This window comes from Zymoseptoria tritici, chromosome 9 (genome assembly GCF_000219625.1).
Source record: "Zymoseptoria tritici IPO323 chromosome 9, whole genome shotgun sequence".
In the NCBI taxonomy this organism is placed as follows: domain Eukaryota; kingdom Fungi; phylum Ascomycota; class Dothideomycetes; order Mycosphaerellales; family Mycosphaerellaceae; genus Zymoseptoria; species Zymoseptoria tritici.
Window position 1 is genome coordinate 1 of NC_018210.1, and position 68419 is coordinate 68419.

General features: G+C 51.5%; 13 protein-coding genes across 13 annotated transcripts; 4 read left to right on the forward strand and 9 right to left on the reverse strand.

Moving 5' to 3' along the window:
* Window positions 1-20207: 20207 nt before the first annotated feature.
* Window positions 20208-20915, reverse strand: MYCGRDRAFT_27248 (uncharacterized protein; the record flags this gene model as incomplete). The annotated part of the gene is made up of 3 exons (XM_003849812.1): window positions 20208-20525; window positions 20586-20725; window positions 20780-20915. Coding segments are annotated over 3 exons (594 nt in total), but the record flags the coding sequence as incomplete, so codon positions are not given.
* An 11012-nt stretch (window positions 20916-31927) lies between these two features.
* MYCGRDRAFT_95478 (uncharacterized protein) lies at window positions 31928-32638 on the forward strand (the record flags this gene model as incomplete). The annotated part of the gene is made up of 1 exon (XM_003849209.1): window positions 31928-32638. One exon carries the CDS (start codon window positions 31928-31930, stop codon window positions 32636-32638), a length of 711 nt encoding a protein of 236 aa, XP_003849257.1.
* A 652-nt stretch (window positions 32639-33290) lies between these two features.
* MYCGRDRAFT_47874 (uncharacterized protein) lies at window positions 33291-34018 on the reverse strand (the record flags this gene model as incomplete). The annotated part of the gene is made up of 2 exons (XM_003849811.1): window positions 33291-33877; window positions 33931-34018. The coding sequence occupies 2 exons, from the start codon at window positions 34016-34018 to the stop codon at window positions 33291-33293; spliced, it is 675 nt and encodes a 224-aa protein (XP_003849859.1).
* Window positions 34019-34403: 385 nt separating this feature from the next.
* On the reverse strand, window positions 34404-35640 carry MYCGRDRAFT_105629 (uncharacterized protein; the record flags this gene model as incomplete). Its single annotated transcript, XM_003849810.1, has 2 exons — window positions 34404-35218; window positions 35270-35640. 2 exons carry the CDS (start codon window positions 35577-35579, stop codon window positions 34605-34607), a joined length of 924 nt encoding a protein of 307 aa, XP_003849858.1.
* A 104-nt stretch (window positions 35641-35744) lies between these two features.
* Window positions 35745-37917, reverse strand: MYCGRDRAFT_110645 (uncharacterized protein; the record flags this gene model as incomplete). Its single annotated transcript, XM_003849809.1, has 3 exons — window positions 35745-36658; window positions 36782-37156; window positions 37244-37917. The coding sequence occupies 3 exons, from the start codon at window positions 37521-37523 to the stop codon at window positions 35832-35834; spliced, it is 1482 nt and encodes a 493-aa protein (XP_003849857.1).
* A 797-nt stretch (window positions 37918-38714) lies between these two features.
* Window positions 38715-39344, reverse strand: MYCGRDRAFT_47581 (uncharacterized protein; the record flags this gene model as incomplete). The annotated part of the gene is made up of 2 exons (XM_003849808.1): window positions 38715-39061; window positions 39113-39344. The coding sequence occupies 2 exons, from the start codon at window positions 39342-39344 to the stop codon at window positions 38715-38717; spliced, it is 579 nt and encodes a 192-aa protein (XP_003849856.1).
* A 344-nt stretch (window positions 39345-39688) lies between these two features.
* Window positions 39689-42231, forward strand: MYCGRDRAFT_62083 (uncharacterized protein; the record flags this gene model as incomplete). The annotated part of the gene is made up of 2 exons (XM_003849210.1): window positions 39689-41222; window positions 41346-42231. 2 exons carry the CDS (start codon window positions 39701-39703, stop codon window positions 41870-41872), a joined length of 2049 nt encoding a protein of 682 aa, XP_003849258.1.
* Window positions 42232-43727: 1496 nt separating this feature from the next.
* Window positions 43728-44196, reverse strand: MYCGRDRAFT_30712 (uncharacterized protein; the record flags this gene model as incomplete). The annotated part of the gene is made up of 3 exons (XM_003849807.1): window positions 43728-43819; window positions 43888-44070; window positions 44133-44196. Coding segments are annotated over 3 exons (339 nt in total), but the record flags the coding sequence as incomplete, so codon positions are not given.
* A 305-nt stretch (window positions 44197-44501) lies between these two features.
* Window positions 44502-47069, forward strand: MYCGRDRAFT_47177 (uncharacterized protein; the record flags this gene model as incomplete). Its single annotated transcript, XM_003849211.1, has 1 exon — window positions 44502-47069. One exon carries the CDS (start codon window positions 44502-44504, stop codon window positions 47067-47069), a length of 2568 nt encoding a protein of 855 aa, XP_003849259.1.
* Window positions 47070-48210: 1141 nt separating this feature from the next.
* Window positions 48211-48678, reverse strand: MYCGRDRAFT_47912 (uncharacterized protein; the record flags this gene model as incomplete). Its single annotated transcript, XM_003849806.1, has 2 exons — window positions 48211-48464; window positions 48516-48678. Coding segments are annotated over 2 exons (417 nt in total), but the record flags the coding sequence as incomplete, so codon positions are not given.
* Window positions 48679-48807: 129 nt separating this feature from the next.
* MYCGRDRAFT_19562 (uncharacterized protein) lies at window positions 48808-49014 on the reverse strand (the record flags this gene model as incomplete). Its single annotated transcript, XM_003849805.1, has 1 exon — window positions 48808-49014. A coding segment is annotated over one exon (207 nt), but the record flags the coding sequence as incomplete, so codon positions are not given.
* Window positions 49015-49086: 72 nt separating this feature from the next.
* MYCGRDRAFT_47419 (uncharacterized protein) lies at window positions 49087-49236 on the reverse strand (the record flags this gene model as incomplete). Its single annotated transcript, XM_003849804.1, has 1 exon — window positions 49087-49236. A coding segment is annotated over one exon (150 nt), but the record flags the coding sequence as incomplete, so codon positions are not given.
* Window positions 49237-50374: 1138 nt separating this feature from the next.
* Window positions 50375-52582, forward strand: MYCGRDRAFT_47591 (uncharacterized protein; the record flags this gene model as incomplete). The annotated part of the gene is made up of 4 exons (XM_003849212.1): window positions 50375-50647; window positions 50703-50781; window positions 50832-51939; window positions 52000-52582. 4 exons carry the CDS (start codon window positions 50375-50377, stop codon window positions 52580-52582), a joined length of 2043 nt encoding a protein of 680 aa, XP_003849260.1.
* Window positions 52583-68419: the final 15837 nt, after the last annotated feature.

A 68419-nucleotide genomic window follows, 5' to 3' on the forward strand; every position in this document is an offset into this window, starting at 1 on the left:
CCCTAACCCTAACCCTAACCCTAACCCTAACCCTAACCCTAACCCTAACCCTAACCCTAACCCTAACCCTAACCCTAACCCTAACCCTAACCCTAACCCTAACCCTAACCCTAACCCTAACCCCTAACCCTAACCCTCACCCTCACCCTCACCCTCACCCTCGTCATTCCATTCGCGGACGAGGACGGTGTCACCAATTGCATATTTGCTCCGGCACTCGTCGAATATAGGAACGTCATGCTTGCACTGGCACCTGAAGTCGCTTGCTTGAATTGCAACGAAGTCGTATGTGTCTTGCTCGTGAACTGTGCGGAACTTCTGGCGCACGAAGTGTCCTCCCTGCTGATATGGATCCTTGGCATACCAACATACGTCTGCCTTATCCAAGACGCAATCCAGGTCGAGAGCCGATGTGCCGCAGCTGCAGTTGTCGGACAAGAAGAGCTCATTCGCAAAAGGGTAATAGGCTTTGCCAAGTGTAGTGTCCTTTAGCTCGTACAGCCAGAGAACATCGAGCGAAGTACGATCTTTGCAAGTGTGCACGTTCTGAACATAGGCATACCATGCGTGCGCTTTGATCCCCCATTTGGTACTGACATCCGGCGCGACGCATACGACATCCCCTGTGTTCACCATAACTGCTTTGTTCCCCTCTTGAGATTCGCTTCGGCTCATACTCCTAGGCGTTAAGGTTTGCATTGGCGGTGCACTCGGAGATGCTCGTCGCGGCGTCAGTCTGAGCCTTGCTTTCAGCTCATCCGACTTCTTTAGCACATTTCGGTCCGTGATCGTCCGCTCTTCCAGCTGGTCACCGAAGTACATATGTCGAAAGCACTCGTAGACAAAAGGCGTGACGATCGTTCGCAACTCCTTGTTTGGCTGCGCTAGGATAGCTGTAAGATTATAGGGATCGACTTCACCCCAGATCGGTTGTCGGCACAATCCAGACTCTTTGTCATCGATATCCCAGCATTCTTTCCAAAGGAAGCCGACATTTGCGGCAATGGTCGTGCGGAAGTCTTTAAGTTTGCATTCAGCTAGCCATTGGTTGAAGCCAGTGTCATCGCCGTAGAGTCCAGTCAGCCATTGGTAAAATCGTCTGCGGAAATGTCCAAGGGTGACCTGCTGGTTGCTGAGGAGGTAGTCGACGAAGTGCTTCCCGAACCGTGCTAGCCAAAGGAACGGCTCGTAGAATCGACGATATTCCGGTGCAGGCGTTCCCAGCTCGTACCAATGACCAAACAGAGCGGACGCTTTCGACTGCAGCTTCGATTGAATGCAGATGCTACCGGCAAAATCTGTGAAGTCCAGGTCGCCATACCCACTGATAGCCAAGATCTCGAACCGTATGCCCTGCACGTAGCGCTTTTCGTTGCCTGCCGACAGAATGCCATCGAAACAGAACTCTGCATAGTTTGATTGCCGCAGTTTCTCAAGAGTGACGAGGTCCGATGCGCGTCGTCCGTCCGCTATGTATACCGAGAATTGATCGAGTTTGAAAGTAGCACATTCCGGAGTTTCGGTGCTAGCAGACTTCGCAGCTGCGAAGAAGCCTGCACTCAAGTCTAGGCTTGCTTCGACCTCGTTCACAGGTTGCAAAGGAGGTTTGTATCCGTGGTAAGCGCTTCTCGGAAATGCTGGTCCTGCAATGGAGATGTGGCTTAAGTAGCGAAGCTGCCGTCGTTTCCCGGAACGAGCTGTGGCCCCAGGCTCTGCTCTAGCAGCAGGCTCGTCCCCTGGTTCTGTTTCGGTCGCTGGAGGAGTGAGTGTAGTCCTGAGCCTTCGTTGTCTGGGCGTGCGCAGTGGGCCCTGGTCCTCAACTTCCCGATCTCCGACCGTTTGGCTCGTCTGCTCCTCGCCCGATTCCATCTTATACTGAACCGCTCTCTGCACTCCATCTTCTTCTTGTTGTTTCGACTCGCCTCGGTCCTGCTCAGAAGCCGCAGGACTGATCACAATCGCATTGCTTAGGGAAGCTCTAGCGCGCAAAATGTCCATCTGCAATTGTCCATTCCGAAGCCGCGGCTTCTTAGAAGGCCTCGAAGTAGGTCCTACTACAATGTTGTCCTCGTCATCCTTAATGACAATCGTGTCGACGCTGATCCGTCTCTTCATGGTTGCCGTGCTGCTTAATGCCGTCGTGTGCGAGGTAGTGATGGGGTTGAGAATGCCGCTGTCTCGCTACAAAGGCGCCATGTTCTTTTCGTTGCTCGAAGCAGTCCGTCCGCGGTAAGTGTGCCAAATCGCACAATGCGAGTGCTAGAGCTGCAAGTGAAGTCCAAGAGTGAATGCACCAACTATTCACCTTGCAAGCCGTGCACGCAGTGTAATAATCTGCCGAAGCAAAGAAGAAATAGCAGACCAAGATATCCGTAAAACGAATATCCGTAGAGGTAAAAAGGAATGCGCGCAACTTGCCGGTAAAACGTTGCTTCGTGAGGTGGTTAATGAAGTGTGGTCTAGAAGCTTTGAAGTGCGACCAAGGATGTTCCAGCTATTAACTTTTGACCGCGCCTACACCTTAATGCCCGTAATGGCCGCCATCGCGAATGGCATGTGTCAGCGCTGTCAAATTCAAACAGTGGAAGTGAGACGGATTATATTCGAGATTACTTACGCACGCCTACTTGAGGGCGGTGGCATGTGACCCGAGTCTTCGCTTAAGTGTTGTTACGAACGCTTGAGGTCCTCCTACTGTTCCTTGTCCGGCCACGGCATCGCGCTGGGCCCAGGCCTCTCGTATTCGGGGTTTGGCGTCCCTCGCTCTTTCGTATGCTCGGAGAGGGCGGCTCAAAAGTCCTTGCTCTCGCGGATGGTTCTCTACGGCGGTTCTCGCCGCTGGGGGCGTAGCTTTCGAAGTGGAGGGCTGGACAGCACGGAGGGTTATCCGTGCCTGAGAGAACTGAGGCACCTCCAGGAACCGTGTCCGGTTAGGCTTTGTTACCCTACCCTGGGCCTGGCTTAGGGTTTCTGCCGAACCCAGCGGAGAGGGATGATCCCTGCGAGTTTACGCCGTCGTTGCCTGTGCCGTGCACTCTCTCCTCCTCTTCGTAATCTTCCTCCTCGGAGTTCTCTTCTCCGTAACCATTCTGTTTCTGACGAGTTACGAACCGAATCGCAATTCTCCTCCCTGCAGCCTTCTTCCTCCTTACCTCTTCTCTCGCATTGTAGCCGCCTTGATCAACCCGATCCTCCGAAGAGCCTTTGTTGTCGCAATCGCAGCGCAGTCGCATCTAGCGCGATCGCCTCCTCCCTCCTCGAATCCTCCGCTGTTGCATCTGTCGCAATCGTAGCGCAGTCGCATCTAGCGCGATCGCCTCCTTCCTCCTTAAATCCTCCGCAGTTGCATCTGTCGCAATCGCAGCGCAGTCGCATCTAGCGTAATCGCCTCCTTCCTCCTCGAATCCTCCGCAGTCGCATCTGTTGCAATCGCAGCGCAGTTGCATCTACCGCAATCGCCTCCTCCCTAATCGAATTCTCCGCAGTCCTATCTGTCGTAGTCGCCTCCTCCCGTAACCTTCCCAACCGCCTGCTTGCCAACGATGCTCGACGAAGTAGACGGAGTAGTGCGAATTCCCTTGGACATCCTGGACGCGCTCTTCCGGGCGACCGAACAGCGAGCCGGCAATGCGAACGACTTCGTTATCGTTCGCGCTGACGAGGCCCAGGACCGCCGTGAGGTCTGCTGTCTCTCTCGAGGATCCCAACGCCTTCGGGAACTGTTTGCCGTCTCCGAGGCTCAGGCTAAGGAGCGACTAAGGCCGCATACGGAGAAAGAGATAGAGACTCGTGTGAACAAGGAGGTCCGCCAGCGCATGTCGCGATATTTCGAAGAGAAGGCCTGCCGACGGATCTCGTCGGTAGTAGGAGCGGAAAGGCGGGGACAACAACGCCTACGCGCGACCTCCTCGCCTCCGCCGGCGTATACGGAGTATCCCTCCTCTGCGCAGCCGGCACTGGGCAGAGCGGGTGGTGAGGAGACAGCTCCTACGTCGGGAAGAAAGCGAAAGCGGGACGACTGCCGCGCACGGAGCTGCCTAGCGACGTCACCCCTTCGACGCTCTCCTCGTCGAGAGAAGTACTCCAAACCTACTGTGGAAGACGGGGTGGAGGAAGACCAGCCGGCGGAGAGCGACGGGGAAGAAAACGAGCCGGAAGACGAGCAGCTGTTGAAGAAGCGTCGGAAGCCCATTTCGCCGCGGCAGGTAGTGGAAAGCGACGCCGACGAAGACGCCGTCGACAACGGCAGCGACGACGGCAACGGGGAGCCCGAGGAGATCGTGGTCGCCAAGGTGAGGGCCGCCTCCTCATTCTGTCGCCCAAAAAGGTATCCGAAGCAGAGGCCGATGCAGCTCAAGGTACTGAAGGACTAACTGCTACAGAAGCGCAAGTCTGGCAAGGGGACCCTAAGATCGACCATTTCCCGTGAGACTGTAGACGAGATAACAGGTCGAGAACCAGGAGCAGCGGCGGAAGCGAGAGAGCAGGACCCTGCGGATCCGGAGGGGAATAGCGGACTGGAGAACGCTAGAGGAGGGCCAGACCCACCTGGAAGCGATAGAGAAGGGTTAGATCCTCCCGAGAACGCTGGAGGAGGGCTAGACCTACCTGGAAGCGACAGAGAAGGGTCAGATCCTCCCGAGAACGCTAGAGGAGGGCCAGACCTACCTGGAAGCGACAGAGCAGGGTTAGACCCTCCTGGAGGCGATGGAGGAGGGCTAGATCCTCCCGGAAGTACTAGAGGGACGTCGGATGTTCCGGAGAACACTGGGGAAAGACTAGACCCTCCTGGAAGCGATGGAGGAGGACCAGATCCTCCTGTAAGCACTGGAGGGACGTCGGATGTTCCGGAGAATACTAGGGAAAGACCAGACCCTCCTGGAAGCGATGGAGGAGGACCAGATCCTCCTGTAAGCACTGGAGGGACGTCGGATGTTCCGGAGAACACTGGGGAAAGACCAGACCCTCCTGGAAGCGATGGAGGAGGACTAGATCCTCCTGTAAGCACTGGAGGGACGCCGGATTCTTGGGAAGATACTCGCCAGCCGCCCTGTGGTACGTTGAAACCCTCCGCCCTGCACCGTCCGCTGCTAACTATCCGAAGCCGGCGCTGAGGCCCGATGTGCGGAGGGCCTCCTGCAGCTCCGCTAGCATCCTGCGGCGGCGGGCGCCGTGTCTGGTGTGGAGGGAGTGGGAGGCATTTCCCCCACCCACCCGGATTACCGCCTCTGGTGTGACTTTGTTCAGGACGTCGCCGACAACGCCGGCAGCGCCGAGGACCATCACGTGAGCGCGCAAAGCCTGCGGAAAACACGAGAGGTCGACCTGGGTCTCTGGAAGCACTTCGAGAAATGCCTCGCCATCGCTCGTAGGACCATGGGAACGACCGTGATCGACGAGTGGCGAGGCTTTTTGCAACAGAGTCGAGACCTATGCCGGCGGGACAGGGACGAGGGGGAGACGGCGTTCGTCGAGGACGAGAGGCAGGAGGAGAGGCGGGAGGTGGTCGCTGCGGCATATCGGGAGTACCGTACGGCCGTGGATTGCGAGGTGGGGATCTGGCGGTCGAACTTTGAGTTTCGCCGCGCGACGGTGCGCCTGGCGGACCAGCTGGACCTCTACAAGAAGCTCCCGCCGCGAGGATCGTCGCAGACGACGGCGATGGTACTTCTGGACAAAACGCCCTCCGCGAGGGGGGCCCTCTTCCGGGAGATGCGTCCGGACTGGACCAACAGACTCCCCGCCGGCTTTACGAAAGAGGACGTAGTGCAGGAGGGCCTGGGGACGGAATGGAACGCCTTTGAGCGTGCGATCAAGGTGGGGAGGCGCTGGAGGAGGTTCGTGAGGGTTCTAAACCTTGACGCCCTGCTCCTTATCGACCTCGGGAGGGATCTGTCCTACATCCAGCACACCATCCCGCTTCCCGTCTTTGTCGCCTGGGTCCATCTCATCCGTCGAGTGCGGCCGGAGATTGCGCCGACGGCCGAGCGACTCCAGAGGTGGAGGTACTACGACCGCGCGCGAACCGCCGCGAAACCGTACGTGGCGAACCTGCGGCTCGAGATGCGCGGGTATCGCGAGCTGTCGCCAATACAGCAGTTTGAATTCTCGGGCAGCGAGGACGGCGGGCCGCGGACGTGCGATCCGAGTGTCCTGTCGCAGCCCAGCGATGCGGTGACCGACGTCGACTGGGGTTCGTCGTTTTCGACCTTTCTGAACGACGAGGACGTAGGCGGAAGGGCTACGGAGGGACAGGATGGTTGAGAGGAAGCGCGGAGGAGATGAGGTCCAGTGAGTTATCCAAGTATAGATTCGATCTAGACCTGTCCGGCTCCTCTGATTCGTCGACCGCAAACTCTGAGCCCCACGTCTTGGTCAATTGACCAAGGTGGGTCCGTGTCCGGTCGCGTGGACGAATCGGCCGCGACGGGAGGGCCGCTGCGTCCTCCCCTGCCTATTGGCTGGCCGCAAACTCTGAGCCCCACGTCTTGGTCAATTGACCAAGGTGGGTCCGTGCCCGGTCACGTGGGCCCAGAAGCGCACCGCTGAACTGTCCCACCCGGACTCCTCCCTCCCTGCTACGACCTCCTCCGCGGTAACTGCCTCTATCTCCTGCACGGCGAACTCCTCCGTCTCGTCCGCTTCGACGCGGATTTCGTTGAATCCGAGTCTGCTCAAGGGTAAAACAAGCTCTTATAGATACGACATGGAAGATTTTGAATGGACAGTTCTTCTCGTAATTGCCCGGTCTCGGAGCCTGTCTTTGTTGCGAAAGAAACCGTCACAAGGTTCAGAAGTGAGGTTTTCGAAGTATGCGACGAGCGTCGGATTCGTCTTGCTGCCCCGACTTGCCGGCAGTGAGCTTGTTGTATTGGATTGTATTGTATATGAGGGTGGTAACAATACAATACAACGTGTATCTTGGCAACATACAGTGGATATCCACTGTATACAACACTCTTAGACCTCATCGTCCACCACTGTTGCTTGTGAGTCTCCTTGAGCAGTGCAAAAGGTTGTGAAGCCGGCTGTTGTATTGCTTATGAATGAGCTTGTTGTCTGACCATCTATAGACTTCTCAATGTCCTCGTCGTCGTCAAATGCTAGTGTTGTTGCTCCGGCTCTTGTTGTCTTAATTGGAGGTCTATATGCACTGCGAAGGAACGCATAAGCCTCGATAATGTCGCCATAGAGCTGTGAACGGCGGTAGTCAATCATATCTCTGCCGGAGCTGAATGAGCGCTTAGGGTTGTCGCTCATGAGGGGGACTAAAAGGCAGTCGAGTGCCATTCGTAAGAGGCATGGCCACTAACGGCGACGAGCCATCCACCAAGCAATGGCGTTGAATAGTGGTATACGTTCGCACAACGAGTGTATTTAGTGCCCTTGATCTTAAAGGAGTCCGGCTGAAGGGCCTTGTCGAATACAGCGCTGCTCTTACAGAGCGTAACATAGTCGGAGGTGCGATCCTTGCGTGGTGGCAGTTGCCAGCCTGCTGTCGAGGGTGTTAAGGCTGAAGATGAGGCCATGTTGATGGCAATGGTGTTGTTACAATAGTCACAAGAGCAGTGGATTAATGGCTAACTTCTTAGGTGCAGACTCTGTTTATGCAGTGCAACAACACCGGCGCAGACTCCGAATACACCTCTGAAAACACCACCTCCGAATACACTACTATAAACATGGCCCTTAAAACCATGCCTACCATCACCGGATACAGCTGTATTGTATCCAGCCGTACAGCACGACAATACAATACACTAGCCTTAAGGTGAGGATCCACGACAGCTATATACACGACAATATAATACAATACAACAAGGATACAATACAACAAGCTCACTGCTTGCCGGCAGACCCTTTACGAAGGATTTTCGGGTTTCGACCACAACTAACAACACCCGAGCAAGACATAGTACTGCCGCGGAAGAGGATAGTGAAGAGGAAGCGCGGAGGAGATGAGGTCCAGCGAGTTATCCAAGTATAGATTCGATCCAGACCTGTCCGGCTCCTCTGATTCGTCGACCGCAAACTCTGAGCCCCACGTCTTGGTCAATTGACCAAGGTGGGTCCGTGTCCGGTCGCGTGGACGAATCGGCCGCGACGGGAGGGCCGCTGCGTCCTCCCCTGCCTATTGGCTGGCCGCAAACTCTGAGCCCCACGTCTTGGTCAATTGACCAAGGTGGGTCCGTGCCCGGTTACGTGGGCCCAGAAGCGCACCGCTGAACTGTCCCACCCGGACTCCTCCCTCCCTTCTACGACCTCCTCCGCGGTAATTGCCTCTATCTCCTGCACGGCGAACTCCTCCGTCTCGTCCGCCTCGACGCGGATTTCGTTGAATCCGAGTCTGCTCGAGGGTAAAACAAGCTCTTATAGATACGACATGGAAGATTTTTAATGGACAGTTCTTCTCGTAATTGCCCGGTCTCGGAGCCCGTCTTTGTTGCGAAAGAAACCGTCACAAGGTTCAGAAGTGAGGTTTTCCAAGTATGCGACGAGCGTCGGATTCGTCTTGCTGCCCCGACTCGCCGGCAGTGAGCTTGTTGTATTAGATTGTATTGTATATGAGGGTGGTGACAATACAATACAACGTGTATCTTGGCAACATACAGTGGATATCCACTGTATACAACACTCTCAGACCTCATCGTCCACCACTGTTACTTGTGAGTCTCCTTGAGCAGTGTAGAAGGTTATGAAGCCGGCTGTTATATCGCTTATGAATGAGCTTGTTGTCTGACCATCTATAGACTTCTCAATGTCCTCGTCGTCGTCAAATGCTAGTGTTGTTGCTCCGGCTCTTGTTGTCTTAATTGGAGGTCCATATGCACTGCGAAGGAACGTATAAGCCTCGATAATGTCGCCATAGAGCTGTGAACGGCGGTAGTCAATTATATCTCTGCCGGAGCTGAATGAGCGCTTAGGGTTGTCGCTTATGAGGGGGACTAAAAGGCAGTCGAGTGCCATTCGTAAGAGGCATGGCCACTGACGGCGACGAGCTATCCACCAAGCAATAGCGTCGAATAGTAGTGTGCGTTCGCACAACGAGTGTATTCAGTGCCCTTGATCTTAAAGGAGTCCGGCTGAAGGGCCTTGTCGAATACAGCGCTGCTCTTACAGAGCGTAACATCGTCGGAGGTGCGATCCTTGCGTGGTGGCAGTTGCCAGCCTGCTGTCGAGGGTGTTAAGGCTGAAGATAAGGCCATGTTAATAGCAATGGTGTTGTTACAATGGTCACAAGAGCAGTGGATTAATAGCTAACTTCTCAGGTGCAGACTCTGTTCATGCAGTGCAACAACACCGGCGCAGACTCCGAATACACCTCTGAAAACACCACCTCCTAATATACCACCATAAACATAGCCCTTAAAACCATGCCTACCATCACCGGATACAGCTGTATTGTATCCAGCCGTACAGCACAACAATACAATACACCAGCCTTAAGGTGAGGATCCACGACAGCTATATATACGATAATACAATACAATACAACAAGGATACAATACAACAAGCTCACTGCTTGCCGGCAGACCCTTTACGAAGGATTTTCGGGTTTCGACCACAACTAACAACACCCGAGCAAGACATAGTACTGCCGCGGAAGAGGATGGTGAAGAGGAAGCGCAGAGGAGATGAGGTCCAGCGAGTTATCCAAGTATAGATTCGATCCAGACCTGTCCGGCTCCTCTGATTCGTCGACCGCAAACTCTGAGCCCCACGTCTTGGTCAATTGACCAAGGTGGGTCCGTGTCCGGTCGCGTGGACGAATCGGCCGCGACGGGAGGGCCGCTGCGTCCTCCCCTGCCCATTGGCTGGCCGCAAACTCTGAGCCCCACGTCTTGGTCAATTGACCAAGGTGGGTCCGTGCCCAGTCACGTGGACATAGAAGCGCACTGCTGAACTTTCCTACCCGGACTCCTCCCTCTCTGCTACGACCTCGCCGTCTCCTCCGCTCCGAACTCCTCCATCTCCTGGACTCCGACGTGGATTTCGTGCAATCCAAATCTGCTAGCGGGCGAATGAAGATCTGATATATACGATATCGAAGATTGAAAACAGACAATTCTTCTTGTCATGACCCGCACTCGGAGCTTGTATTAGTTTCGAAAGAACCCGTCGTGAGGTTAAGAAGTTGGGTTCTGAAAGTATACGACGAGCCTCGAATTCGTCTGTTCGCCCCGACTGGTCGGCAGACCCTCAAGAAGGATTTTCGATGGTTAAGAGGAAGCGCGAAGGAGACGAGGTCCAGCGAGTTGTCGAAAGAGCCCTGCTCCAGACCCGTCCGGCTCCTCTGATTGGTCGACCGCAAACTCTGAGCCCCACGCCTTGGTCAATTGACTAAGGAGGGTCCGTGTCCGGTCGCTGGGACCAATTGGCGCACTACTGAACTTCCCGCTGAGACTCCTCCCTCTCTGCTACAACCTCGCCGTCTCCTCCGCTGGGATTGCCTCTATGGCCTGCACTGCGAACTGCTCTACCTCCTCCGCCTAAACGCGGATTGTATCGCTTTCCGGAGCCATGGCTGAAGTCTACCCTTCTCACGATATAGACGATGCTAGGGCAGGCCGGCTACGGATTACGGGTGTGGGCGGATTTCTCGCCCAATGCCGGGATGGGCGGATTTCCAGCCCACCTTGCTGCTGGGCGGATTTCTCGCCCAATGCTGGGATGGGTGGATTTCCAGCCCACCTTGCCGCTGGGCGGATTTCTCGCCCAATGCCGGGATGGGCGGATTTCCAGCCCACCTTGCCGCTGGGCGGATTTCTCGCCCAATGCCGGGATGGGTAGATTTCCAGCCCACCTTGCCGCTGGGCGGATTTTCCGCCTAATGCCGGGATGGGCGGCCTCCGCCTAAAAGCAAAACGGAAACTTCCAAGAATTATAGCTTTCTGCTTTCACCTCTCGTATCTCGCGCACATAGCTAATTTCAAAGATTCTAAGAACACGGAGAGTAACTCCAGTATAAGAAGTTCCTTTCTATGTGTCTATATTCAATTTGAGATCGTTGTTGTAGTGTCAAAAAAGGTCGAGAAACTTGAGGTGTCGCTGCTAGACTGTGTGTCGGAATTTCCGTTTTGGCTTCCACACCTTGGGCGGATTTCCAGCCCACCTTGCCGCTAGGCGGATTTCTCGCCCAATACCGGGATGGGTGGATTTCCAGCCCACCTTGCTGCTGGGCGGATTTCTCGCCCAATGCCGGGATGGGTGGATTTCCAGCCCACCTTGCTGCTGGGCGGATTTCTCGCCCAATGCCGGGATGGGTGGATTTCCAGCCTACCTTGCCGCTGGGCGGATTTTCCGCCTAATGCCGGGATGGGCGGATTTCCAGCCCACCTTGCCGCTAGGCGGATTTCTCGCCTAATGCTGGGATGGGCGGAGAGCTGACCTAGTAGCCGAACACGTAAGCGGCATACACCTCCTGCTCGACGCTCAAGAACAGCCACCGCAGAAACCTCTACGGACATAGAAGTCCCACGATATAAGAGCCTGCGACGCTAGCGCTACTACGTGCAGCTTTGTTACGCTTTCCACCGGGTGCCCGATGAGGAGGGGGTGGTGCTGAATGTGGGCAGGAATTACTACGACGGGAGAGCACTGCACTACGTCGTCGAGCTCCTCGTTGGCAAAAATACGCGGATGGCGAGTCTAACGTGGATTCAACGGCCTACAGAGGACGGCTCGGGCACGAGAACGGCACGAGGGAGAACAGATTAACGAGAGTAGGGCGGAGGAGGAGGAGGGAGAAGACGTGGACACAGGAGATTCGAAAGCGAGACGGTGAGGCAACAGACGAGACCGGAGACGAGCTGGGCGAAGGGAGAGGAAGACGGGAGGATGAAGAGGATATAGGCCCAGCAGGACGGGATGGCATCGAGATGAGGACGATGTAACGATGCCTGGAGAGGACGATATAACGATGCCGGGGACAGCCCATTCTCGGACCGGGGAGTGGAGGAAGAGACGACGAGCAGGACGAGTGAGTACGGAGGGGAGGGTGGCCCTTTATACCACTACCTCGTCGAGTGCGACGATTGTAATCAAGCCGTGGACCCCGGTAGACGGCGAGATGAGAGGATGGCCATCGACGATAACCATCGACGATCGTGAGGCTGACCCTGCTCGTGATTGTGAGAAGGACGACCACACCCCGGCCCTATAAGAGCCGGATGTGTTCCCTCCTCTCTGGAGCCTCGCTACCACCCGTTTACGCTCTTGGCCTCGGTTTTCCTCTACGGTGGAGACTTCGAACCATCCGTGAGCACTCTCTACCTAGGTTGCCCTCTCCTTCGAGTGCCTCCTACTACCGATCCCGACTCGTTACTTCGCCGACCTCTCCCTCGACGTTCCTCGTGGCTTCCTCCTCCCCTCTACCCTCGGCGTCGCCCTCTCTGCCCTCTGACCCTCAGATGTCATCCAAACCGTCGACGAGCGCGGTACGGCCCCAGGAAGGTCTGACGGCCTTTGCGGACGCCCTCTGGGAGCTCTATAAGGGCATCATCCCGTGCGGCGGCGAGATCGACCACTTTGGCGTCCTGAGGAACAAGACCGGACATCCCGACACGGAAGGACGATACTACCGCACCTTCGAGTGCAAGAAGTGTCGTACGAATAAAAGGCGTACTGTTAAGGCGTGGATTAAGAGCGTCACCGCGGAAATCGGCCGGTCGAGACTTACGCTTGTGGCGCAAACGATCCTGGACTAGCTTCGTGACCGTGGTAAGGATACGGCCCAGCTCGTTGCCTGGATTGAAGATCGACTGGAGGAGCCGGTGACCGCGCCGGCGAAGCGAGCACTCGAGTCCGAGTCTTCGATCGAGACGGCGTCCGCGGATTGTCGGTCAAGGAAGACGATCCGGCGTGAGGAGGACGTGTTCCTGGATATTCCCTCCACGGATCTTCCTTCTACGAGCATCCCTTCGACGAAGATTCCGTCGACGAATCTTCCTTCCACGGACATTCCGTCTACGGACATTCCTTCTACGAGGCTCCCTACCGACATCCCTTTGACTGGGCTGCCTTCGATCGACATCCCCTCAACGATCCCTACCGTCCTCGTCCCGGAGACCGACCCTGCCGCGATTCCAGTCGACCCTGTACCGAAGCCCATCGTACAGATACCCTTCTTTCAGAAATACGCCGAGGCCTGCCTGATCCGCGCGGCGAAGGAGACGAAGCGATCGGTTGACCGCCTCCTGTATACCCTGGGCGAAGGTCCTCCTCATCGCTCGGACGAAGGTCCTCCTTATTGCTCGAGTGAAGATCCTCTGGACCCTCCTGGACCTAAAGACGGCGCGAGCGAGCACCGGAAGGAATCAAGACCCGCCACGAACAGAGCCCCACCGCCTGGCCGGAACGACGCGCGAGCGGAGTCGATCGAGGAGAGACAGTAGAGGAAGAGTCTTCCGCACCGTTCCGTCGAGGAGAAGCGCGGAGGGAAGAGTGTTCCTCCCGAGGTGCGACCCTACGACCTCTTTCCTAGTAAGGACTACGACCTTCTCTCGCCCTTTTCTACGGCATCCGTCCCTCCTCCCCTTGTGCCCTCTCCGGACACGCCCTCTCCCGCAAAGGCGAAGGAGCTTACTCCCTTTCCGTTCTCTTCGTCGGGACGGTGGAGGCCGTGGATCGCGGACCTGGCCGCGCGTGCCGAACCGGTGACGCCCTCCCCGAAAGCGAAGACCTTCCGGATTCTCTCTGCGGAGCCGAAGCCACGAACGAAACCGACCTCTCCTTTGGCGGACCGTAAGCGGAAACCACTCCAACCCCGCTCCGTAAACCTTCCCGGGAGATCGTCTGCGGATCAGGTCCGCGAGTTCGTCGATCGCTATCGAGAAGCCGATAACAAATTCAAAAGGCGAGTGGTGCGGCAGAAGGCGAAGAGTGCCGGCGTCTTCGACGAGTTCAAAGCCGAGCTGATACGGCAGGGGCTGGAAGAGGAGCCGGCGGGACGGGAGGATGGCCCAGGCTCGAAGAGAGAGACTCGAGGAGCATCCTCTAAGAGAGAGAGTCGAGAGGCATCCGGGGGAGGCGAGTCCTCTCGCGGGTCGCGAGACCAGGAGGAATGCTAGGATTGGATGTATTAACATCCGGGGCTTGGGGGATGATAGGTGGCCGATCCTGGCGGCGCTGATTGACGACGACGTCCTCGACTACCTCTTTATCGTCGAGACCTGGTTCGTCGAGCATAAGAAGCGCCGAGCGGATCACTGCGTGATTGCGACCACGGCGAAGCCCGATACGGTGCCGAGAAAGGGTCGCTTGGGCTGTGGGATTCTGGTGATGGGGACGGTACGCGCGCGAAGTTAGCTCACCGGCGAGGCGCAGATCATTGGGACGGACGCCATAACCCTGCCGACGGACCGGGGAACGATTAGCGGAGTCTACTTTCCCCCCAAGCGGAAGCCGGATGAGGTCCGGTCTACGCTCGAGGCGGTTGCCGGCTCCGATGTCGTTCTCGGAGATATTAACGTCCGCTTTGGTAAGATGTCTCTCCAGAGCGGGAAGGCGTCGCCGCTTCCGAGACGGAAGGTCGTCTCGCGATAGATCGAGGACTCCGCGATGACCCATCTGATGCCGATCCAGGAGCCGATTACGATTGCGGACGCCGTGTGCGAGAAACAACTGACGACTGACCACTGCTTTGTCCGCCGGACGCTGCCGCATGCGACGCTGGCTCTACCGCGACCGACGGAGAAGATGAATACCGACCATGTCTACTGGCTCTACCTCCAGCTGGACCCGACTGCGGGTACTCTGGGTGGATCAGCCGTGCCGTATCAACTTCGACGCTATGCGATAAGCCGGCTGAACGACGACGATACAGCGCAGGCGCTCTGCTATGGCTGGGAGAGAAGGGCGCGGCATCGACGGCATCTGTACCATATGAGCGCCGATGTGGACAAGCGGAATGCGGAAATCGTGTCGCTCTGCCAGCAGGTAAGCGAAGCCGTGCTGGGACTCGCCTCTGCGCGTCGTCGAAATCGTCCTCCGGGTAGACGAAAGGCGGAGGATATAAGTGACGGAGGCGGAGAGAAGAAGAATGGAGACGGAGAGAAGAAGGATAGAGGCGGAGAGAAGAAGAATGGAGACGGAGAGAAGAAGGATGGAGGCGGAGAGAAGAAGGATCGAGAGGGAGAGAAGAAGAATGGAGGTGGAGAGAAGAACGACGGGCCTCGAAAGGCAATAACAGACCCGAAGCGAAAGCGAGCCGAGGATGATGACGACGCTGCTCGCAAGCCAAAGCGGCTACGCCGCCGTGGCAAGAAGAAGAAGGACTGGCGTCTCAAGGCGATGGCGAAGCCGAATCCGGACGCCGATGGCGGGACGCTCGAGACGGTCCGTCTCTATAAGAGAGCGCAGCGCCGCGCGAACGAGAACACACCGCTGGTGCCGACCCCGGCGGGGAAGGCGAGAGGGATGACGGCAATCGACGAGGTGACGGAGGGATTTGCTGGTCGATTTGTCTTGACGGCGACCCTCCCGGTACGGGAGATGTTTCCTGTCGACGATCGATCCGCCTCGCTCTCCTTCTCGATCGACGAGATAATGCAGGAGCTTACCCACCAGGATGCTACGAAGGCCTGCGGAAACGATGGGGTACACATCCGTCTGATGAAAACCCTCGCGACGACGAGCTTCCTCCAGATCCTGGCCGCCCTCTACAATTCCTATCTCCGGAATGGTAAGACGCCGCGGAGCTGGAACGAAACTGTCGTCTGTCTGGTCGTCAAGGACAAGACCCGACGGGAGGATGGTACGATACCGGCGAAGGACGCCAACAACGTTCGTCCGATCTCGCTGGTGACGATGTTTCGAAAGGTCTTCGAGCGCCTGCTCCTCCGGCGCTTTGATGGCAGGACATAGGCGAGGATGCATCCCAACCAGGCGGGATTTCGAAGTCACCACTCCACTGTGACGAACGCCGCGGTTGTCCACGCCCTCCTCGAATCGAGCCGGATTACACACGCCGTGTTCCTCGATTTTCAAGCCGCCTTTGACGTTGTGGATCATGTACTGCTCGCGGACGTTCTACGCCGGCGGAGATGTCCGGAGAACATGCTAGCTCTGATTGCGAGCCTCTGCTTTTTCGACGTCTGGTCCTTTGTCGTTTCGGATGGTACGGCTTCTCGGTGGTTTCCGCGGACGAGGGGAGTTCTGCAGGGCTCACCCCTCTCGCCCTATCTGTTTAACATCTTCATCGATGGCTTGCTCGAGGACTTGAATCGACCTGGGACACTCGCCCTGGCCGGCTCTTCCGACGTGATGCCCGCGGCGCCGCCGATTCCTCGCGCGCTGTTCTTCGCCGATGATGGTGTTCTCCTCGCTAGCGACTTGGACGAGGTGCGTCTACTGATCCAGATCCTCGAGTGCTGGTCCTCCGCCAACCGCATCGCCCTGAACATTAAAAAATGCGCCTATCTGGCTCCGGCGTCTTCGCAGGAGGCGATCTACCTCTTTGGTGCGGAGGTACCGAGGAGAGAGGTATATACCTACCTCGGATTTCCCGTGACGGCGCGAGGGATTGACTTGAGGAGGCACCTTAAGAGCCGGCTCGAACAGGCCGGGAAACGAAGCGACTTCCTGACCCTCGACGCGGACGGTTGGGGCTTCACGCATCGCCTGCGAGTCTATCGGCAGTATCTCGCACCAATGTTCGAGTATAGCGCGCCTCTCCTCGCGGCGTTTGCCGAGGACTCTCCTAAGTTCTGGGACGAGACGACCAAGGACGTTGCGAAGCTGACGAAGTGGATCTCGGGTTATGCTTCTAACCCTCACTTTACTCGCAATCTCCTGGGAATCTCCGCCCTACCCTCGCGATTTAAGGCACTAAAAACTGGCTTTCAGGTCGTAAAGAAGCACGCTCCGGAAGAAAGTCCGCTGCGGAAGTTGGGATTACTGATCTGGAAACCCAAAGCGTTCTTCCGGCGCTTGACGGAGGACAAGCTCTACGAGAAGTACTGCAAGACACCCGAGTCCTGGCCTCGCGACCGAAGCCTCAGCGAAGACCGCCGTTCTGTCCAGCGGTTCCTGCGCCAGGAGAGAGAGGAAGATATGGCCGAAGAGGCCAAGAAGTGGAGCCTGACCCGGATTATACCGGAAGAAAGCCGCCTGAAGCGGGACTTACGAGGAGCCGATCACTTTTTAAAGGCGCCGCGGTCCTTCCAGAAGCGCTTCCTCCAGTATCGGCGTGGAACCTTCCATACCCATGGTTTCTGCGTCTGTACGAGCAAATTCATCCGAGGACACGAGACTTGCTACCGGGAAAACAGGACGAGCTGGCTCTTAAGGAAGGAACGACGGGCGAAGCAGAAGATGCATAAGAAAATGGGCACTACGAACACGAAGTTTACTGAGGTAGACTTCCTTCTAAATACAGGATGCTGGGAGCGAGCCAACGAGATCCTCGAGCGAATCTCGACGAAGATTACGAAGGAGGAAGCTGCGAAGGAGGAAGCGGAGGAAGCGGCGGCACAGACCTAGTGTACACTGTCCTGAGTAGGACGTTAAAAGGCTCTGTCCGATGAGTAGGACGTTAAAAGGCTCCGTCCGATGGGTAGGACGTAAAGTGGCTCGGTCCGATGAGTAGGACGTAAAAAGGCTCTGTCCGATGGGTAGGACGTAAAGTAGCTCCGTCCGATAGGTAGGACGTAAAGTGGCTCCGTCGACCCGGGACGTAAAAGCGGAGATCATCCCTCGAGGATAAATTAGGCGTTTACCCTATCGAAAAGGAGTCTCTTCCCTCGAGATAAAAGTGGGCGTCCGATCGGTAGGACGTTAAAAGGCTGCGCTGCGACGTGGGAGACGTAGGCGACTGGCGAGGCCCGGACTGGCTCCGCACCGGACGATTAACTCTATCCGGAAGGCCCAGCAGTGGATGTGAGGCGTGTACCCTAGATCTGCGGCTGCTTCCTCTCAAAGCCGGGGAGCGGGAGGAAGAAAACTGGTACCTCTGCAGAGCAGTGGGAGGCTGGGAGGAATACGAAGGCGACGGCGTGGTGGGGGAGAGGAGTGGACGACGACGATCGCTGGAGGAGGAATTCTGGCCGAAGGGAAGACGGCTCTCCCCAAACCGTTCGGGAAGCACTTGTGGACTGGTGTGCAAGCGGCTCGATCGGAATCGAATGTCTCCGACAGTGGATACGCCGGACGGAGGGAGGACAGAGCTCCACTGGACGGTCTTGAAGCGGGATGTTCCCCCTCAACGAGACGGGGTTACAGTTTCGGGCGGATGAGGAGACGCACACCTTGTCCGTCACCTGGGAGGTTTGGAAACCCAAGGTACGATGGACGGTGAGCGATTGCTGGAGCGATATTGTGCGTTGGGATGCGGACTAGCCCATCGGTGGTCTCTCTTTTTGGCGGTTGGTCAACTCGGGAGATGATGAAAAGGACACCGTAAAACGTGGTTGGGCTGGGAGTAGCTGCGGTGCCGTGCATCGCGAGGCGCTTTACGTGGGAGCGTGGGTCTGTTTCCTCCCCTCTGAAGACGGCCAAAAGAGCCGGGAGCAAGGGCTTGGATGGGGCTTCAGTTCAGATCAGGTGCAAAGGTAGACTAGCCTATATAAACAAGTACAATGAACCCCTAACCCTAACCCTAACCCTAAACCCTAACCCTAAGCCCATCGGTGGTCTCTCTTTTTGGCGGTTGGTCAACTCGGGAGATGATGAAAAGGACACCGTAAAACGTGGTTGGGCTGGGAGTAGCTGCGGTGCCGTGCATCGCGAGGCGCTTTACGTGGGAGCGTGGGTCTGTTTCCTCCCCTCTGAAGACGGCCAAAAGAGCCGGGAGCAAGGGCTTGGATGGGGCTTCAGTTCAGATCAGGTGCAAAGGTAGACTAGCCTATATAAACAAGTACAATGAACCCCTAACCCTAACCCTAACCCTAGGCCGGCGACGAGGAACACCTGTACGTGGTGCCGGCTACGAACCTACGACGACATCGTCGTCGTAGAGCCAAGTTTCCTCCGGAGGATTGGAGAGGCCGTCGATCCCTCTTCCCTTACAAAAACAAAAACAACACGACCTGGAGGTACACCTCCCCTCGAAACACAAGCCACAACAGAACAACAGCACGATTCGAACGAATAGCTCTCTACGCTACGAACAAGAAGAAGAAAGAAGCAGTCCACTCTGCCCTATACGCGCACCTCCTCGAAATCCGAACCGAAATCGCACCTCGTGCACTTCAAAGAGCTAGAACAACGGTGGAATCTACAACTCTACGATCAACCTGCGTAGCTGTATACGTTTGGAAGCGGCATACAGTTCCACAAAGGCATATTAAGGACAAGAGAAGACAGCGAGTTGGACAGCTGCCTTTTGCGCCTTCGAATTCGCAGCGTGCGTGCGTGCGAAGCGGAAGGATCCGCTGAAAATTCTGCAAAAAGCTTGGCGCGAAAATTCTGCAGCCTTGGGCCGCAGCAACACTCGTTTGATTTCCTTTGTCTCGCATTTGTTTAAAGTCCTTTGGCATTTATTGCCTTAGGCACGGGGTTTCCCCTAAGGTCAAAGAATACCGAAGAATTTGATTGTAAATAGATCTACTGCCTTGCCCTTAGGGCAAGGCCGTCCTACATAGTCTTGGACTCCGAAAGGACGTAAATGGAACAAACAAACAAACAAACAAACAAGTACAATGAACCCCTAACCCTAACCCTAACCCTACAACGGACCGTAGATGACCTCGCCGGATGTCACGCTCGCGGGACCAACGTGGCCGATGCTGAATGGTCCCGCATAGGCAAGACTATGCTTTCCGACGAGTGCACATTGCGCATCGAAGAAATGGGCCGAAGCTAGATCAGACAAAGTTTTCCGCGGTGATATTGGGCATCGTTCCATCAGCGTGGACCGACTTCGGTGTTCAAAGGTCGAATATCGTACGATGGATCTACTGGATGGCGAGGACTGCTCTGCGCCAGCCGCTGTATGCAATGAACAAGCTCATTCATGATGTCTTAAGCCCGCATTCGCTAGACTATCTGCTCTTCCGGTCTATTCTCCTGTACGGTATGACCGAAGCGGCCCGTCGAATAGCGTGGCCTTGCCAGACCGCGATTCTGACGCCATGAGTCTCGTCACGGCCGTCGAGTCTGCTGTCATCCGGTCAACTGTGGACTCGATCGTCTCCAGTGCCGCGAACTGTTCACTCCACACCGGGTGTCGCTGGCGACGGTGTAGAAGCCCGAAAGAAATCAGGATCAGCAAAATCGGCATCCGTAGGCGGATCTACCTTGTCCAGATAATGCGTGATACGATGCGGCAGGGCGTGCATGGCAGACCAGTCCCGGGCAGCCTTGAAATTGTGGCATTGATGAGGGCGATGGAAGTCCGGGTACTGGTTTCCCGAGGTATTCACCCACCGGTAAGGCATCAAACTGACGTCGGATCGGCATGTCAGGACCTGTCGGATCATATCCAAACAGTGCGATGTGTGCGCCAATTCCATGGCGGGTTCGGACACGACCTCCCAATTCTCCATGTACCAATCCCGGTTCATGAACAGTTTTCGCCGAAGGGCATCCTGCAAGTCACAGAGTCAATCAGTCTGGCTTTTGCAGTTGTCCTTATACGCGGAACTCACAAGGCAGTGGAGCTGATGGACGACATCGAGTTGGACGGGAAAGCCATCGTACTTATCCTCCACGCCTTTCATAACGACGTTGATTCGCGGATCGAGTCCATACTCGTGTCCCTTCTCCCGCGGAACGATGAATTCGTGATCTACATCAGAAGTCAGCCGAAGGTAGCTACTGCATGGAGATGAGCTTTACGCACTGCCTATGCCCAGCTCGCGGTGCCATAAATCGTCAACACGCCCTAAAGAGGGATGTTCATTCCATGCACTGGGCGTGAAATTCCAGTGCTCAAACCACTGCGTGTGGTATGTTCGATCGATCGCACGCAGAGGAGAGTCCGCGGCCAGGTCATTGTCCTCGGGAGAGAGATCGAGGCGATATCTTGCAGACATGACACGGCTGGTGGTCCAGCTGGAGAGTACCGCTGTGAGACATACGGTGGCGAAAGCAACGAAGTACCATCGTCTGCTAGGCTTTCCACTGGGCGTGTGGAATCCCGGTATTGGCTCGTCGTCTGCGTGCGATGTCAAGAAAGGCGCCGACTCTTTACAATCGCTGGATCGTTCGTCTACGCTGCTGATGCTCGGCTCCATGTTATAATGCGATGACCTGCTCCAAGTGTCTCTCGTGGCTGCGGATGAGCGACCCTGTAACAAAGTTGCGAAGAATTACAGGTCTGAGGCCGCGTCCTCGCCTGGCGGTGGTGTGTTCTCGATCTGACCGCGATGTGGGATGATCCTGATCGCAGACAGGCGCGCAGTAAAGTGTGTCAATGGCGCTCGCTGGTGTGATCATACATGCTGCTGACGTACCGCCGCAGCGCCTGAATGGGGAACAACTATGAGATCTTTCCGTACAGCAGCTCTTGACTCGGTTCCCTTCGAAACAAAGATCCTCTGTGATCTGTGCTTCGCATGAGAATCCAGGGGTTGGGTGCTCACGGCACTTGGAGCGGGGCCTTCCTCGTTCGCGCTGCCGCGTGACAAGTCAAGCTTCTCGATGCGGCACTTGAATATGCATGGTTCTTGCCTGACTCCATGGAGCTCTCAGCTCCCCGCCAAACTGCAACTGCTGCGGGGATCGCGATTGCCGTCGTCGGCCCGACGTCTTCTCATCGACGGTGGCGGCATCGGCTCCGACAAGCACACCGGATGACATGCTTTTTATTTCGACGATATCTCGTATACTTCGTCTCAGGAATGTCATCCTTGTCGGACACGTCGATCGAACTCGTCCGTCGCTTTCCATTGTATCCATGCACTTGTCTCTGCCGTGCCAGCTGGTAGAAAAAGTCGGTTCTTTAGCTCGAACGCACCTCCAGCTGCACACCTTCCTATGAGATGAGGGCTTTCGTATGCTTTCGGACAGCGTGTTCACCCGGGTTGTCGCCGAACCTTTAGCGGGCTGCATATCTCGTCAGACTTGTTCCAATCTGCACATGGTCGCTCAGTCACTCCTCTAAGGCCTTGTTTACCTCGCCACTGGTTGTAAACAAGTGGTGAATTTACTAGTTGCCGACTAGTTGAGGCTAACAAGTGCACACCGATGTTTACCAGCCGTGTGAACAAGTGATCTATACCTTCTTCAGTTAGTTTAGTCTGCGTTCTTGGCGTAAATACATACCTTAGCTCGTTACTACTAGTCCCTCGTTCGTGCTGCAATCTACTACTGTCGTTGTATCTCTCTCTGTTTTATCACTAGTACACTGCTACTACTACTATAGCCCTAAAGAAGCGCACCGCCGCCGATAAGGACGACTACGTAGAGGAGAAGTTTGTGTAGCTAAAGGCGCTGGCTAAGGAGATGTTTAACGCTCTAAAGGTCCTTAAGGATAAGGGCAGGATGACATAGGCTAGTAGCTTCCGCAAGGGCGATATCGAGGATGTCGTGCGCGAGCTAAATAAGTCGCAAGATGCGGTAGTAGTACGTTATCGACAGGCGGATAACAAGATAACCGACGTTAAGAAGATCTAGAAGGCATACACTAGTTACCTATCGCATATCAGTAGTTAGAGCACTCCGGTAGATAGTGTGCTACGGCATAAGAAGGAGAAGGAAGATAAGCACTATACTAAGTATCCGGAGTACAAGAGATTCCGGTATCGCTTGCCGCCGTTCGTAGAGCAGTATAAGTATATATATAGTAATAACCTAGCTACCGGTAACTAGGCATTCGAAGCGGACGAGCTCGGAGGTAATACACCGGCGCCTAAAGATAAATAGCCTCCATCGGATCGCGAGGATGGCAGTGCGGCGGACGCAGATGGCGAGGTTAAAGAGACTGTAAGCAGGTCAGTTAAAGAGACTATAAGCAGGTTAGCAGCGAAGAAGAGGCCTAAGACGCCAACAACTATTATAAAGAAGGCAAGAGAGAAGGTAAGGGAAGCTAAGGCAAAGGAGCCTAAGCGTATCTATGCGAGGGCGACGCTAGTAGTAGTATCGTCGTCGGACGAGATTAATGCTATAGAGTCACCTACGTTAGAAGCATTAGCACAGTCGTTAAGGAGGGCAATAGAATTATATAGCATTACGAAAACGAGAGTAGCTTAGCCTCCTTAGTCGACGTTAACGCTAGCAATACAGAAGTGCTAGGAGCTTCCGGCGTTTAAGAAGATGCTAATTAAGGACCGCTTTATGCTTATCGAGAAGGTGCTTCCGCAGGGCAAGAACGTAGAGGTAGTCGCCGGCATAGCCGGTAAGATGTTCGAGTACTAGCTTAAGATAAAGGTACAGTAGGAGAAGGTCGCGGCTATGCCGTATGCTATGCCGAGTCCTTAGTTATCCGCGTCGCGCTCTCAAACACTAGTCTATTAAAACGCCGCTTAACGACTTCCATCTCTTACATCGAATAGTTAGTACTATTTATAGCCGCCGCGCATCGACATCCGCACTTCCATTGCACACCCAATATTGACCCGATCATCACCAAACACGCACCATTCGAAAGCCCTTATCAAGGCCGTTCCAACGAACCCGCATTCACCCTGCTGCCCTTAAAACCCACGCCGCTACTGGAGTTCAAAGATTCACCTTGTTGCCCCCTTTGGGGTGCAGAAAAATTTGAACTCCGGGATTTGGCCCCCACCTCCGAAACCTTATTCCGACCTTACCTCCCCCACACTCGAAATATTCCCTGTTTAGGGCATTACACAAGAAAGGTTCACAACCTGTACTACAACACTTTAACACACCACAACACAACCAATACGCCGCCGATCCGGACGCCGTGTAGCCCGTTTGAAAGCCCTCGACGAGAGCTTTTATTCCAGCTATCAAACGCCTAATTTGGTCGAATTTTGAAAGAGCCAAAGGCCAAACAAGAGCAGTGTTCCCAGGATACACAAACATACACATACACATACACTCAGTTCTCTCTACACTAGAGTTACCTGTCGTCCTACGCCGCCGAGAGAGGAAGCTAAAGGAGCAGTGTAGTTTAGTAAGGACGAATTTGCACCTCTAGGGATTAGAGTAGTAGTACTAGCTGTATAGCTAGATACTCTGTATAGAGTATAGGCCTACCTTTCCCTAGAGACAAAGGTTGTCCCGAACCTGCTACGGCTACCCGCAGAACGCCTCTAAAGCCTGCTATAAAGACGCACGTTGCTGCAGGCCAGAGTACTTCCTAGAAGCAGAGGTATATTTATATATCTCTTCTCTCCTCTTTGAAGTATACCTTCTCCTATACTATTGTATAGTAGGGAGAAGAGTGCCCTAGTGTCGCAAGTAGGCTAGGACCCGAACGCGATTGGAAATAGAGACGAACAAGCAGCCCTCTCGGCGTAAGACTGCTGAGCCTCTTTTCAAACAACAAACAACAACAACAAGACAATGTCTACCGAGACGGAAATGGAAATGACAGACGCAAGCTCAGCCCCTCAGACTCCAAAAGCTACGGCTAGAGGGGACGAGGAAGTTACGTTTGAGTCTCTCAAACCCCTGCCGTTGCCGGAGGAACTACTAAAAAGAACCGGCATTCCTTTCATACCTAGGAAAAGGCAAAACCCCTTCGAATTTAGTATCTCCCCGACTCGCAGCCCTTCTCTCGGAAAGAAACAAACACTCTCTTACACGCCCGCGAACGAGAAGATCCTACAAGCCCGACAGCTACTAGTCGAAGCGGCGGGGGATCTAGTCGGGTTTCCAGGAGAACAAACCCGGGTTCTCGACCTTCTCGAAGTCTTTCGGCACTTTACCGAGCGTACAGACTTTAGGACAACGTCCCAAATCCTCGCAAAGCAAGTCTCGAACCTAGAAACGACAACAAAGAAACTAGCAGCACAGGCGAAGAAGCCTACTTTCGCAGACGTTGTTAAGGGAGACAGCGGATCCGCTACCTCTACCTCTACCTCCTCGACAACAAAGACAACACAACAACAACAACAACAACAACAACAACAACAGTGGACGACCGTCTCCCGGAGGGCTAGCAAGCCGAAAGAACAAGCAGAACCGATGCCTCTTATCCTTGTACCAAAGGATAAAGAGAAGGAACTCGACTAGATCGCAACCCGAGACAAAATCAACGACGCTCTTAAAGGCGAAGACCAAGAGCTAGCTGTCCTTGCGATAAAGAAATCGTTTCGGGGCAACATTGTCCTAAACTTTGCAACAGAGAAAGCCCGCCAACGAACGATCGATAGCCTTACTAAGGTTACCGACATCGTAGGCGAGGCACAGGTAATAAAGGACTCTCTCTGGCACAAGGTCGTAGTCCACGGCGTCTCGACCGCGAACTTCAACACGCCAACGGGCCTACAGGACATTCAACGAGAAATTGAGACCTTTAATAGAGGTCTTAAACTCGCAGGCACCCCGATTTGGCTAACGAACGAAGAGAGAAGAAGGACTCTTACTGGGGCGACAGTTCTAGTAGGTTTTGCTACCGAGGAGGAGGCAAAAAGGGCTATTCAAAACCGTCTATACGTAGGCGCGGACAGCCTAAGAGTCGAAAAGGCGAAGGATCGTATACAACAGAAAGGGAGGCCCCTAGAACGTTCTACATGTTAGAACACTCTCTACGGATTTTCCACGTCAATCTTAACCGATCTATCGAGGCTACAGAGTCTACCTTAGACGTCGCGGTTAAGCAGAAAGCCGACCTTCTACTAGTCTAGGAACCGTGGACTATAGAAGACCCGATAACAGGCTACAAAGAGACAAGATCTATCGCACACCGGGAGTACAACCAGCTATTCCCAACGACTACGGATTCCACGATCCGGCCAAGGACAATGCTATATATTAGCACAAGACTCAACGTCAATATCTCTCCTATTTTATTAGACGACAGCGACATACTTTCCTTTGTTATTTCAGACAAGAGGGGCAACAAGATCCAGATAGTTAATCTCTACAACGAGAAAGACCTTCGAGATACCGAGAACCTGCAAAACCGACGAACAACAGAGAGAAGCCTCTACTCTCTACGCAACACGTTCCTTCCAAACACTCTACTAGTAGGAGACTTTAACCTTAGACACCCGTCCTGGGATCCGAGGGGAAAGGATACTACTAGTGCCCGCGAATTTATAGAGTGGATAGAAGACCAGGGCTTTACTCTACGTAATACGATAGGTGTCGGGACCTTCTATAGGCCGCACCTAGACGCAGAGTCGGTCCTAGACCTAACGTTTACAAGAGGATCCTTATCTACGAAAGAAATCGACTGGAGAACGATTCCGACAGGCTCAGATCATAAGGCTATATCTATAGACCTTATTGGCGCGCAAGATCGAGCCCAACAGAAGAAAGTAGTTCTAGATATAGCTTCCGCGGATTGGGAACTGTTTACAGATCTCCTAATAAGCAAGGCGACGTCTATTAACTATACGAACTCCCTCGACGACATCGCAGACTCCTTTACCTCGTGTATTACCGAATCGATGCGGGGAGCAATCCCAGAGAAAGTAGTACACGCCTGCGCAAAACCTTGGTGGAACAGAGAGCTACGCACGCTACGCCGCACAATGTCTAGAACATATAGACAGACCTTTACCTGCGGACGCACGCCGACGCTAGACGAGAAAGAGGCGTATACGAAAGCGAGAAACGAGTACTTCCAAGCTATTAAAACAGCTAAGAAGAACTACTGGAACGCTTTCCTCGAAAAAGAAGACTCGAAATCTATCTTTAAAGCTATGTCCTATACTAGGAATAGCAGCCGAAGACAGATACCTACAATAAACAACGAAGATTCTTTCGAGGGGAAATGTAAGGCCTTCTCCGAAGCCTTATTTCCGCGCCCTCCTGCCGAGGAACCTCTACCTAGCCGTTAGGAAGCGTATACAGCCGGGGATTGGGGCTGGACTACGCTAACCGAAGAGGAACTCGCTGCCGCCTGTAGTACGAAGATAGTAAAAGGAAAAACGCCGGGCCTAGACGGTATTACGCAAGCTATCATTAGTAAAGCGTACGGCGCTATTCCTATTACCTTTCTACGTATATATAGGAGGCTACTCGACGAAGGACACCACCCCCGATGCTGGAAAGTTGCGATAGGCGCAGTTCTAGCAAAGCCGGGAAAACCAGACTATTCGGTCCCTAAGGCCTACCGAGTTATCTCTCTCCTAAACTGCCTCGGTAAGATTAGTGAGAGAATACTCGCAAAACGCCTAGGGATTATCGCAGAGACGAAGCCCCTTCTACACGACTCGCAGTTAGGAGGGCGAAAGAAGAAATCGGCTATCGATACGGTGCTTCTCTTAACGAACGAAATCGAGGAGAATCGAAGAAAGAAAAAGAAGACTTCGGTTATCTTCCTCGACGTAAGAGGAGCATACGACTACGTTGCAAAGAACCGACTGTTAAGAATAATAATCCAGTTAAGGCTTCCGCATAGCCTTATACGTTGGGTTCAGTCGTTTATAAGCAATAGACGCCTACGAATAGCATTCGACGGACAGATACAGGAATTCCAGGACGTAGAGATCGGCGTTCCGCAAGGCAGCCCGATGTCTCCTATCCTCTTTCTTATCTATACGCGCGACATATTCTTCTCGCTACAAGGAGTTACTCCTAGTTCCTACGTCGACGACATTAGACTATCTACCTCGTCTACGTCCCTTAAGAAGAACTCTAAGGTACTAGAACGTGAGGCAAGAAGGCTAATAGACCTAGGAAAGAAGAACTCGATTGCTTTCGACCTAGCAAAGACAGACCTAGTACACTTCTCGAAAGGGAAAGGGTCCGATTGCCCGGTAATTCTTCCAAACGGCGATATTGTTCGCCCGGCAAAGAAAGCGATAAGGTGGCTTAGGATTTGGCTAGACGCCGGTCTTACCTTTAAGGAGCACATTGCAATAAGATCGGCACAAGCACAAGCAGCATTCTATCGATTAGAAAGACTAGCAAATACCGAACGCGGTCTATCTTCTATATCGTTAAGAAAGATCTACCTAGCCTGCGTTACTACAATAGCAGACTACGGGGCCCCGGTTTGGTGGCGGTCGAAAAAGAGCATAAAACCTCTAGTATCTCTACAAAGTAAAGCTTGTAGAAAGATCCTAGGCGTTTTCCGTACCGCCCCAAACGTCCCGTCCGAAGTAGAGTCAAATCTCTTCCCCCCGGATCTACGCCTAGAGAGGCAGTCAATTTTATACTCTCTACGCGCAGCAAAGCTACCCGAAAACCACCCCGTAAGACTCGCTATCCAAAGCGCGCCTTCGGATACGCGAGAAGTCCGACACGAGGACTCGAGAGAGATACTCCCGCAAAAACGACAGAGAACACAGATACAACTACTCTGTTATCGACTCCGACAATACAAGCATTTCGTAGAACACGAGAGGGCTAACTACGCAAAAGACGATCTCTTTAGCGTCTGGAAAACCCGATACGAAATAGCAAGACAACGGGAGATTAATAAGGTACCTAGGAATACAAATAGCTACCTTAGTCGATTTCTATAGAGCTCGCCAGGAAAACACAGAATAGGAGGAAGACGCGCTTTAACTAGTGCCTTCTATACTATCCTATTAGGACACGGATACCTAAAGTCCTATCTCTATCGCTTTGGACACGTAACGACGCCAGACTGCCCTTGCGGACGACGAGAAACAGCAGAACACCTCGTATGTAGCTGCCCTATCTACGATGTATTTAGGCCACTACCGCTACGACAAGCACAATCTCTACTAGAAATAGTAGAAGATAAGGAACTCCGGAAACACCTTACTACCTTTCTCTCGGACACAAAGATTGCTTCTAGGTCCTGGCACCTAGCAAGAGGCGAAGACGAGACCGTCTAGCCTACACTCCTTTTACTTTTCCTTATTTGTCTTTCTTTAAAGTCCTTCGATACTAGCTGGCTACTATCCTAGGCACGGGTCTTTCCCTAAGGTCAAGAGATACGAGAGAACAACGATTGTACATAGATAGACTGCTGTCGCGAGACAGCCGTCCTACATAGTTATAGACTCCTACAGGACGTAAATGGAACAAACAAACAAACAAACAATATAGCCGCCGCAGCTGTATAGTTAATATCCTCCGTAGCCGAATTATTAGGGTAGTGTATCGTAGTCGTAGTCGCAGGCGTAGGGTAGTTATAGTAGTAGTAGTGTTAGTGAAATAGATAAAAGAATTCGGATATAAAATAAGGTAGACGTTGCAACGATTCGAGCATTTTGGAGGGGTGCGGCTTAGCACTAAATAGGGGTGGAGGAGGTATTAGGAGGGCACATTACAGCAAAAGATGTGCAAAAGTCCTAGCACAGTCTATACTATTAATTTTGGTAGGGTGTTGTTGGATTTTAAGCTGTTTTTTCGCCCGATTAGGAAGGAGGTAAAGGGTCTAGTCCTAGATAGTATTAGATTTTGAGCTATTATCCTAACTATTCCTCCTCTTAAAGTATAACTAATTACCTTTTAAATATTACTTCCTCTATTAATTCTACCTTCTTCCACCTTTATTAATGCTTAACCCTATAGTTAATAGTCGTCTTATACTGCTCCCACATCGCTACTGCGATGTTATTACGCACCTTTAGCATTGCCCTATCCTACTGCGAATTACTAGCACCCTTAGCTACGCCCTTACGAACCTCGAAGCCGACATTGATATCCTATAGCCGCTAGTTCTACCCCTCCGAATCTAGCGACTAGCTATAGGCATATATAAAGTTGTAGACGACGTAGTAGGCGACGACGAAGCGTAAGTTTATGCGGACACTATAGCCCTTATTAGCGCCGTCAGCGAGGCACCTAAACCGGAGCTTGTAGATGCTAAAGATCCTCTTAATACAGTTGCGGTATTAAGCATAGCGGAGGTTAAAGAGTTCTTCCTTAGTACGTAGCTTTATCTTCGCCGCCTCGAACTCGCGGAGGTAGTAACGAGTCTTCGGATATAGTACTAACACACGGCGATTCTTCTTCGAGTAGCTACCGTCCGCGAGGTAGTACTTCCTAGCTAGCACAATAAAGCTCCTCTTAGCGGCGGCATTAAGGACGGTTATATCGTTAGCAGATCCTTTATATCCTAGCAACACGTATACGAACCGCATGTATAGGTCGCATATAGCTAATACGTTCTACGAGACTCCGGCCTTCCGATTGCGGTAGTTGTTAGCATCGACACTACGCACCTTTATCAGTACATAAGTGCTATCTAGCGCACCAAGGCAGTCCTTAAAGAAGGGGTAGAACTTAGGGTCGTCTACCTTATCTCGAGGGTAATCCGGCTCTATTAGAGGCTGCATATAGTTACCGGCTATCTTATAAAGGAGCTTACTAATCCGCTTAATGTAGGAGTGGAAGCTATTAGTCGAATGCTAATAGATCTAGCGCAGCACACTATATAAGGCGTTGTAAGAGACATAGTGCATAAACACTACTACCTGCTCTATAGGGCTAACCTCTCGACCGGTTAAACCTCTGCTCTTAAGCTCTCGAATAAGACTCTACAACACGTCCTTGTTTATACGTGTAATCGCCTTAGCATACTAATTAGGCCTATACAGGATATTATAGCATATGCGAGCACCTCTGTCTGTATCCGATGCGGTAGTGCGAACGCCTAGTAGACGATATTACTCTCGCAATAGCCGCCGGTTTGATGGACGCAACAATAGTGTATCTAGCACTCGCAACACCTCTTAATCCACCGCCTCTTCTACTAGCCCTTCGACCGTAGCTTGTACGGATTCCGGCTCTATCCAGACGACGACGACGGTAACAGCGAGGGCGACAACGAGATGCACGTAATAAGAACGCGAGATGAATTTACGTATGTATATCGCGTTCATGGCCAACAAGGGCGCTAACAAGGGCACGAACTAGTGTCTCGTCGACACTAGTTAACTAGTTAGCGCAATAGTGACCACATTCGGCAATCCGGAGCCCTTACCAACTAGTGCTTAACAAGTGGCTAACAAGGGCCCTTATGTCGGTAAACAACACCACTGGAGCCACTAGTTGTGAACAAGTGGTCACTTGTTGGCAACAAGTGGACGAAGTAAACAAGGCCTAATAATCGAATAGTTCCTCTCATCAGGATTTCTTAGTCTGACATGGTTTCCCCAGGGGGTCTATCAAGCTTGGCCTGCCGTTCTGTCAAGGATTGCGTCTCCACCATAACCACTTCACCTGATGCTTTACGTAACGCTGTTCTCGTCGCCCCTCGCGCTTCATCGCCTTATGCATGCCCAGAACTGGGTTCATCTCAACATTCTCCTCGTGTTGTGTACCTCGTAATGACGGCAGCTCTGTGGGACATCTCATCGTCAGCGACTGCCGTTGAACAATGAAGCTTTTAGGCTCCATGAGAGCACCTGACACACTACGTGGCAGCGCGCTGCTGTCGAGTCAAGTGCCGACCACCGGCAGATAGCACGTTTCGATCTCTTAGCAAAGTTATGCGGCACTTGAATATGCATGGTTCTTGTCTCACTCCATGGAGCTTTGATGCCATCAACACCCCTAGCAATGACGGAATCCAGTTCCACTTGCAGAACTCGCCTCATGGTCTTCGGTAGATTTACGCCATCAAAGCTATTATGTTACCTTTGATGCCATCAACACCCTTAGCAATGACGGAATCCAGTTCCATTTGTAGAACTCGCCTCATGGTCTTCGGTAGAGCATCGGGCATCTGGGATTGGCCTAGGTAACCTGTTCGTTCTCTCGTAAGAGCAGGGGGTCCATCGCTGGAGATGAGGGGTTGTTCAGAACGTCTGCCTGGCAGCCCCGCGGCCGGTGGACACGTTAAGAAGGCATATATTCGCTCCTCTGATCTGGAGCAAGCTCAACGCCATATTAAGACTCCTTCCTTTGGGACAGCTATACACCAGATCAAGACTCTTTGTCTCGAACCTTTACAACGCATCATACCTCGCAGTCATCCGCAACCATGAGATTCATCGCTGCCACTACTATCGCGCTTCTCAGCAGCGCTGCAATTGGCATGCCAGTTGCCAAGCACTCCGGCGAGGTTCTGAACAATCCCGATCCAGTCTACCTAGGAGCTAGCATTAAGCGGTCGGAACTTGAGGAGCGGAAGAAGCGCGGCGAAATCGCGAACAATCCCAATCCAGTCTACACGGTACCTGAAGTCGAACGGTCGAAACTTCAGGAGCGGAAGAAGCGCGGCGAAATCGCGAACAATCCCAATCCAGTCTACACGGTACCTGAAGTCGAACGGTCGAAACTTCAGGAGCGGAAGAAGCGCGGCGAAATCGCGAACAATCCCAATCCAGTCTACACGGTACCTGAAGTCGAACGGTCGAAACTTCAGGAGCGGAAGAAGCGCGGCGAAATCGCGAACAATCCCAATCCAGTCTACACGGTACCTGAAGTCGAACGGTCGAAACTTCAGGAGCGGAAGAAGCGCGGCGAAATCGCGAACAATCCCAATCCAGTCTACACGGTACCTGAAGTCGAACGGTCGAGACTTCAGGAGCGGAAGAAGCGCGGCGAAATCGCGAACAATCCTAATCCAGTCTACCCTGGACCTGGCGTGGAAAGAGCAAAGCTCGAGGAGCATGGCAAAAGCCCAACCGCCGACGAAACGATCGCGAAGCGCCAAACTCCAAAGTCGAGCGTAGTTGCAAAGGATGCCTAGGCGTACGCGCCCAGTCCATGTGAGTGCGATCCGATTTTGTGGGCCAAGTGGCGAAGCTGATGGAGATTCAAGATTCAAGATCCCGTTCCCATGCGCTTCAAAAAAAAAATGTGGGAAGAAGAATGGCGGTTCCTGGTGACTGGCTGGAGGAGACGTCAATTGACCGTGGTTACCATTCAACTTCCGGTGTGAATAGTGTGTGCAGACTTGTGTGGGAAAGTTGCGATCCAGTACTTGCTCTAGCTGATGCGGAGATAACGACATGAATGTAAATCTTCTTCGCGCGCGCATCTTTTGTCATTTGCCAGAAGTAGATCGCGAAGCCGGGCCACGGTTCGCGTATTGAAGCCGTCCTCCATGTATATCGTGCAGAAACTCGCCCGTGTTGCATGAGGCCTCACAATGAAGGCACAGTAATGCAGACGTAGCGGGAGAAGTTTTGACGTAGCGAGTGCATATCCTAGATGCGGAAATCGATTATCTCTCGCTGGACCGGTCAATCTTGTGCTCAGGCTCATGGGGTATGCAGCCGTGCCGTGCTTGACAGCGGAAGAATGGTACCACAGATCTGGCCATGACGAGCTGGTACGACCCAAGACCACAGTCTAACGACATTAACGGATCATCCGAGCGCCGCGACTCCGATTTTTCACTATACGCGGTAGCGTTGATCGAATTCGTCCATTCTCCTCTTTATTGCGTCCATGCACTTGTCATTCTCATATCGATTGAGATCCGGCCATCCGTGCTCCAGAAAAATAGTGCGGATCGCGTCCATTTCCTGCTCCTCTTCATCATCAGGGCCTCTATCGAAAGCCTCGACGACTTGTATTCGATTCAGGGGAATGTAGTTCAACTCTCGAAAATAAAACTTCAGCATCTCGAAAAAATCCGGAATCGCCCATGCGCAGCGCAGACCTGTTCCAGCATCCCGCCACTCCACATCGCCTTCCTCCGCGTAGTCGGCAGCGTAGTCAGCTATTGGCGGAAACTGCACATCAGCATTCTGCGCGATCCGTGTTGGGCCAGGAGTGCAGCTGCCGCCAGGAAAGTAGATCAGGCCAAGATGAGTATCAAGAAACATCTCGGTGTCGCGAATGTGGGTGAGTCCAACGACGTGGGACGGGATTTGCCTGTAGCTCCCTTGTGATTCAGTTAAGATGATTTCAGCATCTTCGTCCGAAAGCGGCAGCCTCTCAGCAATAGATGCCCAGTCTTTCAATTCAAACATGGCTCCAGCTGTTGTTCTTTGGTCAGCCGCGGTATCGAGACATTCTTGCTTGCCAACGCACCATCCACTGGCTGACGGGGAACTGGTCGTATGTAGGGCAGGCGGCCGAGCAGCTCTACAACTTCATCGGTTTTGCCAAAATTCCTCATGTTCTCCACCGTCATCCCAGGCCATACTCCTCCGTCGGGTGGTGTTTGGACGAATGCTGGGTCCAGATACATTGTAGACAAGAATTCGTAGTAGCTCCTAAACGCCGCAATGGTCTCCTCCCGGGAGTAGGTGATATTGCAAAGATCTTGCGTTTCTGAAATCGATAAGCGCGGGACTCTGGAGTCATCTTCGTCGGAGGAGTCTCGACCGTCGTCGTGGTCGGTAGGCTGAGCGTTTGACGTGATGGATTGACGGAGGAATTGCCGTACGAACAGTTGGAGAAGGATTCGTTGCAAGGTGGAAGAAGGAATGTAAAATGGTTTCGAACGGCGGACGGATTGTAAGCAGTTAAGCTTGGCGCGGTGTCTGGGCATGCGCTGCCTTGCATGGTGCGTCACGAGGTTGCACAATATCCATTGCTGTGTCCCAATTTCGCATGCTCCCCCGCCACTTCTGTCGTCGATCGGCGCGCGCTTCAGCAAACAGCTCCACTCCTGTGGATCTTCGTCGGGCAGTATGCCCATTGGCAAGTTCGCTGAATCCTGAGCAAGCGGCTCAGCTCCCCTATTCACGAACTCAGTCCATCTAATGATCAAACAACTCCTCCCACCGACTGTCCAACTCGTCCATGCATTTCTCCTTCTGGTACCGGGCAAGATCTGGCCATCCATGCTTCTGAAATATCTGACGAACGATCGGAAAGGCGGCGGGCATGCCTCGGGCATTCTCTTCATCTTCACCAAAGGCCTCTGCAACCCAAACCCGGGTAAGTAGGAGGTAGGTGAGATTCCGAAAATGATACTTCATCATTTCAAAGAACTCGGGTATCGCCCATGCGCATTTCAACCCCATACCGCCGGTTCGCCAGTCATTGGCCTCTTCAGTGGATGCGTAGTCATGTGGATCGTCTGCCACTGGCTTGAAAGGACCATAGGTGTCTTGCGCAACAGCGGTGGGACCTGGAACGTAAATCCAGCCCGGGAAGTAGATTACGCCGAGTTGAGTATCCAGGAACATCTCGAAGTGGGCAGCAGAGACAAGCCCAACGACATGTGACGGCACATGTTCGTAGACACCTTCGGTCGGTTGTCGATAGAGATTCATGGTAGACTCTGGACACGAACCGTGTTCGCTGGAGACGTTTCGAGCAATCTTGGTCCAGTCTGTCAGGGTAAAGCCGCCACCGGGAGCACCTCCAGCTGTCGCTCGTCCATTAGCAACTGCGTGCTTGTATTGCGGATCTTGCATACCTTTGCCTTCTTGCCCAGAGGGGAATCGAGTGTATGGGAGACGACGAAGCAATTCCGCAACTTCCTCTGTCTTGCCTAATGTGCGCATGGTGTCCACGGTGATCTCCGGCCACCCGCCCTCCGGCGGTTGGTGGACCAGTTCGGGTTCCATGAACATGGCCGTCAAAAACTCGAAATACCCGTTGAAGGCCGCAATGGTTCCCTCACGTGAGTAGGTGATATTGCAAAGGTCTTGTGTCTCTGATATTGACAAACGGCCGTCGTCCGAGTCGTGGGCACTGCCATCGTCGCTGCCAGGTTCGACTGACATGATGTGGATGCTGCTGAAGAGTGTTTCCAGGACGGGCTTTGTATGCGCTTTTTGATGGCTGAGCCGATGCTGAATGATTGCAATTTCGGAACGAGATATATCAATGGTTGATGATGTAAGTCATGCAAGCAAGGGACGGATCGCACTCTTGTCAAAGCTGGGCGTGAAGGGGACAGAGATCTTCTGCTACAGCAATCGTGAGTCAAGAAAGGAAATCTCCCAAGGGCAATTGCGTTCAAAACGAGGACCGCTTCACAATTTCGCATGTTCCCTCGCGACCTCCGTCGGCGCAAGCTTGAGCTCCAAGCTCTCATTCCACAAAGCATAGTGCTTCTCCTCGCCATGTTCATCATGATGGCAAAAGTCTCGCTTCTTGATATTCTTCATCCTGTACTCCGGCAGTCGCAGTACCTCTTCTCCCGTGGCAGGATCCTTCTTGACCCAAACGTACAGGTAATCGTCCGCCTTTTCCTCGGGAGAAGCCTCCTCGCGAGACCATTCCTTAGCCGGCAGCGCGGCGGGACGATATTTGCACTCCGTGGTACTCATACGATGCCAGACTGTCGGATGGATCGTCTCGCGGAGGTGCTCGGGATTAATCAGTTGGGAATTGGCATCCTTCCAGACTCCTGGCTCTCGAGTGTACCAGAAACGAAAAGTGGCGATGAATGAACTGACATAATACATGGGAGTATTGGTCTCCCCCATGATACCGTCGGACCAGCGAATAAGGCGTTGATTGGCGTCCTCGGGAGATGTAGGGATTGTGCAGTTCGGGCCATTCTCGATCATGCTGGTGTTGTTGATCCGATTCAGAATTGGATATCGCAGAGTAGCAGGGGTGAATTGCAGCAAACTTTCGCTTGAGATCTGGTCCACCATCCAAGCAAAGGTGATCTCGTCGACACTGTTGGTGTCAGACTTGGCGTCGGCATGGCCACCGATATCACTATGATAGCCGGGGAACCAACATTGCCGCAAGTCTACCTTGGAGCACTCGGGAGTGATGTGCCACTTTGTGAGCGGGAAGTTGCCGCGAGTTTCGTCCAGCGCCATTGCGTGAAATGCGTGCTCGATCTCTGCGCTGTCGTTAAAACTTCAGATCTCAGTGCAGAAGAGTCCAAATGAACACTTACTGGGATGCAGAGTTGTCGAGTGCCAGTCTGTGTCCTTGCCAGGCTGATCAACTCGTCCAGACATACCCACACTTCCGACGGTGTCAAAAACTCCAACGGTTTTGAGGGTGATGTGTTGATGGGTCCAGGTCTTGATCCACTGCATGCGTGTGGGAAGTTCCTTGATGTTGTTGCCATCCTTGTCGTGGTAATCGTTCCAATTCAAACCGAGCTCACCCTTTCTGACTCGGTTCTTGAACCAGCCTTCTTTCTCGAAATCCCGGGTCTTGCGTTTCTTGTACTCCTCAAAGATCTCGTCGAAGTAGTCCATCATGCCGGGTGTCATGAGACCAAAGTCGCAGATGAAGCTGCCAAGAGTTCGTGCAGTGTAAGCCCCACGGCTGAAACCAAAGAGCGAGATCTCATCTTCAGGTCCGTAGTTGTTCACGAGGAAGTTGTAGGCTTCGCAAACCTTTTCATTCAGACCCACACCAAAGCCAGCTGCGGCACATCAGTGGCGATCTCTTTCAGTAGCCGGATGCACCGTACCTTGTTGGGCTGCATTGAACTTGGTGAGACTGCCCGTCCCAACGCCAGCCTGGTAGTAGACGATCTGCGGTATCGGCTTGCCATGATGCGTGAAGCCGACATTGGCAATGGCACGACTGAGTCTTGCAACGTTGGTGGGATTTGTCTCTGTTCCTTGGTTGGAAGAATTGCCAGTGCCGTCGCAGCAGACAATAAGGCGTTTCCTCAGCGTGCCCGATGCGTGAATGTCTTCGCAGACTTTGCAGTCATCTTGGTGGTCCTTGGAGTGTTTTGGGGCCATGTTTGGACGATGGTATGGTATTGCTGAGTTTCAACTGATGTGAAGGATTGCGGTCGATGTGTGGCGCTCGAACAATGCATGGGCGAGATCGCGGCCTTATATATCCGTTCGCCCATCTCGCGCAAGCGATCAGGCTGGGACGACATGGCATGATCATCGCGCTGTCCGACGCCATAGTACGCCTCAGGTCGGTCTGACCGGCACCCGAAGCTCCAAGCTGCAGCAGTCTTGGTTAGGGTCACTTCTCAGCTCGAGCTGATGTTCGACAAAAGTAGCGAATTCACAGCTCCAGTAGCTACGAGGCGCACGGAGACGCCGTTCGTGCAGTGTGGCTCTGCTTGTGGCTGTCAACATATTCCTGCAAGGCAATGCTCCAGCCGATGTCGAAAGTCAGGTCTGGAAGCGACGGCATTGGTACGCGAGCATGAGCACTAACACAGTGCGCGTACTCTTCTACGTGTGCCAACGAGTTGCGAGGGATACGGAGCTGTCGCTGTTGTGAGCACTCGCAGCCAGTGATTTCTTGATTCGTGTTGCAGTGCAGTGCACAAAGTGCTGTTCCTCGTCAAGCAGTGCAAATCCTAGTGCTTCAGATGAACCACATCTGCATCGTGCAAAGCTGCAGTGATACTCGTCGAAGTGGGGAGGTCAGACCACAGATCCCCACGTCAGCTGAACTGTGCATGGTGGCTTGCATATCAGCTTCAATTCTCCGAACGCCACTCGGCCGGTCCGAAGGATGCTCTCCCGGTGTCCACGTGAGTGTATAAAGTCCTGTGAGACCGCGTGCAGTCTCTAGCCATGGCGTTGTTCTCGACCTGCTCGCATTTACATTCTGCTGACGACGCATGTCCTACCCTGGAATGGTGGTCGACCTTCACAAATCACAGCAGGCCAGACACCACATCAGCTGATGATAGGAGCGCCGAGTCGCAAGATCGAAATGGCGTCTCGATCAATACATTGTCAGCCCATGGATGTGGCCGAGGGGAGAGCTTCTTTCGCGTAGGCCAGATTTGCGACGGCTCTTGTCCGTAGTGGTCTGCAGATGTTGATATACGCCTGGTCGTAGCTCTGGATCAGCCGTTGCTGGATTAGCTGTCCGTATCTTAGCGGGGTCTGACATCCGCACGTAGACACCATGTCCAAGCCTCCACACGGCCTGTGCTGGTGCGTCGCAGTATGCAAGTCTCAGTCGCCGTCGTCTTCATCGTCGTCCTCGTCATCATGCCCATCACGATCCTCAATATCACCCGCCAGGCCCAGATCGTCAAACTCGTCTTCACTGAGGCTGTCGGCGACACCCGTCTTCCGTTCCGCTGCTCTTCTCGCCCTCACAATGCTGAGTCTCGCGCGTCGGATAGCCTCCTCTTCCGCCTTCTTGATAGTTCCGCTCACTCTCACGACCTGTATGACACAAGACTCGTTCACGGGATTGGGAAGCTTCGTCGTGAATGTGAGGGCGGCCCAGACAAGTCGGTAGTGCGCGCGGGACACTCGTATGATGGCGGTATTCGTGGCGGAGGACATGTACTTCACTGCGAATGCTTAGAATCTGCTTTGCTTCGTCGTGACTGTGCCATTCCTACCCTGCAGACTTCCCGCGACCATGCCTGCTCCGTAGTCACCGAACAACTCCGCAACGCCATCTCTGACCACACGGGCAAGGAGCTTCCCATCCATCTTATCTTGACCTGGACGCCGGAATTGCACTGTCCATGGGAGTTGTGCTTCGGCGGCAGTCTTCGCTGGACGTGCAGGTTTCGCGGGTTCGGTGTAGAGGATGTTGACAAGCAGATATCGATGCTTCAGTCGGACCATGATCGCGACGACGAAACCTCTGATCGAGTGTATGCATTCGTCAATGCGTAGAATTTGCTGGCTGTCATCGCTTCGGACCGTGTTGTGGCATTGTTCAATCGATAGAAAAGAAAGCCGACCTCGAATGCGCACTTCAATCTTCTGGAGCGGACTTTGGTGGACGACGCCACGCTAGCGTCGACGCTCGGCGCTAGCGTATTCGAGCTTGGTGGACGACGCTTCACGCTAGCGTCCACGCTTGGGCGAAGCGTCGACGCTCGACGCTAGCGTGCTCAAAATTGGTGGACGACGCTTCAAAATTCGAGAGCTCTCTCCTCAACTTTCACACTGACAACAAGTTTTGACGGAATCCGATCATGGCCGACAATCGCTTCAGTGCGCTGAACAGCGATCCGCGATATCGCCTACCAAATAAGAAGGAGTCCCGCACGGCCGTCGATCCTCGCTTCAAGACACTCTTCACGGACCAGGAATTTCGCAAAAAGGCTACCGTTGATCGATATGGGCGGAAGATAAAGTCGGACTCGAACAAAAAAGATTTGGAGAAGCTGTATCGCTTAGATGCAGCAGATCAGCCGAAAGCAAAGGCTAAACCAGGGAAGAAGCAGGATCGGGAAGTCGTGGGCAGCTCCGAGGAAGAGTCGGGGAGTGAGGACGATGTGGACGATGTAGACGTCGAGGAGGATGACAGCGAAGAAGAGCTAGTGGAGAAACGCGACCCGATGCGAGATGGCTTCTCAGAGTCCGAGTCAGAGGAAGAGTCCGAAGAAGAGAGTGACAGCGAAGCAGAACTACTTGACGACACGGCAGGAGTGGAACAAACAGAGGATGTGCCAATGGGAGAAGTATCACGGAGAATTGCTGCTGTCAATTTGGACTGGGACAACATTCGTGCAGCAGATCTCATGGCGGTGGCGGCCAGCTTTGCGCCTACGGGCGGCAAGATCGAGAATGTCACGATATACCCGAGCGAGTTTGGGCGAGAGAAGTTGCAAAGAGAGGAGACTGAGGGACCGCCGCGGGAGATCTTTGCAAGCTCGCAGAAGGTGACTGCAGAAGCTCAAGACGACGATGATGACGAGAGCTCGGAGGACGACGAGAAGATCAAGAAGAAGTTACTCGAAACTCAAGCCTCCGCCGGCGATGAGTTCGACACAGCCGCCCTTCGCGCATACCAGTTGGAAAGACTAAAGTACTACTACGCCGTCATCTCATGTTCCGACGGGTCAACAGCAAAAGCCCTTTACGACGCCATGGATGGCCGCGAATACCTCTCAACAGCCAACTTCTTCGATCTGAGGTTTGTTCCAGACGAGACCTCCTTCGAGGACGACACCCCTCACGACGAATGCAACCAACTACCATCCGGCTACAGACCCAACGAATTCCGCACCGAAGCCCTGACGCATTCCAAAGTCCGCCTAACATGGGACGACGACGACGCCACGCGAAAAGAAGTCCAAAAACGAGCCTTCTCCCGCGCAGAAATGGAAGAGAACGATCTCCAAGCCTACATCGGCAGCGACGACTCCGACGCCGACAGCATCTCATCCCGCATCTCCACAGCAGCAGACCGCAAGGCGAAGAAGAAGGACGCCCAACGACAGAAGATGCGCGCAGCACTAGGACTCGGAGATGAACCCACCAAGTCCTCCAAATCATACAAAGACGAACCAGTCGGCGACATGCAAATCACATTCACATCCGGCCTGACAAACGCCGACGGTGGCGAGAAAGCAGCCGGCGGGAAGAAAGGCGTCTTCGAAAACGAGCCGCAAGACGAAGAGTCCACCCGCCAACGCTACATTCGCAAAGAAAAGGAACGCAAACAAGCCCGCAAAGAACGGTCCAAAGCCGCACGCGCAGGGACATCAGCGGGTGCAGCAGAGACGTCCGACCTCGAGGAAGCGGCGCCCGCCTTGCCAGCACAGAAAGACACAGCAGAGGAGGAAGACCCCTTCGCAGACCCCTTCTTCACCGACCCCGCCGCTACGACCGCAGCCGCAACAAAAGCCGCCCGCAAAGCCGCCAAAGCAGAGAAGCGCGCCGCCCGCGAAAAGCTCGACGCCGAAGCCTCCTCCCGCAAAGCCGAACTCTCCCTCCTCATGCAAGGCGAAAACGGCGAAGGAGAAGGCGTACGGCACTTTGACATGCGAGAGATCGAAAAGGCCGAAAAGGCAGCGCGACGAAAGAAAGGGAAATTCGGAAAGAAGCCGAAGGGATTGGAAGAGGTGGAGAAGGACGACTTCCAGGTTGAGGTGGAGGATCCGAGATTTGGGAAAGTGTTTGAGAGTCATGAGTATGCGATTGATCCGACAAATCCGCGGTTCAAGGGGACGGCGGGGATGAAGACTTTGTTGGAGGAGGGGAGGAAGAAAAGGAAGTTTGAGGATGGATTGGGGGAGGATGGCAAGGAGGAGAGGAAGAAGAAGGGGAAGAAGGATGTTGGTGAGGCGGAGGAAAGAGGAGACGATGTGAAGAGTCTGGTGGCGAGGTTGAAGGACAAGAGTCAGAAGAAGAAGAGGTGAGCGGTGAGTACGGATAGGTAACCCAGAAAATCTCGAAGGGCCACGGTTCCCGGCAAGTGCCAGCCTTATACCATCGCAACCAAAGCTACACTACGTCCAACCTTCCAAGAACCCTACGATTCGGCGCTGGAGATCGATCATCCCCATAGTATCCGCGATCCTCCGGAGTCCAGATTCCGCGGAAAGCAAGGGCGTACACCGACCACGTCCTTGCCACGCCCGTTTTGCAAGTCTCCCCAATCCCATCAACACGTGACGCTCGCAACCTTCCATTTGCCGAACTTGCCCGAGGGCAACCTATTCAACAGATCAGACACCACCGCGAACGAGCAAAGAACGGTTTTTGTGACTTACGTGACGCATTGCCTTTCCTCTCTCAAAAAGGGTCCGTACTTTGTGATTGGAGACGCAGGGGCGTTGATATTGCACTTGGAGTTGTGGTCGGTGAAGAAAGAGACGGCACACGGCTTCAGCATGTGGACGCTCACGCTTTTGGCGTCGAAGCCAGCTGGCGTGCCTGGTGGCTTTCCGCAACCCAGAGGTCCATCTCCGAGACTCTTGTGTGATTCTCCCTGGCAGCCATTATCGGAGTAGAAAACGAGCTCGAAGACCGTATAGGCCTGAACCATGCTGCCAAGGCTGGAGAGGAGGATCACTCCTGCGATGGGGATCTGCATCGTGATGGTGATGAGTGTTGGTTGTGTCTGAGCTCGAGAGGTGTTGAGTGTGTGTCTGGAGCTCGGTAGGTGTTGAGTGTTGAGCGCCAGATGGTAGAAGGTCGAGGATGGAGAGTGGTTTTTGTTGTCGGTCCTGTTTGGAGAAGGAAGGAGGAAGAGGAAGGAGGACGGCCAGCAATTTCTTATACGAGGGTATGTTGACACTGGTCGTGGCAGTGTTATTATGTCGTGATCAATTGGAGTTACGCGGTGCCTAAAATACAGCGTGTGAGCGCATCGGACGGATCACCGCGGAAGACCTCGATCAAGGTTAATGGCTGAACATGTCCCCTACACCAGGACAGGACCCCAACCAGCGGTGATCCATCGGCTCCGTCCGATACGCTCACACGCTGCACGAGCCCGAACATGCTACTGCCCTGCAAAATGGGAGCGCAAGACGGACGGTGCCCCTTGCGAAAAGTAAGCCGTGCACCTCGTATCCTACGGAGTACAGACCGTGGACTGCATACGGGAAGCAGTGCTGACGCTGGAAACTCAATCGGTGCCCATTTGGGGCAGGTATGGACGATGTCTCGACTCTGCATTGGACCGGAGATGTCGGTATCGTCTGTAGGGAACAGTACAGACTCTGGATCAAAAGCATGAAGCTTCAAGCAGTCAGTGCCTGTAGTTCTACCCTGTGCTGCAGCTCTTGAAATCTTGATATTGCAGGTACCGCGCGGCCAAAGTCCATCGGTCGTCTGTTGCCGCCCGGGCCAGGCTGACATGTTCGTAGAGCAATATCGCCAGTGGGTTTGACGACGGCCGAGGGGAAGAATGCTTTTCCGCAGCTCAGCGCCGGATCACCAGTCGAACTCGTGCTTCCGTGGAGTATGCGCGTGCGATCCTCGCTCGTCGAGACTCGGCCGCGAGTGATGCTAACCGGTTCTTGCAGCATCTCAATCCTCCATCTCAGTATCGACTTCCAGCCCAGCACTCCTCACTCCCTTCTCCTCCAACGTCGTATCGCCGTCCTCTGCCTCCTCCTCTTCCTCCCCATCAACGTCCATGCCCTCCTCGTCCGCCGCTCCATTGCCAGCCTGGGCGTCCTTCCCTCCAAGATGGCCATCAAGTGTACCTTGGCCTTTCGCCAACCCATTTCCATTCGATGTCGCAGGAGCTGTCGCGGCATCCTGTGCTTGCTTCTTCTTGAGGTCCTTATAAGTCATCGTCCTCGGGACGACGTCGGAGAGGAATTCGAGGTTTTCGACGCGGGCTACTGCGTTGGCTTGGAAGAATCACCTCATGTCAGTCATCACAACCCATGCTCCAGTTCGTAGGATAGAGACTACACACCAACATCACGATACTGAATATTTCTCCTTGGTTTCTGGGAGTGTTCGGATCGAACTTGGAGGTGTGCTTGGGAGACGAGGTGCTGGAGGAACATTTCGGTCGCGACGGTGATGACAAAGGCGGCGTTGTTGGAGCAGTTTCCCGTGTCTGGGTCGGTGTTGATGATCTTTTTGACGCGGGCGACTGCGAAAGGGGGGTCTTGTTAGCATGCTACCTTATTAGTGGTATGGATAAGAAGCACTTACGAGGGAGAGAGACGGCGCCGGTGATCTCCTGTGCGGGCACGATCGGGGCATTGTTGTAGGGCATGGTGGGCACGTCGGATTGGCGAGGTTTTGGTGAATCGAGACTGAGGTCTATGTGTCGTGGGAAAATCGAGATATGTGTTTCTGAAGAGTGTCAAGTGCTTGGATGTCTTCCCATATCGCGTGGGGGAGTCGAGTTGACGCGCCGCTCAATTCCGAAGTTCAGCCGGATTCTTCACATGTCATCCTTTGAGAAAGGGAGATACCTTATCCAGACTTCTTCCACGAATTTTGGCGACAACACAAGGATCTCACTCTGATACAACTTCGGAGAATGGGCCGACCCTTTCACATACACCCGGCAGTGCGATGAACCGCCGCACGAGCAGCTACTCGAATCCCCAATCTCCGTCCGCCCAGCGTCGCGACAGCAATGCCTCCCACACCTTGAACCGGCGTCTGTCCGCTCTCTCCACCGCCGAAGCAGGGAATGCAGCCGCAGCCATATCTCCCGCCGACCAACAACTCGCGGAGGAGATTGCCGAGATCAAACGATATGAAGACTTCACGACCATCGACTGGGTGCAGGACGCAGCACGGGAGCAGAAGAGACGGACAGCTCGACAAGTAGCTCGAAATTCAGCAGGTCGGATAGGATGGCGAGGCAAGCTCTCAGAGGCCTACGATGCCGGACAAGGCTGGATCGTGGTCAGCTTGATCGGTGCCGCGATCGGTTTGAATGCTGCCTTCTTGAACATCGTCACAGAATGGCTGAGTGATATCAAATTGGGATACTGCACGACGGGATTCTACCTGAATGAGACGTTTTGCTGCTGGGGTGCGGAGAATGGTTGCGACGAGTGGCACCGATGGAGTGGATTCTGGCCGTTGAATTATCTACTGTACATCATCTTCAGTACGATTTTCGCATTCACCTCCGCGAGATTGGTCAAGAGCTTTGCACCGTATGCGGCAGGATCCGGTATCAGTGAGATCAAATGTATCATCGCGGGATTTGTGATGAAGGGATTTCTAGGATTCTGGACATTGTTGATCAAGAGCATCGGTCTGCCACTTGCGATTGCCAGCGGGTTGAGTGTGGGTAAGGAGGGACCGAGTGTGCACTATGCGGTGTGTACGGGAAATGTCATCAGTCGGATGTTCTACAAGTACAGGCGAAATGCTGCAAAGACGAGAGAGATTTTGTCAGCTTGTGCGGCAGCAGGCGTCGCAGTGGCATTCGGAAGTCCCATTGGAGGAGTCCTGTTCAGTCTCGAGGAGATGAGCAACTACTTTCCTCTCAAGACGATGTGGCGATCCTACTTTTGCGCTCTGGTAGCTACGGCAGTGTTATCCGCCATGAATCCATTCCGGACCGGACAGCTGGTCATGTTCACAGTCCGCTACGATCGAGGCTGGCACTTCTTCGAGATACCGTTCTACGTCCTCATCGGCACTTTCGGCGGACTCTACGGCGCCTTTGTCATGAAATGGAATCTGCGAGTACAAGCTTTCCGGAAACGCTATCTCACTGGCTATCCCATCATCGAGGCGACTCTTCTCGCACTGTTCACAGCTGTGATTTGCTACCCCAACATGTTCCTGAGAATCGACATGACCGAAAGTATGGAGATCCTCTTCCTCGAATGCGAAGGCGCTCACGACTACGACGGACTTTGCGATCGACAGAATCGCTGGCGGCTCGTCCTGGCCTTGTTCGCCTCGACCGTGATCCGCACATTCTTGGTCATCATCTCCTACGGCTGCAAAGTACCAGCCGGCATTTTCGTCCCATCCATGGCCATCGGCGCCTCCTTCGGCAGAATGGTCGGTGTCCTAGTCCAAGCCCTCCACGAGTCGTTCCCAAACTCGGCCTACTTCGCCGCTTGCGATCCAGATGTCACTTGTATTACACCTGGCACCTACGCTTTCCTCGGCGCCGGAGCAGCATTGAGTGGAATCATGCACCTGACAGTATCAGTAGTCGTCATCATGTTCGAGCTGACCGGCGCTCTGACATACATCCTGCCCACCATGATCACCGTCGGAATCACCAAAGGCGTCTCCGAAAGATTCGGCAAAGGCGGAATCGCAGACCGCATGATCTGGTTCAACGGCTTCCCTTTCCTAGACGGCAAAGAAGACCACACCTTCAACGTGCCCGTCAGCACAACCATGACACCATTGCCGAAAGTTCTGACCGCAACAGGCCTCACCGTATCCGCGGTAGAAAAGATCCTCAAAGAAACCACCTACCAAGGCTTCCCCATCGTCGAGAACGAAGACACCAACATCCTCCTCGGCTACATTGGCCGCACAGAATTGCGCTACGCCCTCGATCGCGCCATCCGCGAACAAGGCGTCTCAGCCTCCGCTCGCTGTCTCTTCTCTTCTCACATAAGCGATCTTGCACCTCGCACCGCGACAACGCCATCCGCCACCTTCCCAGCCGTCAGTTTCGAAACCGCAGCCCATGGCACCGTCGACTTTTCCAAATTTATCGATCCAGTCCCTCTCACCGTCCACCCTCGCCTCCCTCTCGAGACGGTAATGGAACTCTTCAAGAAACTCGGACCGCGGGTCATCCTCGTCGAACATCGCGGGAAACTCACCGGGTTGGTGACGGTCAAAGACTGTTTAAAGTACCAATTCCAAGCCGAAGCGAAAGAAGATCCAAGGGAAGAAGAAGGGCAGCAGATTCGCCAGGAGAAAATTTGGGCTGTGATGAGGAGAGTTGCGTACTGGGCTGGGGAGAAAGTGGGCTGGAAAGGTGGGATTGTGGGGATGGGGAGGTTGAGGTTGAGTGGGGAGTATGCTGCTGTTTCGACGGCGACGATAGGTGGAGAGAACGAGAGGGCTGAGGGATTGGATGAGGAAGGAAGAGGGCCGGCAGCGGGAGGGGTGGAGTTGTTGGATCGGAGGGAGGCGATTTCGTAGGATGAAGTATGCATAATACATCTTGTTCGTCATTCATCATTCATATATCCATGTCCAATCATCACGCTTGACCGCTTATCCTCAACCCGTAGCACTCTCCATTACCTCACCCTCCTCCTCCTTCCCCCCTCTTAATCTCCTCCCTCAACCTCTCCAAAAACCTCTCATGCATGCCCCTCGTGCCCCTCGCCAGACCCTTGGTCACATACTTCACAAACGCCTTATTACACACCGCCTCGCTCCTCGTCTGGATATACCACTCACTGCCCTCGGTCACTGTCCCCTCCAACATCATCCCTTCGTCGTCTTCCGGTGGGGTACCCTTCACGACTTTCCACGTATTGGTGGAGGTATACAGCGAACTCGCGCGGATGTGGACCTGACAGCCGGAGGTGTTGGGGTGTACGAGGGCGGAGTAGGTTGTTCCGCCGGACCAGAGCCAGGAGGGGATGAAGGGGAGGTCTTCGGTGATTTCCCAGGTTTGCGGCTGTGGTGGTGGTGGTGGTTCTGCCGCTTGCTCGTCGGCGTCGGCGTCTTGCTCTTGCTCGGATGGTGGGGCTGGGGGTTTCGGTGATGATGATGCGGATTCGGAGAGACGTTTAGAGCTGGTGCAGTTCTCGCTCAAGTGGGCGACATTGTCGTAGTTTTGCAGGATGGCGACGGCAGTGGGGAGGTGGGAGGGTGAGATGTCCGCGGGGATGGGGGTGGAGACGCAGGAGACGAAGGAGGTTTCGAGGAAGCCCATTCTTGTTTTGGAGGAAGTGGGTGGGTGGTCTTGGGAGGCAGATGAGGGGTTGGAGGTTGCGGTGTGTTGTATAAGTATCTATTTAATTATTATGTCTAAGAGGATGTCGGAATGTCCGGAACACGGTGCAGGTGAGGTGAGGTGAGGTTTTAGCTTTGGTGACGCTACGATTCACTAGGTAGTTCTCTATGACATCTACGTCAATTGACGGGATGTGCGAGGTTGGGGAAAGAATGATGACAACAACGGATACACGAACGATGAATAAACGAACGACATTTCTACTATCAACTCTACAACCTTCCCTCCAAGTCACCTCACGCAATAAACTCCTCTCAAAACCATTACCCATCCCTCATCTCGCCCTCACCCTCCATTCTCCCACCCTCAATCCCTTCAAAACACCGCCGTATAGGAACTCGCCTCCATAACCGGAATCACCGTCGTGACCCTCTCACAGCTCGTACAAACTCCACAAGTCGTCATCGCGCCCATACTCATACTACTCATCGTCGTGGTAGTTGGGAACGGCGTGGCGCAACCCGGGATTGTCGACGACGCAGCAATGGCTGTGGGGAGACAGGTGGCTTCTTGAGGAATGCTGGATACGCCGGCGCGGCTGCAGATTGTGTTGGCGAAGAGGCGGACATCTGGAAATGGTTAGTGATAATGGGGAGGGAGGGAGGTGGGGGAATGTGTACCTTCGATTTGACCGGGATCGCAGAATTGGCTCACGCAGCAGGAAAAGTCGGCGAGCAGGGGTTTGTTGGAGCAGATGCATGCTACGTCGAGGGGACTGCAGCCGCCGTAGCAGGCTGACTCTGCGTAGGTGGCGATGCAACCTTGGGCGCAGAGAGGAAGGCCAGTCGGGGTGGGTCTGTTGGTCGATGTTGTGGTGACGGGTGGTGCCGAGTACGTCGCCGGCGAGGTGGAAGTGGTGGTCGGGAGAGTAAGTTGATCCGTCACGCTTTCGAGAATGTTGCTGCATACACCGGTTGTGGCGGCAGGCGCGGCGGTCGTGTATACGACATTCGGTGCGTCCACGTAGGGTGATCCGCAGTTACCGTAGCCCGTCTGGCAGGTGTCGGGCGCACAGTACTCTGTGCCATTACCGCAATAGCCGTAGATGCTGCAGCAGTCTCCGAAGACAGTGCCGGCGCAATTGGCTTGGTTGGAACTGCCACAGTAGCCGTTGGGGCTCGGGGTCTGCGTGTAGGTGGGCGGTGGAGCTGCGCTCGCTGGTGAAGTGCTGTATGGTGGCTGGCCGGCGGGATTACAAGAACCGTAGTCCGTGAGACAGTTCTGAGCGGCACAGAATTCGTAGCCGGAGCCACAGAAACCGTACTGACTGCAGCAGTCGCCGTATTCGCTGCCTACACAGTTGTAGTTGTTGGGTCCACCGCAGACTCCGTTCGGGCTGATGGTTTGTTGGACGGGCCGGGGTGGGTCGACGGCCAGACAGCTGGCGTTGTTGGGCACGGCATCGAAGACACCGAAACAGCTGCAGAGGAGGTCGCCGACGTCGCGGATGGCTAGGCATGGAATGAGCGGTGTGCGTTTGTATCACCGATTGCATATACTTACCATTGATATCATCCTGGGACAAGCACTGCTGGCTCAAACAGCACGAATACCTATCGATAAGAGCAATGTTGCTGCAAATACACGTAACATCTTCCGGATCGCAGCCACCAAGATCGTATCCGACGATACAGTTCAAGGCGCACTGTGGGATTCGCTTGGTGATGATGGTAGGCGGCGCCGAGACAGTCGCAAGAGCCGAAGAGGAAGAGACGGTCGTCGAGCAGGAGTTGCCGGGGCATGTATCCACCGTGCTGAAAAACGTGCTGGTGGATGTCGCGGGCTCTTCGTACGCGGGTGGAGGAGGCGTGGTTGTGACATCGCCGCCATAGACTGGAGCTTGCTGAGCGTGCACGAGCACTGAAACGAGTGACAGCGCGATGGAGAGCTGCATGGTGAATGTGGATGTGCTTGATGCTGGCGTGAAGACGATTCGTTTGGCGAGGAGGTACTCGATCACATATCAATGGCGGCTTGTTTATTACCGCGAGAATGCACGCTACGCGCGAAATGCATTCCTCAATCTCGTGTCTCCGCAAAGCAAGGGGTATCGCTCATATAGCCAGCCGGGTAAAAGGCGTATCACAATCCTCGCGAGAGGCACAGTCTGTCAGTCTTTGACTCGATGACATCGTCGCACGGCGGACACAATGTCCAGCATGTCGACTTCGGATATGACAGCCTTCGAATCGTTCGCACGGCGGGCACGGCTCCCCTACACGGTCGCTTTCGAAGGGCAAACCACGCCGATTGTTGGCAGCCAGATCAGCAACTGGATGTGGGAGATGTACAAAGTAATTGGGGTCCGAGTCGCATCGATGTTTTGGATCATGTTGAAGGCGAGAAGAAGGAGAAGCAAGACGAGAAAGAAGATGTCGAGGGGGCACTACGGAAGACCATATACCCGAAACGGAACAACTCAGTGGCTCCCGACCTCACCTTCAATCCTCCATCAATCCCAGTCAATTCATGCCCAAACATGGCGAGTCCTTCACGCCTTCGGGCGGCTATTATCGTTGTATCAGAGACAGCGTCAAGAGATGCTTCGACAGACAAAGGTGTTCCAGCATTACAGGCGACTTTTGCCGAGAGTGGAGGAGACCAATGGGACGCCCAAGACACGCAGATTGTGCGAGACGATGTCCTTGAGATCCAAAGAGCCATCACGCAGCGGACGGATGGAAAAGATCCGGTCAACTTAATTGTGACGAGTGGTGGGACGGGCTTTGCGCAGAAGGATGTCACGCCCGAGGTGAGATTTGGTCTGCCGGTATTTCTATGAGTGTCCAGCATTGACAGATCCGTAGGCAGCCGCTCCGTTGATACACAAACATGCCACTGGACTGGTCCATACTATGCTGTCTGCATCTTTGGCAATAACACCGTGTAAGATCGTCGAGCCACATCTGTAATCAGTTGTATGCTGACCTTTACAGTCGCTGCCATGGCTCGTCCAGTTGCCGGAGTACGCAACAACACCTTGATCATCACACTTCCCGGGTCTCCCAAAGGCGCCAAGGAGAATCTCGAAGCTGTCTTGAAGCTTTTGCCTCACGCATGTCAGCAAATCGCCGGAATGGACTCCCGAACGCTACATGTCGGTGGCGTCAAGAAACTCGAACAAGACGCCAATGTCAGTGTCGCTGGTCAAGCGCAAGGCCACTCACATGATCACTCGCACTCCCATTCACATTCTCATGGTCATAGTCATGGACACGGACATCATCACGGACCCAAAGCACATACCAAACCCGAAGACCGTCCCGTATCGAACGATCCATCCGCTGGCCCTACCGGACGACATCGCCAATCTCCATATCCCATGCTTTCAGTCGACGATGCTCTCGCACAAATCTCACAGCACACACCATCTCCATCAATCATCAAGGCAGCCGTCAACGAGTCCCTGATCGGCTCCGTGCTAGCAGAAGACGTCACCGCCAACGAAGCAGTACCTGCATTTCGAGCAAGCATAGTCGACGGCTATGCAATCGTAGCATCCAATCACATCCTCGTTCCCAGCACAAAAGGTGTGTTCGAAGTCACAGGCATCTCACACGCTCAAGCAGGCAAAGACATGCCAACTCTACGATCCGGAGAAGTCGCACGAATCACCACCGGAGCACCTCTGCCACCTGGTGCAACTGCCGTAGTCATGGTCGAGGACACGGTAATCCGCTCAAAAACCGACGACGGAACAGAAGAAAAGCAAGTCGAGATCCTGACCGACGAAATCAAGCCCGGCGAGAACGTGCGAGAAGTCGGCAGCGACGTCGCAGCCGGCTCAACAATTCTGAAAAAAGGCGAAGGCATCACCGCAATAGGCGGAGAATTCGGCCTCCTCGCCTCAGTCGGCACAACCGAAGTCTCAATCTATCGAAAACCCATCATCGGCGTCCTCAGCACAGGCGACGAAATCGTGCCCCATGACCGACCCGGCTCACTCGAACTCGGGGAAGTCCGAGATACCAACCGTCCCACTCTCCTCACCGCAATCAAAGGCACAGGCTTTGAAGGAATCGACCTAGGCATCGCATCAGATCAGTACGTCTCCCACCACCTCTCCCTTCCACTCCATCAACTAACACTCTCTCCCCCCTCTAGACCCGGTGCCCTCGAAACCGCCCTCCGCTCCGCCCTCCGCTCAGCAGACATCCTCATCACAACCGGCGGCGTCTCAATGGGCGAACTCGACCTCCTAAAACCCACCATCGAACGGCAACTCGGCGGAACCATCCACTTCGGCCGCGTCAGTATGAAACCCGGTAAACCCACCACTTTCGCCACAATCCCCTTCAAGTCCAATGATGGCGAGGATGTCACCAAAGTCATCTTCTCCCTCCCCGGAAACCCTGCCTCTGCTGTGGTAACATACCACCTCTTCGTCCTCCCGGCATTACACAAAATGGCGGGGATCAGTCCTGTGGGATTACCGAGGGTGCAGGTTGTGCTGGATGAGGATGTGAGGATGGATCCGCAGCGGGCGGAGTATCATCGCGCGGTGGTGAGTGTGGGTGAGGATGGGATGTTGAGGGCAGCGAGTACGGGATTCCAGCGGAGTTCGGCGATTGGGAGTTTCAAGGGGGCGAATGCGTTGTTGTGTTTGCCGACGGAGGAAGGGAGTCTAAGGAAGGGCGAGGGGGTGGATGCGTTGTTGATGGGAAGGATTGTGAGTCGACTTGGTTGAGGAAGAGGACTCTTTCCGGCTGTCGGTGGGTGTGGTTCGGCGGCTATGATCCGCTCTCATGTGATGTTCCGCTTTGTAAAGAGATATGTCAGTATAATGGTCGACAAGGATGGATTTCCCGACCGATACTTGTCCGGCCAGGCGTAGATCGACAGTCGACAACCCTAACCCTAAAGAGGGTGAGTGACCTTCACCACTTCACTTCGCACAATCGCACCTTAAGTCAGCTGTATACCAACCTTACGATTGCGATTATGTCACCTCACCTGTTACAATGTAGCCATTGAGTCATGCATCCGATATCGGTTATCGGTCTATATATATAGCACTGTAGGTAGTAGTTAGGAATTTAATTACTTTTTAGCTCTAATCTTTAATAGGTTATAAGCCCGGTTAGCGCTTTAGGCATTAATTGCCGCATCTTTACGATTATAAGCCTTATTAATTAATTATTACTACAACTATATGTACTAGCTATATGTAGGGACGGTTTAATTAACGTCTAATCGTTTTTAAAAAACTAGAGGCTGTTTAAAGAATCTAGAGAATCTAGTATATCTAGCTTAGAGATTCGATACACCGATGTCGCCGTTAGACTCCTTAGTCCGGTTTAATAAACTAGGCCTTATCTTTTTAACTATTAGTATAGTCTATAGTTTAACGCTATTATCTACGACAATCTAATATATCTAACACGTTAATAAGGCACACTTACTATTAATTTGAAAAACCTAACATACTATTATTACGGCATCTATACTTTTAATATAGCTAGAACGGTATTATAGGGCAAATAGTCTACTACAACGGCCTATCAAATTTTTAAGGATTTTATAACCTAATGCGGTCTAGCTAGTGTCTAAGAACTTACTTAGTAACTAGAGATTATAATTCTACTTCTACCGTACACTAACTATTAAAGGTTATTAATTTTCTATAATAGCTCCTCGAAGACTATTAAACGAGACACTAGAGCAAAAAGCCGAACGTAAACGTTTTATAAACGCTAAATACAAGCGCGTAGAAAGACATTATAAGGCATAAGTAAAGATTTAAGCTAAAGAATCTCGAAGATAAGTATAATTTGAACTTAACGTAAAGAAGGCTATAGGCTTAAACTCGAAGAAACAACTGTTTTCTTCTCTCGAAGTACCTAACCCTACTAGACTAAAACCTATTATATTCTTCGACATTAACGACTAGGGAAATACGATAACCGAAGGGGTACGAAGCGGTATAAGTTCTAAACACCTACTAAAAAAGCCTAAAACTGTCCGCTCGAAACCTACGCGCCGTACTAAGGCTACACTTACTTTAACTACCGATATAACAACTACTACGTAAGCTTCCGTATTAAATTCAAACCCTCTAGCCTAGGGAAACTCGGCCTTATTATTAACTTTATCCTCTAAAGACGAAGACGACTTAGACTTTCTATTTAAAAAGCTACCTATCTTAAACAAAGTAGGAAAACAACCTATTAAAGATATACTACTATACTCTCTAATTAAATCTCGCTCGCGAGAACCTAGTCTAATACGAGACGAATTATCTACGTATTAATTCGCGTTAGCTCTAATTAGTAACATTACTATAGCTCCTAGAGCTATACGTAATAGCGCGGCGGCGTCCGCCGATACTAAATCCCTATCCTCGGGCATATTACCCCTACCGAGAATAAACGCGAACGCTATTCTAGTTACCGTACGAATTACTAAGAACTCGCGCCTTTATAACGAGGCATTCTATAAAGCTTATCGAGATATAAAGGCTTTTAATAGCTATACGACCCTACTAGGACAAGAGAACTATACCGACTAGTATCGAGACTTTACTATCTTACTTCGTAAAGTTAGATATCTCGATCTCTTCTAAGAGGAAATCGTCCCTAAATACCCGGTTAACCTAACGACTCTCGAGTATAACGAGTATATACTCGAACATACATCGTAGATAGGTAGAAACAGTTCTCTCCTCGGTTATATAATAGGCATATTATATACTAATCTTTAATTAAAAATTAAGTCGACAAAGCTCGTTAAAGACGCTATAAAAATTATTAATTTTTAATGTACCTCCGCCGGAATCCCTCTACTACTTAAAGCAAAACGTAAGTAGTAGAACTACTCGTTCGATTAAGCTCCCTCGTTTAATAAATTCCTTAATAAATTTAAGAAGAGATACGATAACTTTAATCGTATTCGCTCCCTCGAGAGAATTACGGAAGAGATAAAGATTATATAGTTTCTTATCGCCCTTAGACCGCAATTTTATAGCTAGATTACTACTATTAGCCTAATAAGCTTAATTATTAGTATAGGTCCTAGTCTACTATTAAACTTCGTAGACATCTCGACGTCTACGTAAAATGTCTAGAATTAATTAACTTTAGACGCGAACCTACCGCTTATACTAGCGAATTAAATGTCGTACGCTACTATAATACTAGGACAGAAACGCGGTTTTAGCTAGCGAATGCTACTAATTAGAAAGCTTATTAGCTCTACGTACGTTAAGTGCTAGTAGCCCGGACATAAAAATGCGAGATAATATATAAATAGCGAATGCTATAAATAGAACACCGAGGCGTTTAATTAAGTAATAGAAAGGAAGCGTTAAAAGGACGTAAGCGGTTATTTACGCCCTATACTACCTAGTCGACCTTTAAATATATTAATTTAGCGACTAGCGACCGGTACGAATATAACCTACTTTAGACAAACCGATAACAACGTATAAGATGTTATTAAGAACGTAACCGCTACCTTCGCGGACTCCTCTATAGTATTTACCGACTCCGGGTAACTCGCCGACTTTAAGCCGGAAATATAGAATATAACTTTTCTACCTAATAGCGTACCCGCTACTATTACTACGTATAAAGCGGTAAAGCCCGACGATGTTACCCTACGCGATACGAAACTAGTAGAAGTAAAGAAAGGACTTTTTCGAAAGTTCGACTAGATCGTTAACTCTAGTACTACGTCGTACGTCTATAACGAAAAGTCGCTATTTACCGACTATAAGGAACTCCCTAAGCCTATCGAGATAATAGGTTACGGGAGAGGTTTCTTCGTAGTAGGAGTTAGTAAAGTAGTCCTATCTATACTACGACTAAAAGGCGTTACCGAGTTAGTTCTTACTAAGGTTATATACGTACCTTAAATGTCCGTTAATCTAGTCTCTGTTTCTAGTATTAATCGGAATAATACTAACTACGTCTCTACGTATAGATCCTACTACTTCGAGGACAAGACTACCGAGGAAGTACTATTTACCGGTACGTAATACGGTTCCCTATAGAAACTCGACATATCGCTTAGTCGTACGTATAACGTATACTAGAGCGAGGACCCCGAAATTATAAGCGTATTTAATGCCTCCTTCTTTAATTCTAATACTATTAGACGCCTACCTCTATTAATTTAGTATAAAAGACTTAGCTATATTAGCGATATACTATTACGAGAGATGCTCTACTACTACGAAATTACTTTTATCGACGAGAAATTCTTATACGAGTCCTATAATCGGAACAAGCTTAAACAAAAGTTCGCTATATCTAAGCTACTTCGCGTATAGAATCCTCTTATAAAAGTTTATATAGATCTCGGAGGGCCCCTACTAGACTTAATCTTAGGCGAGGTTTACTACCTTCTTATCGTCGATAATTATACGCGATACGGATAGCTTTATACGCTAAGGACGAAATAAGCGTAGGAAGTCTACCGATACTATTACGACTTCGAAGTTAGAATGTATTACTAATTCGGCGCTATAATTAAAGAAGCTCGGGTAGATAGTAGTACGGAGTTTACCGGTATTATCGCGAATATAAGGACACCCTTACGATAACGCCTCCTACCTATCCTAACCTAGACTATCCTAGTACTATAGATTACCGGTACTATCTTATCTAGCCTAGACTAGGACATCCTATAGAGGGACGAACCTTACGGGCGTACGACGGCCCCCGAGCGGACGTTAGACTACGACCGGTGCCTAGTCTAGGCGGAGGGACGTATTTAGTAACACGAAGGGTAGGTATATAGCCTCGGGGGACGCTCTCGTCTATTCCCTTCCTTATCGAATCGACTCGTTATATTCTATAACTATTTGTTTTCGGTATAAGCCTACATTCCCTCTTAAGGTACTTCTAACATTCGATTCGATTAAAAATAACCGTATAACTATACCGAAAACTACCGATATAGCTCTAAAGGTTACCCGTCGTTAGGACGATTCCCTTCCTAATACCTCCGCCCGATAGTAGGCGAGCGCTTCCTCTACGGAGCTATCGGCTACGCCCGCTAGTTAGCTATAGGACGTTAACCTTCTTAACTAGCCTAGCTCGGGAGAGACCTCGGAAGAAAAGGCTACCCGGGAGTACGATAACGAAGTCGCCCGCGCTACCTTCGAGTTCCTAACCCTTTAGTAGAAGATTAAGGAACTCCGTACCGAACTAGACTATCCTACGCTAGAAGGGAACCTAAGGACGGCTACCCTCCGCTATTTTTTCTCCGAACCTAACTAGTATACTAAGACTAGGGATAACCTTCCTAAGTTAAAGGAGCTACTAGTCTTCGAGGGCAAGTCGCGTACGAGCTACGACGACTAGGTCCGAGCCCTCAAAAGAGCCTTTAGACGATACGAAGGATTCGCCGAACGCGAAGACCGTAAGGTCGACTTTACTACCGACTATATAGGAAAGCTCTAGTAAGACTACTAGGAACGCTACGTCGACGGCCTTAACGACTATTCTAAGCTAACCTAGTCTATAATAAAGGAGGTTATGCTTAACTTAATAGGTATAGAGACCGAACGGCGCGAGAAGGCCTACGAGAAGCTAAAAAAGGTTACCCTAGGTAACCGTACGCCGGAAGAACTCCTCGAGGAGCTAAAGATACTCTAGAAGGAGCTCGATAAAAGGGACGATAGTAAGAAGATCCTTAGGTTCTATAGCGCCCTTCTATAGACCCTTCGTAACCGCCTCTCGAACTACCCTACTACTCTACTAAACCTAGTAGACGCCGAGGAGAGGGCTAAAAAGGCCTACCGTACTAATAAGGGCTCTAAATAAGAGGCTCGTAAGAGGTAGGCTACTAAAAGGGCCGCTAAGTAGGCGAAGAAGCGCCCTAGCGACAGCTCTACTACTCCGGGCGGTAAGAAGGTAAGGACTAGCGATAGCGAATAGAACCCGAAGGCCCCCTCTAAGGCTACGTACTACGGATGCTAATAGGTCGGGCATATCCGCCGCGACTATACTAACTAGCACCTATAGAAGGATTCGGGGAAAGAGACGCCCCCTAAGTAGACGCTATTACTTAGGTAGGCTAAGTCCTCTATAATAAGGATTAGCGGCGCTCGGCTAAGCTAGGAAAGCGCCGCGCCTAGTAAGGGCGCCTAATTAGCGTCGAGTTAACGCTAAACAGCCTAGGGGAGTCTAGAAAGGTCCGGGGCCTAATTAATAGCAGCGCCTAGGACAACTTCTACGATTCTATACTAGTAAAGGAAATAGGGTAGACGGTTTCCGAGCTATCTACCTAGACAAAGTACATAACTCTAAATAGCTAGAGCCTATAGGTCTTTAGAGAAACGAGAAACTCCTATAAGGCTATAGACACCGCTAGTAAGGCGTAGGGGTACGTAGATACGTTTAAGGTAGGACGTATCTATAGTTTCGAAGTCGTACTCGGTATACCCTAGCTTAAGAAGTATAACCCGGGTATTAACTTCGCTCTAAAGAAGGTCTTCTAGAGGTAGAAACCTCGAAAGCGGCAAGCGATAGCGGTAGTATCCCCGGACAGGTTCTACCGGGAGTATCTCGGTAAAGTCGAGGTAGCTCTTTACGTTATATCGATCTAAGAGGTTAAGGATAGACTCGAACTAGACTAGAACAGCGTCCTAACGGCGTACTCTAACTTCTCCGACGTCTTTTCGGAGGAGTTAGCTAGCGAGTTAGTACTATATAGACCGTACGATCTTAGGATCGACCTAGTTAAGGGAGTAAAGGTCCTATTTAGCCCTATATACGCTCTGTCGGAGGTAGAGATAGATACGATACGTAAGTAGCTCCCTAAACATCTAAAGAATAGCTTTATTCGCCGCTCGATATCCTCGGCGGGCGCGCTAATCCTCTTCGCGAGGAAAAAGGACAATATACTCCGCCTCTATGTCGACTACCGCGGCCTAAATGCGGTTACGGTAAAGAATAGGGGGGGTCTTCCCCTAATTTCCGAGTTAATAGACTAGCTAGCCGGCGCTAGGTACTTTACGAAGATAGACCTCCGCTACGCGTACTACCGTATCCGTATCCGGGAAGGCGACGAGTAGAAGACAGCCTTCCGGACTAGATACGGCTATTTCGAATATACCGTAATGCCCTTCGGGCTCTATAATACCCCCGCGGTATTCTAAAACTTTATTAATAGCGTATTAGTAGGGCTAATCGACGTGTTCTACGTCGTTTACCTCGACGACATCCTTATATACTCTAAAACGACGGAGGAGTACGAGGGCTACGTCCGGGAGGTACTAGAGCGCCTCCGGAAACATAAGTTATATACTAACTTGTCTAAGTACAATTTCTATAAGGACCGCGTCGACTACCTCGGGTACGTTATTATACGTAAGGGGCTAGAGATCGACCTAGAACGGGTTAGATCGGTCTAGGAGTAGCTACTTCCCTAGTTAATATATAATATTAGGGTCTTTATCGGCTTCGCGAACTACTATAGGCGCTTTATTAAGGGTTTCTTACGCCTCGCTACGGCACTTAACCGCTATACGGAGGGGAAAAAGGTAGTAAACTAACGTAAGAAGGAACGAGCATACTTAGAGCTCGACGAGCAAGCTATGTTTTTCTTTAACGAATTATAGAAAAGGTTCTCGGAAGCTCCTATCCTACGCTATTTTAACCTAGAACTACCCTATAGGGTAGAAACCGACGCCTTAGGCGAGGCAATCTCGGGCATCCTAAGCTAACTATACGAAGACTACGGCAAAAAGTAGTAGTTCCCTATATTATACTTCTTACAAAAGATAATCGCGGCAGAACGGAACTACGTTACGAAAGACGCCGAGCTGTTAGTAGTCGTAGACTCCTTTAAGCACTTTAGATAATACCTAGAGGGGGCTCGATACTAGGTCGAACTACTAACGGATTATATAAACCTATAAACTCTTATAACGACTAAGACCTTGTCTAGGTAGTAGGTTAGATAAGCCGAGTAGTTATCGTAGATCGACTTTAGGACTATTTATAGACCCGGTAAGGCTAATAGGGCGGCGGATATACTAAGTAGAAGGCCCGACCTAATAGACAAGGACTACTCTAGATAGTAGGCTATAGGCGAAGAGTCGTCTATAAGCTTACGGCTCTTCTAGACGGCATTCTAACCGCATCTGGACTATAATAGACTAGTAAGGCACGTAGGGGTAGTAAAGGACGCCCTAGACCTAAAAACGCGCCTAAAACGCGCCCTCTTAAAAGATCCGACCTATAATAGGATTAACGAAGAGAAGGACTAAGCGGAACCTACTTTCTAGGTAGATCGATAGACTAACGAGGATAGAGTCGCGTATATAGACGGCAATGCCTACGTACCTAAAGGAAGTATAAGACTCTAACTACTTTAGGAATGCTACGACGACCCTATAGTAGGGCACTTCGGCTTCTCTCGAACGCTCGAACTTCTATAAAGGAGTTTCTACTAGCCTAAAATAAGGAAATACATTAAGGACTATATACGAACGTATTAAGCGTATAGTAGGTTAAAGCTACGGCGGCATAAACCTTACGGATTACTATACGTAGAGCTACTATTGCTTATACTATAGGAGGATGTAACGCTAGACTTTATAACGGACCTACTACCTAGTATGCTTCTAGGCTAGGCTTACGACTTAATCCTAGTAATCGTAGACAGATGTACTAAAATAGTCTATTATGCGCTATATAAGAAGACGATTACCGTAGTAGAGCTCGTAGAGGTGTTTATAAGGGAAGTCGTACAACTCTATAGCGTACTAGCTACGATTACGTCGGATCGAGGGCCTATCCTAACCTTAAAATTCTAGAGCACGTTCTGTTTCTGCCTTAGTATACGCCGAAAACTAAGTATAGCGTTCTACCCTTAAACAGACGGGTAAATAGAGCGCTAAAACTAGACGCTAGAGTAGTATCTTCGTATATACTACAACTATAAACAGGATAACTAGGCCTCCCTACTCTCTACTACGGAATTCTCGTACAATAATAGCGTACACTCCGTAATAGGGGTTACGCTATTCTAGGCGTATACGATACGGGACCCTCGGCGGTGCTACTAGCCTAGACTACGCTAGAATAGACGAGAAGCCCCGTTCGCCGCACAACTTACGGACCGCGTTATCTCTAACTAGAAGAAACTACGGGTTAGACTAGCTAAAATAAAGAAGCAAATAGCTAAGTAGGCAAACGAGTATAGGAAGGACATCTCCTTTAACGTCGGAGACGAAGTCTACCTTAATATACGTAACATTAGGTTATTAAGACCTTCGGCGAAGCTCGATTACAAATACATTAGACCTTATAAGGTAAAAGCGGTTATTAACCGCGTCGTATATACGCTCGATCTACTAGACTTACTAAAGATCTACCTAACCTTCTATGTTTCTCTACTAGAACTATCTATCCCGGACTAGTTTAGTCGCAAACAGGATAGGATAATGCGATACGACGTAGGAGAGAACAACGAATACGAAGTCGAGGCTATTCTAGCCGAACATATAGACGAACTAAACAATCGGGAGTACCTTATTAAGTAGAAAGATTACGACTAGTCCGAGAACTCCTAGGAAGTAGTAGTTAATATTAGCCCGGTAGCAATGCGGGCCTACTAGCGTAGAATAGGCTAGAAAGGACTAACTGCGCGCGGTAAATTCTAGAAAAAACGCTAACCCCCTCGGCTAATTTTTTATTCCTTTTTCCTTTATAATATTAGACTTTAATATTTTTAATAATTCTAGGGATTTTATTTAGGCGTTAAGGCTTTCTATTCTAGACTATTCTAGCCTACGTTAAGCTATTCTGCGCTATTATAACTTAAAAGGGCCCTATTACTCTACGTAATAGCGTTATCTATTATACCCTATATACTACTAGAGCTAACTAGACTAAACCGGCTTAATTATTACTATCCTCGTCCGAAGCGTCCTCTCTACGCTCCTAAGCGGCCGTAGTGCGCACTAAAGCCTTTAACGCCTCCCTATTAGTCTTTCCCGTACCCCTAGCGTACGTATTAAACCTCTTTAGGGCCTTACTATTACGATGTAAGGTAGTCTTATACTTATTAAGCTTGTCTGTTAACGACTAGACCGTAATAGCGCCCTTTAGATTAATTAGGCGGCTTCTCTTAGACCTCGGGGTCCCGGTAGTAGCCTACTCCTACATCCTAGCGTTAGCATAGTCTAAAATGCGCTAGAACGGTATACTTACGGCCTTCTCTATATAAGTAGCGGCCGACCTATCCCGCTTCTTAACCTTTTAACCCGTCGTGTTCTACTCGCGGGTACCCTAGTATAAAGTAAGACCCTCCGGGCCGCGAACGCTGTTTCTAAGCTCCCTAAGGCGCTAACTATTAGCATACTAGTCCAAAATAAGCTAGAACGGTATATACAACTTAATCGAACTAGCAAACAGGAGTACCTTACTCCTTAACTTCTTCCTATTGTCCGCGTTTGCTACCGGATTAGCGTACTCTACTTAAATCTAGGCATTAATAGTGTCCTACTCGTCCTTACGGGCCGGAGGGAGCTATTTAGGGTTAGCCTAGATCTAAAAGACTCTAGAATAGTCTAGAAATATCCTACCTAGAAACAATCGGCGTTTCTATCGTCTAGACAACCGGCGCATTTAGTAGTAATGCCCTTAATAGGCTTCTCTAACGCTAACTAGTATAGTTTAGTTAAGTCTTTGTTCTACTTAATGTCTTTAATGTAATTAAAGTACGGATTATAGTTAAAAGTCCCGTTGCGGACCTTTCTAGCGTAATCGTTACGTACGAGGGCCGCGGCGGCGGAAGACATAGTATGTCTACGCTAATATTAGCCTTACTAGACCTAAACTAGACTATACTAGCACTACCCTAGATTACTTACTTTTTAGTAGTTAGTAAAGAAGAGAGAAAGTTTAGAAGAAGAATTAAATTAATATAGCGACGCTATAGACCCGCAAATCCTTCTAGATTAGGACATCTAGTAGCTAACAGCTTATAAATTTTCTACTATAACTAAGGTTAGTTATAGAGAGGGGAGGGGGGCAATATAAGGACACCCTTACGATAACGCCTCCTACCTGTCCTAACCTAGACTATCCTAGCACTATAGATTACCGGTGCTATCTTATCTAGCCTAGACTAGGACATCCTATAGAGGGACGAACCTTACGGGCGTACGACGGCCCCCGAGCGGACGTTAGACTACGACCGGTACCTAGTCTAGGCGGAGGGACGCATTTAGTAATACGAAGGGTAGGTATATAGCCTCGGGGGACGCTCTCGTCTATTCCCTTCCTTATCGAATCGACTCGTTACATTCTATAACTATTTGTTTTCGGTGTAAGCCTACATTCCCTCTTAAGGTGCTTCTAATAGCGAATGTCGCGTACGCTACTAGGCTACACTTTATAGCGTCGGTGCCCTACTAGTAGGAGTAGAATAGGGTTGTCGAATAAAGATATTAAACGCTCTAGAATATTATTCGATGTATAGAATTTAACGGTTAATTAAAAAACTAGCTATAGCCCGAACTAATTAAAGCGGCGCTCTTTATTAATAATCGTTCCCCTTCGATAGCTCTATATAACTAGAAGAGCCCCTATAAGTGTCTTTTTAGTAATATCCCCGATATTAACTAGATTCGACGAGTAGGCTGTCGCGCCTATAAGCTAGTTCTAAAGCGAAAATTCCCGAAGAAATATAATAAGCGCGTATATCTCCGAGTGCTTATCGGTTTCGAAGGAACAAATGTCTTCCGACTATAGGACCTAGTAACTAGAAAAGTCGAACGCGCAAAAGAGGTTCTTTTTAATAAGAACGTACGCCTTAACTATAACGTAGTTCCCTAGCTACGTTTTCCTATTTACGGCGTTAATAAAATAGACTATATCGCGCTATAGGCTATAGAAGAAGTATTACCGCATAAATTCTAAAAGGCACCGACTAGACTTATAAGACTTAAGGAGTCGAGTGCTATATAATCCGAGTAGGAGCAACATACCCGTTAAGGTAACCGAATTCCGAATCCTATGTAGCCTATCGCCTTAACTAGACTAATACCCTTAAAAGTCCCCTCTAACGTACGACTACCTACTATTAACTCGGACGACCTACGTAAGCGTATAGACATCGTATAGATAATGAATTATATATGTATTAAAGAGGATGTACTAATATCCTTTAATGCATCGATAGTATTACGGGTAAATAATGTATATACGAGAGTTTAGAGTCTATGTTGTTTGTTTGTTTGTTTGTTTGTTTGTTTGTTTGTTCCATTTACGTCCTTTTGGAGTCCAAGACTATGTAGGACGGCCTTGCGAACAAGGCAGTAGATCTATTTACAATCAAATTCTTTTGGTATTCTTTGACCTTAGGGGAAACCCCGTGCCTAAGGCAGGACCTGCAAGCAGAATCTGCTAAAGGACTTTAAACAAATGCGAGACAAAGGAAATCAAACGAGTGTTGCAGCCCAAGGCTGCAGAATTTTCGCGCCAAGCTTTTGCAGAATTTTCAGCGGATCCTTCCGCTTCGCACACACGCTACGAATTCGAAAGAGCGCAAAAAGCAGCTGTCCAACTCGCTGCCTTCTCTTGTCCTTAATATGCCTTTGTGGAACTATATGCCGCCTTCTAGCGTATATAGCTACGCAGGTTAATCGCAGAGTTGTAGATTCCACCGAGTTCTAGCTCTTTGAAGTGCATGTATGGACATGCGATTTCGATTCGGATTTCGAGGAGGTGCGCGTATAGGGCAGAGTGGACTGCTTCTTTCTTCTTCTCGTTCGTAGCGTAGAGGGCTATTCGTTCGAATCGTGCTGTTGTTCTGTTGTAGCTCGTGTTTCGAGGCGGATTTCGAGAAGAATTTCGAGGCGGATTTCGAGAAGGATTTCGGGCGGATTCGAGAGGTTTTCGAGGAGTTTTCGAGGAGGTTTCTTCCAGACTGTCTTAGTTTCCCTTCCAAGGAAGGTACTTACGACGGCCACCGCGTGAAGGTGCAGTCTGTTCGGCCGTCTAGAGTCTATGTTAGATATAGCAAGTTCGATAAGGAAGCAGCCCAAAACCTCGCGGTAAGCGTAGAAAAGGATGTAGGCTACTAAGACAAAGCACGGGGTTGCGCTACGTATTATAGAAAGGGCGCTAGTCCCTTATAATACCCCCCTCCTCTCGGTGCGCGGAAAAGTCGTCGGTAACCGACATAAAAGCAGCGGACTATTTACCCTCCTCCTTTAGACCTACTACAATCGTCTAATTAGCTAAAATTCACTCCTATTGTCCGCTCTTTTCTTAGTATTGTCGCATGTCCGGGCGAAAACTGTCGGATCCCGACGTAATAAGCCCGCTACACTTTACTCTATCTCTTCACTTTTCTAGTATTGTCGAGAAAGTAATAATATACGGAAAACACGCCCTTAGAGCCTAGGGCTACATATAAATACCCTACCCCCCCCTCTTTTCCACTGCTAGCATTACTAAACCGTTAAGGTAAGTTTTTAACCTAAAGGTTAAGGGTTCGAGTCCTTCGCTTTTATCTAGGACCCCGGTGCTTTTCTAACGGAGTCGTAGATAATGTCTATTTTCGGTAATAACAACAATCCTCCGAACAACAACCCGGGTCCCGCCCTTACCTTCCCGCCCGCCGCTAACAACCCGCCGGCGCCCGCCCCCGCTCCTCCTCTAGCGGCTCCCGCTTAGAACTAGCCGCGTGCCGTTATCTATTGCGAGCTATGCGCTAAAAGCGGAATCGACTACGTCCTACCGGTAGTATAAAATGTATCCCGCCTATTTTCCGCCGGACCCCGCTAACAAACCTAGACAGGCCGTTCTCGCGCGTATAGGAGCTGTTACTCTAAGCGTAAGAATTACGCTAAACTGTAAGTTATAACCTAGCTCCGCCCGAAAGCCGCCGCTAACCGCCTAGTCCTTAATTCGCCTATGTCGCCTACGCCCTTTAGACCCGCGTAGGAACTTAGTAGGTAGCGTAAGTATCGCCGGCCTCTACTCGAAAACCGTCGGCTAATTAGACTATAGTAATAAGGCTTATAATAGTTTGGGTGCTGCTCTTAAGGCTTAGAAAGCCCTAAAGCTACTATAGGTAGTAGGTTTGCTCTCTACGTAGGTTCTCTTCTTATCTCCGATCGAAAAGCCCCGCTAACCGCTCGAAATAGTCCGGTAGCCTCGGAGATTACTCGTTCTATAGAGGAGGTTGTCGCGTAGTAAGGACAAACGTAAGTACTTCGCCGGTCTCCGTTCGGTATAACCCGCTAACCGCTTATTAGTCCTAGTAGTATCCCTACTACTCTCGTATTAGGTAGGCGTCGCTCCTCGTAGATAGCTACTTCCGCTCGTTCTCGGTCGGTTCCCGGTGTAGAACATAGTAGTGCGATTGCTACTCTAAAAAGCAATTTATAAAATGAAAATTCTCGCGTAACCTCTCGTTCTCCTCGTATATCCGGTTACTTCTTCTCGGTAACCGCTCTCTTTTTCCTCTTCTTAATATACTTTTCTTTTAGCCTATTATTAACTTTAGCATTTCTAAATTTTTGCTCGAAGTTATCTATAGCGACGGTGTCCGCTAGGTTGTCTAAGGGCTCCTACGTTAGATCGTAGTAGCCGGTCTATTTAACTAGGACCTCCCTTCCCCCTCCTCTATTCTTTAGGGCTGTCCTCGCACACAGTAGTTCTTCTACATCCTATTCCTCGTACGACTTAATTAATACTAGATCCGGCTAGTAATCGTCGGAGACCTAGCCTAGGAGAGGGTCGTCGCTCGCTAGTCTTAGTAGATCTAAATAGAAGACCGGATAAATGTTGCCGGGGATCCTAGCTAAACGGATATTGTTGTTTGTTTGTTTGTTTGTTCCATTTACGTCCTTTTGGAGTCTATGACTATGTAGGACGGCCTTGCAAGCAAGGCAGTAGATCTATTTACAATTAAATTCTTTCAGTATTCTTTGACCTTAGGGGAAACCCCGTGCCTAAGGCAATGCCAAAGGACTTTAAACAAATGCAAGACAAAGGAAATCGAACGAGTGTCGTTGTCTGTTGTCTGCAGCTAGGGCTGCAGAATTTTCGTGCTAAGCTTTTTGCAGAATTTTCAGCGGATCCTTCCGCTTCGCACGCACGCTACAAATTCGAAACGCAGTGCAAAAGCAGTGCAAAAGCAGCTGTCCAACTCGCTGCCTTCTCTTATCCTTAATATGCCTTTGTGGAACTGTATGCCGCTTCCAAATGTATACAGCTACGCAGGTTGATCGCAGAGTTGTGGATTCCACCGAGTTCCAGCTCTTTAAAGTGCATGTATGCTTCCTTTCGAGGGCGACGACGTCTCTAGGGACATGCGATTTCGATTCGGATTTCGAGGAGGTGCGCGTATAGGATAGAGTGGACTGCTTCTTCTCGTTCGTAACGTAGAGGGCTGTTCGTTCGAATCGTGCCGTTGTTCTGTTGTAGCTTGTATTTCGATAGGAGGCGTACCTCTAGGTCGTGTTGTTGTTGTTGTAAGGGAAGAGGGATCAACGGCCTCTCCAATCCTCCGGAGGAAACTTAGCTCTGCAACGACGGTATCGTCGCAGGTTCGTAGCCGGCACCACGTACAGGTGTTCCTCGTCGCCGACCTAGCTAAACGGATAGAAACCGGCGATAAGACCTTATTAACCGTATACTTCGCATTCTTATAATCTAGGCTTTCCTTAGGGCGATTAGTGCGATAATTCCTTAAATCTAGCTATACCTTGTCGCCCTTCCGGTACATTAGCGCCGCGGTGCGCTTCCTATTAGCGGCCTCCTCCTACTTTTAGGTAGCGTCCGCTATACTTGCCTAGCACAGGTCTATAATTCCCTTTATTTTCTCTACGAACTTCGAGGCTCTCTAGGCTACGGCTAGCGTAGAGGGCTCCTTACTATCCGGCTCTAAGGGTATAGGAGACGGGGCTTCGTATCCGTAAACTGCGAAGAAGGGGCTTATTCCTAACCCCGAATAGTAACGGGCGTTTAGCGCTAATTAGGCCGTAGAGAGCTAGCGTTTCTAGTCGGACTACTCGTAATTAATGTAGTTCCTTAGATAGGCTTAGACGTCCTAGTTTAGTCTCTCTAGGCCTCCGTCGGTTTAAGGGTAGTAAGCTAAGCTTAGTCGCTACTATACTCTAACTAACCGGCAGAGTATTTTCTAGAATATGCTCGTCTAGTTCGTCCCCCTATCGCTCGTAATCGCGCTCGGCAGCCTATAATATCTTACCTAGCAGTCTAGGAATCTCTTAGCGCACTCCTCCGCTTTTATACTAGGCATCGCCTCCAAAACGACGGACTTACTTAAACGGTCTTTAATAACCTATAGGTAACGGTTCCCCTTAGACTTAGGGAGGTCGGTTATAAAATCTATAGAGATCTCCTAGAAGAAGCGATCGGGAACCGGCAAAGGGCGTAGGAGTCCGTGTTTGTGCTCTCTCTATACCTTGTTCCTTCCGTAGTAATCGTAGTTTCTTAAAAACCTCCTAATATAACGTAACTGTAGGGGCTAGTAGAAGTTTCTCCCTAGTATAAAGGCTATAGAGTCCCGCCCGGGGTAGCCGTAGACCGGG